The 72089-nt window shown below is 37.8% G+C and overlaps 1 protein-coding gene across 1 annotated transcript; it reads left to right on the top strand.

Moving 5' to 3' along the window:
* Window positions 1-37874: 37874 nt before the first annotated feature.
* Dync1li1 (dynein cytoplasmic 1 light intermediate chain 1) lies at window positions 37875-71692 on the top strand. Its single transcript, XM_027932525.3, has 13 exons — window positions 37875-38088; window positions 38298-38371; window positions 53108-53224; window positions 54426-54656; window positions 57383-57552; window positions 60465-60558; window positions 63879-64014; window positions 64576-64687; window positions 67263-67322; window positions 67444-67488; window positions 68192-68312; window positions 69188-69340; window positions 70793-71692. Exons 1-13 carry the CDS (start codon window positions 37943-37945, stop codon window positions 70903-70905), a joined length of 1572 nt encoding a protein of 523 aa, XP_027788326.2. The 5' UTR covers window positions 37875-37942; the 3' UTR covers window positions 70906-71692.
* Window positions 71693-72089: the final 397 nt, after the last annotated feature.

Here is a 72089-nt window from a genome sequence, read left to right as displayed (position 1 = left end):
TTGCAGTCCCACCAGCAGTGTGTGAGTGTACTTTTCCCCCCACATTCTCGCCAACACTTTTGTTATTGGCATAATAGCTGCCATTCTGACTAGAGTGAGATGAAATCTTACAGTGGTTTTGATTTGCATCTCTCTAATTGCTAGTGATGATGAACATTTTTTCATGTATTTGTTGATTGATTGTACATCATCTTAGAGATGTTTTAAATTCTTAGAAGTTGAATGTCAAAATTTTATATTAATTTCCAGTATACTTATTGGGATTGCCTAAGAGGAGCTTTCAATATAAAATTCTAAAACACATAGAATTTTTATGGGAATAATTCTTTTTTAAAAATATTTTATTAGTTGTTGATGAACCTTTATTTATTTATATGTGGTGTTTAGAATCGAACCCAGTGCCTCACACATGCTAGGCAAGCATTCTACCACTGAGCCACAGCCTCAGCCTGGGGAATCATTCTTATTGAAACAGATACTTTTCTAAAGGTAAATACTTCAAAACGTAAGAATCCCTGTTAGAGAAAATTGTTGATTGATGTATATCCAGTTCACTTATGTAACTCAAAATTCTATTAGTAAAACAATAACAATAACCTTCCACATTAAGTGCTGATATTATTTTTTCTTTACTATACTTTCTCCTTACTCTGTGGTCAATACATTAAAAATAATTAAAAGCTAAAGTAAAAATAAGTGAATTTAATTACACGTATTCTAACACTTTTCTCTATTAAACCCTTTGAAAAGCAATCTACGCAGACACTAGTACATGCAGGGTGACTCAGGAAGGCAATAATGAAACTGTGTAATGTGCTTAATAATCTTGCAAGTAGAAACACGTGTTCCATTCTGGTGTGACTAGTCATTAAATCACAATTCCAGGGAACATCAGGGAAGGACTTAGAACTTTCACTCAAATAATAGGATAAAAATTTGGGCACTTCTTTTCCTGAGAAGCATTGTTCATGTCAAAACACCCCTTTGGCCTGAGCCTAGTAGCTTTTGTTAAGAGTTGATAAAATGAAAGGAACGGAGACTATCAGACTTGTCCTCTGAACTGGAATGCCAAAGGCTGTAGAATTAAAACAAAACAAAACAAAATCAACCCAAGAACATTCCAGAACTTTTGTTGAATCTTGAAATTAGGAGAAAACCTGGGGGTCGTTAATCTTGTCAGAAGTCTACCAGTTCAGAAACTTCTTCCATGATATCCCAGCCAGAGACTCTTCTTATGCCCATGGAAACAGGTAATGCTTAAAGAAAACAAGATAGATAATCAGACATTAACGATTAACATTTACGTCCTTTAACAAATTGATCTAAGGGATCATAAAAAATTGGAATTTGGAGGACTGCTTGGGAGCTTTCAATTGAGAATGAGTGCCTCCAAGAATCCAGTGAAATTATGTCTTCCTTTCCTGTCCCCATTGTGCTGAATTTCAACATTGCCTGAGTATGTGGACTCTGCAGAAAGACCAAACTTTCACTTTTCCTGCTTCTGTTTATATTTTTTTCTTTATCAAAGTTTCTCCTCAGCTCATTTATCTCATGGCATACGTTTGTTTTAGAAATATAAAACATTCAATATACTAATTAGTGTTAAGTAGCTTTAAGGTAAAAAATAAAACAAAGGAGTAAGTGAAACCCTAAAAAACAAAAACAAACAAAATGAAATTTAGGAATGCCTCTGAAATTCATACCAGGTTGGTAAATACACATTCTGAGCTAATGAAATGAACTATTTGGGCATCAGCTTTGATTTCCCCCATCACTATAATCATTACTTCATTTATTTCCTTTTTTTTTTTTTTTCAGTTGTAGGTGGACAGCATGCCTTTATTTTATTTGTTTCATTTTTAATGTGGTGCAAAGGATTGAACCCAGTGCCTCACACATGCTAGGCAACGCTCTGCCACTGGGCTCCAGCACCAGCCTTTTGCATTAATTTCTTAGCAGTGCTATACTTTGTACTTCCCACTGCCCGATTGGGGTCTTTTAGGTTAAGAATTGGAGCAATTGCAACTTGGGAATCTTCCTTCATTTTGCAAAACGAAAAGAGGAGGACTTTGCTCAAGACATAGTTCTTTTTTATACAACGAAAATGAACCAGTCTTATAAGTAAGAAGTAAATTTGAGATCTAAGTTAATGAATTAGTTATATGTGCTGTCGCTACAATTCTTACCAAGCATCTTGAGAGAGAGAGTCGAGTTTTACCTCCAGGAATCAGGTTGTTGCCATCATCACAGAAAATCAGGCCAGCAGCAAGGGTGTTCTCAGCCATTAAAACAACTGGTTTTGCTGGTGGCAGCTTCTGCTGAATCATCAGTAAAATTTAAACAACATGTGGGTGTAACTTGTAAGAATCAAAACAGGCAGAAACCCAGAGAAAAAGTTTGGAAAGTTCTGTTTTCTGGTTGTCGGCAGAGCTATCTGTATTTTTTTTTTTTTTTTGGGAGCGGGGAGTACCATCGGTCACTGAACCACATCCCCAGCCCTATTTTTTTAAGATATTTATTTTTTAGTTGTAGTTGCACTAAATACCTTTATTTAACTTATTTATTTTTATTGGGTGCTGAGGATCGAACCCAGGGTCCCGCACGTGCCAGGCGAGCACTCTACTGCTAAGCCTCCCCAGCCCTATTTTGTATTTTATTTAGAGACAGGGTCTCACTGAGTTGCTTAGCGCCTCGATTTTGCTGAGGCTGGCTTTGAACTCGGGATCCTCCTTCTCAGCCTCTGGAGCCACTGGGATCACAGGCGTGTGCCACCGCGCCCAGCTGTAGTTTTTTTTCAAGTGGTTTAAGAGTTCCAGCAAAACAGAGTAAATCCTTAATTAATTAATTAATTAGTGGTTTAGGGGATTGAACCCAGGGGCGCTGTACCACTGAATTATATTCTCAGCCCTTTTTATTTTATTTTGAGACAGGATCTTGCTAAGTTGTCCAGGCTGATTTGGAACCTGTGATCCTCCTGCCTCAGCCTCTAGAGTTTCTGAAATTACAGGCAAATACCACCATACCTGGCCCAGAATAAATCCTTTAAAAGGATATGCAGCTATTGCAGTTTAATTAGGAGGTCTGGAAAAGCCAGAAGCTTAGGAAGGGAGTATAGGGACCCAAAGAATAGCCGTGTGTGTGTGTGTGTGTGTGTGTGTGTGTGTGTGTGTAGGAGAAGAAAATTCATAAGAACTCTGAAATGTTTTCTTTTTTCTGCTATTTGAGAAGAATCTGAGGCAACGGTGTCACATGAACTTAAAAATAGAAAACAAAACTGGTGAAAGACACCTCAACATCAGAGGGTGTGACAGGGAATTAGAAAGAAGCTTTCTTTTTAGGCTTCTGATGCATGATCTCATTTTGCCTGGGGCGACTCAAGTATGTCCATTTAATCAGAGAACACAGGGAGCACATTCACTGACATGGCTGTTATTAAATCTGGAATTGTGAAAACATAGCCACATCCTCACTGGGAGTATGGAAAAGCTGAAGCCAGCAGGCCCTTGCTTAGCTGAATCTTGCGTAGTCTGCTTAGTCTCTGGATTCCGTCCCTGCAATAGCAAGACTCTGCACTGCTTTTAGAGGCCAACTCTGTACCAGATACTCTGCTAAGCCATCAGACTCACGGTGGCATAAAATCTCCTTGACAGTTCAGTGAAGCAGATATGATCTCCACCCCCGTTTTTACATGTGGAAACTGGGTCACAGACAAGTTAAATGACTTGGCAGAGACCACACAGTAAATGGAAAGCAGAGTTGGACACAGCTCTCTCTGACCCCACACCCAGGCCCTTGACTGTTCAGGGATGCCTGGAAAAACAGAGATGTTTGCTGGCTGTGAGTTGCAGGAAGACATCCTTCGCCTGTCGTTTCCTTCCCATACTACTTAGTAGCATTTCCTTGCTAAGTGTGACAGTTAATTTTTGTGTGTCCACTTGACTGGGCTAAGGGATGTCCCGATGGCTGATGAAACACCATTTCTGAATGTGTTTGGGAGGGTCTTTCCAGAAGATATTAACATTTGGGTCAGTAAATTAAATAAAGAAGATCCACCCCACAAACGTAGGCAGACATTATCCAATCCACTGAGGATCTGAATAGAACCAAAGGGTAGAAGAAAGACAAGATCTCTCTCTCCTTGATCTGAGTCATCCATCTCCTGTCCTCAGACATCAGAGTGCCTGGTTTTGGGGGCTTCAGACCCAGACTGAATTACATCATCAGTGTTTTCTGACAGCAGAAGATTGTGGGGCTTTTTGGTTTTCATAATTTGTGAGCCAATTTCCATAATAAATATCTATACACAACCATATAATAATTTGGCCAGAGGTGTGTGTGTGTGTATGTGTGTGTGTGTGTATGTGTGTGTGTGTGTGTGTGTGTCCATGTCCTGTTGGTTCTGTTTCTCTGGAGAACCATAAATAACACTCTGACCATGGCTCCTACACCGGCAATAGCAGCAGCAGCAGCAGCAGGAGCAGTGGTAGCAATGTCTCCTGGGAGCTTCCGTAGACATGCAGAAGCTGAGATACCACCCTGGACCTGCAGAACCAGAATCTGCTCTTCCAAGCTTTAAAAGCACTGATCACCTTCTTCACTGGTACATTTATTACAGATTTTTAATAATGTGCTTTAATAATGTGCCTGTGATTGATAGCAACTCTGAGAAATCATTCTTGTGTCTGTCATCAAATGCTTGGTTTTCAGAGGAATAGTCTTCTCTACCAGACCTTTGCTACACCAGAAATTCCCATTCAAAGAGTAGGGGAGCCAGGCTCAATGGCAGGTACTGTAGTCCTGGCTATGTGTGGGAGGCTGAGGCAGAAGGATCACTTAAACCCAGGAGTTCAAGGCCAGTCTGGGCAACACAGTAAAACCCCAGCTCAAAACAACAGCAACCGAGACAAAAAGTAGGGAGAAGAAGTAAGGAAGCGTTTTAAAAGGTTTTGCTGAGTAGGGTTCAGGGAGCTGAGTAGTACAAGGTAATGCTAAATATTAACACCTAAGAAGATTAGCCCAGATTGTGGGTGGAGGATTCTCATTGGGTTAAAGGTCACTTACTCACAAATCTCTTTAGTTCCCGGGAGCCTCAAACAGTCTGTGAGGAGGGGCCTAATAGTGGAAGGGACCGGGCAGGAGGCCAGGAAGAAGGGCACAGTTCTGAGGACCTCTTATGGGGTGTGAGCTCTGTTTCTTCTGCCTTAAGAGGTAACCAGTTATGGGAACTAGGCTTTGGGAGGTTTCTAGAGAGTGTCAAAGTCAAACAAGAAATGTACACAGGCGTCTCCAACAAAGGAACTTTTATTTGGGAACAAAGACTAGGATTGCAATCCAGGACACACAAGGACAGGCCAGGGTGACCTCTGGGATACAGGGAGAGCAAAGGAGAGGTTGAGGGCTTTATCGTGACAGAGAAGTCTGCACAAGTTGTTGGGAATGAAAGCTCAACTAGCACTTTTGTTGCTTGAGGGATCTGGCAAGCCCTGACTGGTGTCATGACAATTCAAAGTGAGTCTTGAGGTCAGAGTTGGCAGTTCTGTCATCAGTTCCTAAGTAAAAACAGTCTTTTAAAAAAATTTTGTTCTTTTTAGGTATACAAGACAGTAGAGTATATTTTCACTTATGATACATACATGGAGTATAACTTATCCTAATTAGGATCCCAGTCTTAAAAGAGTCTTAAGATAGGGCAGGCTGTTTTGGGGGGTTGGTTCTGTGAGAGAGTTCCTGGAGCAGGCATTGGAGACCTGAGTATTTACTCTTCTTTCCCACGGTCCCTTGACCCCATTCAAGTGGGCTGTGACAGGTCCAAGTTCATTCTGTTTTTGTTTTAATTTCTTAGTTGTAGGTGGACACAATACCTTTATTTATTTTTATGTGGTGCTGAGAATCGAACCCAGTGCCTCCCACATGCTGGGCAAGTGCCTTACCACTGAGCTACATCCCTAGCCCCCACCCCCCCTGTCCATTTTGTACAAAGAATTTTCACAAGGGGAAGTCAGTGAACATGGGGAGAGTTTCTTGAAGCTCCAAGTTTTTGGAGAGAATAAAAAGTTACTATGCCATGAGAGGTAAGAAGAGAAAGAGTAAACTTAAAATCAAGCCCAGAGGTTGGTAAAGTGAAAAAAAAAAAAAAAAAAAGCCAAGATGGAGGGGGGTGGGAGAAGAAATTCTGCATGCCCACAACCATACAACAGAATCAACAATATCAATTTTTTTTCCCATTGGGATTGCATTTTTTTTGTCTTTTCCTTCAGATTTAAATACCTTTGGGACTTAAAATCAGCTACAGGGATGCAGCCACATCAGTGTTTATAGCACCTCAATTCACAATAGCTAAACTGTGGAACCAACCTAGATGCCCTTCAACATGGATAAAGATAATGTGGCACATATAACAATGGAATATTACTCAGCCTTAAAGAAGAATTAAATTATGTCATTTGCAGATAAATGGATAGAACTAGAGAAAATCATGGTAAGTGAAATAAGCCAACCCCCCCCCCAAATAAAAGCCCAATGTTTTCTCTGATCAGCGGACGCTGTTCCATAGTGGGGCTGGGGGATAGGGAAGAATGAAGGAACTTTGGTTTGTGTAGAGGTAGTGAGGGGAAGGGCTGGGTTATGGGATGGGAAGGATGGTAGAAAGAGACAGACATTATTACACTATATACATATAGTGACTCTGAACCTTGTACAGCCAGAGGATTAAGAAGTTGTGCTCCATTTGCATACAATATGTCAAAATGCATTTTACTATAAAATAAATAAATTAATTAATTAAAAATAAATAAATACCTTTGGATCCAACTTTTGGTTCCTTGGAAGTCTAAATTCACATTCCCCCCCATCCCCCCAACAAAAGGACTGAGGATGTAGCTAAATAGTAGAATGCTTGTTTAGCATGTATGAGGCCCTGGGTTTGATCCCAAGTACTGTAAAAAAAAAAATACAATAATGAAATAAATAAAGACCTCGTGAAGATTTCTTCAGGTTTCCAGGAGCTTACTTCTCTTAGGTTTACAGTTTACATGTCTTTCTAGTGTTTGAGTCCTTTCTATGAAATTCCATGCAGTAGTGGTGCCAGTACAATTTACAATTCAAAACACAGAATGATCCTACCTGGAAGGAATTACATCCTGCTAATTTTACAGATAAGCAAGGAAATAATGGTTCAGAGAAGTTAAGAAATTAGGCCAAGGCCAGATAGCCAGTAAACCAAGAAGAGAGGATTTGAATTCACTTCTGCCTGATGCAAGGGAGGTTTGTTACAATGGTGGCTCCCAGTGACCTGCCCCTATTGGTGCTGATGTCCTGTGTTCCTACTCCTGAATCTAGTCTATCCCTGTGACTTTCAAGAAATACCCTTGAGTTCCAAGTCTAACTGGGAGCCCAGAGCTGCTTTGTGTGTGGGTTTTGTTTTTTGTGGTGCTGAAGATTGAACTCAGGGCCTTGCACATACTAGGCAAGTGCTCTATCAGTGAGCTACATCCCTAGCCCTTCCAGAGCTGCTTTGCAAGAAGGCAGACTATTCCACCAGAAGGATCTCACAGGGAGATACCACACAGAGACCTGGCTTCTGATTGACAACTTAGGCTGAAGTCCAAGACACATGACCCCTATTGTAATCAGTCTCACCCTTTGCAGTCATTCTAAAGCATCAAATATGTTGGACATTATACTCCATCACTTAGAAGGGAGATTCGGGACCTGTACCCTGTTCACATTTCTGCCCATGGAATTGTTGAAAATAATAAATTGATGGTTTTAGTTTTAAACCATCAAGTTTTGGTGAAGCAGTAATAGCTATAAGCAACAACAACAACAACAAATCCCACACGCTATTGTTCTGTGACTGAGGAAAAAGAATAAATGATGAGTTCATAAAGTCCCTGAACAGGGGAGAAAGAAAGTGGGGGTCAGAGTGGGTTAAAGAGGATTGTTTGGGGTGGACTATAAGGGTAGAGAGAGGAAAAGAAAAAGGAGTAAGTATACAGACCTCTAAGTAGGGTAGACAGGAAATGACAGAATTTTAAACCTTAGGCAAATACTTTTGCCAGGTAGCATTTCTAGCCCAGAGCAAATCTTTACAATATAATTAATACAAAGAAGTAGAAAAGGAAAGATAGAAAGTAGTCTGTTTTAAATAATTTGAACAAGAAGGTAAAAGACCAAGATGTTTCCAATGGCAATCTCTAGGTGGTGGTGTTACAAATAATGTTTTGTTAGTTTTGTATTCTCTTCCAGTTTTCCTATATTTTCTATAACGAGTTTTTTTTTTTTGTACTGGGGATTGAACTCAGGGACGCCCAACCACTGAGCCACATCTCCAGCCCTATTTTGTATTTTATTTAGAGACAGGGACTGAGTTGCTTAGTGCCTCTATTTTGCTGAGGCTGGCTTTGAACTCATGATCCTCCTGCCTCAGCTTCCTGAGCTACTGGGATTACAGGTTTGGCTACCACATCCAGCTCTACAATTAACTTTTTAATTTTTCAAAATTTTAATATTAAAATAAAACTGCATAGAATTTTAAAAGTCTCGGGCTGGGATTGTGTCTCAGCGGTAGAGCGCTTGCCTAGCACGGGTGGGGCCCTGGTTCGATCCTCAGCACCACATAAAAATAAAGGCATTGTGTTGTGTCCATCTACACCTAAAAAATAAATATTAAAAAAAAGAGTTTAAAAAAAAGAAACTTAAAAAAAAGTCTCATGTGTACAAGTGGCACAGAAAATCTCTAATTCTCTGTCCACCTTTCCTCTCCTCATCTTGTACCCTACAGGTAACCACTTTCAACTATTTCTGGTTTTAGTTCTTTTTTTAGTTAAGTATACATCTCTAAAAATGTGCTTATACTTCCATTACTAGTTTTTAAAAAATATCTTATAGTTGTCAATGGATATTTTATTTTATTTATTTATATGCAGTGCTGATGATCAAACACAGGGCCTCACACATGCCTGGCAAGCGCTCTACAACTCCACCCCTCCATTACTTGTTTTATAATTCTGAAGCAGCTATTGATCCTCTGCTACAAAATTCTTATTATTTATTCAAAAATGTGTTTAACACCTACAATGTGCAGGTACTATTCAGGTACTAGTGAAAAGGTAGAGAATAATAAGAGTTCCTGCCATTTTAGAGCATATGTTCTAGTAAAGGAAGATGACTGGTGGAAAACAAAGAAATAAATAAGATAATGTTCAATAGTAAAAAGTACTATAAAGAAAATAAAATAGGGTTTAGGACAGAAGGATGGAGTGTATCACCCTAAAATTGGCTGTAACAGCATCTCCCATCTCATGTGCTCATCTAGAATATTGCCACTTGTCTATCAAGAGATGGAGCTTAGTGGTGGGGATGTAGCTCAGTTGGTAGAGTGCTTGCCTCACATGTATAAGGCCCTGGGTTCGATCCCCAGCACCAAGAGGAGAAAAAGACACAGAGCTTATTTTCCTTACCCTTGTATTTGGGTGGTTTGATGACTTACCTGTAACTAGTAGAACATGGCAGAAGCAATGCTGTATGAACTCCAAGGCCAGGCCATAAAAGGCAAAGGAGCTTTCCTTAGTTGCTGGAATATTTGCTCTTGAAACTTTCGTGGCCACGTAAATGGTCCAGCTGCCCTGAGGCTGCAATGCTGTGCAGAAGCTCAAACGAACACCCAAACAAACCATAGGAGAGGCCCTGAAACTACAAGAAGAGAGAGGTTCCCAGCCAGTCCCCAATGATCCAGCCCCATGCTGTTCCTCCCAGCCACCATCTGATAGCTGTGACCTCAATGGTGAGAAGAAGCCTGCCATATAAGGATCTGGAGATAACATGGTCCAAGCAGAGGAAACTGCAAGTAAAAATGACCTGAGTTAGGAATGAGCTTCATACTGGTCATGGTGGTGCACACTTGTAATCTCAGCGATTTGGGAGGCTAAGTCAGAGAATTTAAGTTCACTCTAGTCTGAGCAACTTAGTGAGACCCTGTCACAAAATAAAATAAAAAGGGCTGTGGTAGAGGGGATATAGCTCAGTGGTAGAGTGCTCCTGGGTTTAATCCCCAATACCACCAGGAAAAAAACAAACAAAAAAAAAACAAACAAAAAGCGAGCTTTACACCAATAGATAAGATAGACAAATACAAGAAAGCCCATAGCAGTTTCATTCATAATAGCCCCAAACAACCCAAATGTTCATCAACAGAAAAATGGATAAACTCTGATATAGTCATACAATGGAAAATCACATTGCAATAAAAAATTAACTAATTATAATGCACCAATAAAAATACGGGGAAAAAAAGAATTTGGGATATTACATTGATTTAAAAAAAAAAAAGAATGAACTGCTTGACGCAGTGGTGCATACTTGTAATTCCAGCAATTTGAGAGTCTGGGGAAGGAGGATTGCAAGTTCAAGGCCAGCCTGGGTAATTTAGAGAGAATCTGTTAAAAAAAAAATTGCTGAGGATGTAGCTGGGTGATACAGCACCCCGGGTTCAATTCTGTTCAATGAAAATAAACAACAAAATATTAACTACAAAGATGTGCAGCAATGTAAGTGAATTTCATTATGTTTGGTGAAAGGAGACAAACATACTAGTATAAACTTTTAAAAAAAATTGTTCCAATGGAATGCATTTCAACTCATTGTATACAAATGGAGCACAGTTTTTCATTTCTCTGGTTGTACATGAGGCAGAATCACACCATTCATGCAATCATACAGGTACAAAGGGGGATAATGTCCATCTGTAGTACATACTTTTAAATTTCACTTACCTGAAGATCAAGAACAGACAAAACAGATGGATGATGCAGAAGTCAGAACAGAAGCTACTTCTAAGAGGAAGTGGATTGATGAGAAAGAAGCACGAGGGAATTTTTTGGAGTGCTGGCAATGTTCTACATCTCAATCTGGGTGATGGTTGCCCTGATATACACACGTGTAAAAATTCATCAAGCTGTTTACTTAAGATTATGCAATGCATGCATATCATTGCATATATTCCATATCTCAATTAAAAAAGAAACACAGGGAGTGTTCATTTGGTTTGGCTTTTCTATCTCCTCCCTGCACTGGTTGGTTATCTTTCAGCCTTCAATCATTTACTTACCTCTGTGCTTGTTCCCTCAACTTCTGACAGTACTCCTGATCCTACCAAAGACGAACACACAGTGCTGCTAAGCCTTCTTCCCCCTTTTCTCAAGCCCCCTGCTCTCCTTTCAAGTTTTCTCAGCTGTCCTTTGACTTTTCCATTTCTTAGGTTGATAATACATTTTTTAGGTTGATAAAATACATTTCTTAAGTTGATAAAAATAAATAAATACCCAGAAGGCTTCATTATGGTTACAAAACATTCATTCTGTTTTGTAACCATAATGAAGCCTTCTGGGTATTTATTTATTTATTTTTTTCTGTATTAGTGATTGAAGTCAGGAGCTCTCTACCCCTGAACTACATCCCCAGCAGGGTCTTGCTAAGTTTTGAGGCTGCTCTCGAACTTGCGATCCTCCTGCCTCAGCCTCCTGAGTAGTTGGGGTTATAGGTGTGCACCATCATGCTTGGCCTGGGTTTTGTTTTTAATTTATTCCTCAATATTAAAATTCAAAAAACAGAGTCCACATTATGACGATGATATAAATATTGCCCCTGACTAGACTCAAATGAAATGCCAAAACTACATTTCCTTGACAACAGGTTAAATGTCTCTTTATCACTTAAAGAAGCATATTTTTAGTATTCAAATAAAATATGCCCTTTGTTTCTGCATCAGTCAGCTATTGCAGTGTAACAAATCACCCCCAATTTGGTGGTTTAAAACAAAAACAATCTGTTATCTCTCACCAGTCTAGGGTCAGCTGAGTAGTTCTGTGACTCTGAATGTGACTGATCTCTAGGTCCACTCCCATGTCTGCTGGACTGTGCTGAACACTGGCCAATCTCAGATTGTCTTGTGGTAATTGGCTTAGTCTTCCTCTGTTATTTTTCATATCATTCTAGCTTTTTTTGCAGTACCAGGGATTGAACTCAGGGGTACTCAACCACTGAGTCACATCCCCAGTCCTATTTTGTATTTTATTTAGAGATAGTTCTCACTGAGTTGCTTAGTGCCTCTCCATTGCTGAAGCTGGCTTTGAACCCGTGATCCTCCTGCCTCAGCCTCCTGAGCCACTGGGATTACAGGTATATGCCAGCCCATTCAACTCCTTCTAGCATGTTAACCAACATTTGTTCTCATGGGGGCAGCAAAGCTTTGAGAGAAAGTAGAGATTTTGCAAGCCTCTTTTCATGTTTTCCTCTTGCGTAATTTGCCACTGTACTATTGGCTGAATCAAGTCTCACGGCCAAATACAATTGAGTCTACCAAAGGGTGTGGAGACAGGGCTACCATTAATGCTATCAGTGTAATATACTTAAACTATCAAATTTTCAAAATTATACATTTTTCTTTGTTTGATATTTCTTGTACATTTATTATTTATTTCCTGGTGTTTCTAATTGGCCTTTTTTTTGGCTGTTGAGAGAAGGAATACATACTTTCTTCACTACATGACTACTATCATTTAGTGTCTTATCCTTTTTTTTCCCTGTTGTTTGGAATTTACTCCATGCTTCTTGAAAGCATTCTTTTTTAAAAATATATTTCTTCAGTTGTTGATAGACCTTTATTATATTTATTTATAAGTGATGCTGAGACTCAAACCCAGTGCCTCACACATGCCAGGGCAAGTGTGCTACCGCTCAGCCCCAGCCCCAGCCCTTGAAAGCATTCTTGTGGGAGCTCTCTGGGGTCTTGAACTAGTGTGTTTGGGTTGCTTGAAGAGCTGATACCCTGTCGGGCGCGGTGGCACATGCCTATAATCCCAGTGGCTCCAGAGGCTGAGGCAGGAGGATCGTGAGTTCAAAGCCAGCTTCAGTGAAATAAGGCGCTAAGCAACTCAGTGAGACCCTGGCAAGCTTGAAGACCCTGACAGCCAGAAGTAAAACCATCTTAGACCCTCAACAGAGGGAGCTGCCAATGACTGCATAACAGAATCCAAGTAAGACCAGTAGGGCCACACAGCTGAGCCCAGCCAACCCAGAAAATGATAAGAAATAATAAATCCTTGTAATTTGACACTGTAAAAGTCTGCTGTCACTTGTTATGCAGTCATAGGCAATGGATACTAAGCGTTTTGAATTTTGTTTTTATTCTGATTGTCTGTGTTCTGCATGGGTAAGGCAGGTGTGAAGTAGAGAACTGATTCAGCAGTTTTGAAAGCGGAGATTCAACTCACCCCTGTTTCTTGTCCTCGCTCCAGGCTTCTGCACCAGACATCTGTTAGCCTTGAATCTTTCTTGGTAAGGCAGACTGCTGGTGACCTAACCCAACAGCCATTCTCTCTCTTCCCCACTTAGTAAAACAACTCTGATTTTAGCAATGTATCCAACAAAAATAGTCTATTTCTAAGCCTCTTTTGTAGCTAGGGGATAGCACATGAAAAACTTTGAGAGAATGAGATCTAAATGGAAGAGTTCTGTGAGATTTCCACAAAGACTACTTAAATAGAATTGACTCACAAGCTGAGGGGTCACAGCAGAGCCCTGACACTGTCTGCAAAATCTGCCCTATACCTGGGAGTTCAAATCTTTGTTCAACAAATAAAAAAGGAAATGAGGCAAACTCGTGCTCAATTAGGCAAGTGCTTTCTTGGGCCAGGTACAGTGGTATATACCTGTAATCCCAGTGACTCGGAGGTGGAGGCAGGAGGATCACAAGTTCAAGGCTGACCTTGGCAACTTAGTGAAACCCTGTCTCAAAATAAAAAATAAAAATAAGGGGTTAGGATCATAGCTTAGTGGTAGAGTGCTTGCCTAGCATGTGTGAGGCACTAGGTTTGATCCTCAGTACCTCATGTAAATAAAATAAAGTTCCACTGACAACTAAAAAATATATTAAAAAATAAAAATAAAAAGGGCTAGATGTGTAGCTCAGTGGTAGAGTACCTCTGGGTTCAGTCCCCAGTATTACAAACACACAAACGTGCATAAATGCAAAAAAAAAAAAAGTGCTTTTGTTGCCTTTTGCCCTGTGGGTTTTATTGACTTGGTCTGACCCAGTGGACTGTGTCCCCTAAAGGTTTATTTTTGCTTCTAGGCACACTGCCAAAGCACGTGGTTCTTCCCAATGTGGGAAGAGACAGTCTATCTTATGTGTTGTCAGCTGATAAGGAAAGAGGTACATTTTCAGGCTCCCTTCTGGCTGGTTAGTTGGCTGTCTGGTCAGTCTATCTTCTGTGTCATGATGTAATTTAATTTCTAAAAACAACCCAAGCCTGGAGTCCAATGGCCTGGCCAAGTCTAGTTCATTGGTTCTGCTCTCAGAGAGCCCTGTCCAGGGCTTTCACGTGTGCCCAGGAGAAGTGGTAGATAGTTGCCAAAACAGGCAAGTGACATAACCACTTTGAGATTCAGTTTTCTTATCTGAAAAACAAAGAGAATGTGGGAAGAGATCATCTCTGGGGCTTCTGCATGCTGGAGGATTCTAATCCTGTATGTTAGCAGGCCTGGCCTACAACTCCAGTCAAGGAAGGCCATGTGTGTATGTCATAGATTTCCACTGAAGACCATTGGTAGAAGGAGGGTGTTATAACCAAGTCCTCAGACTTCAGGACTCATTGTCTTTTGACTCTTTTGACTCTCTTATCCCACATGTGAAAGTACACCAACAAAATACCCAGATGTCAAATGCCCAGCAGAGAAAAATTCACCACAGTTAGTGTAAATGAAAATTCAAAGAAGAATTGTCAAATGGTTTGTGGCACATTCAGATAATGGAATATGATAGAGATGACAGAAATTTTTGAAAGAATTTCCAGTGACATACAGAATTATATAACCTACATATGCTACATGGAAAATAGGATATAAAACCATATATATGGGGCTGGGGATGTGGCTCAAGCGGTAGCACGCTCGCCTGGCATGCGTGCGGCCCGGGTTCGATCCTCAGCACCACATACAAACAAAGATGTTGTATCCGCCGAAAACTAAAAGAAAAAAATAAGTATTAAAAAAAAAAAAAAAAAACAAAAAAACATATATGTATAAGGATCCCAACTGGCTCCAATATATGACTACATTATAAAAGACTTGAAATTTACATATTTAAAAATTTACAAATTTTGTTTACATATTTATAGATCATAAAATGAAGTTCTAGCTTTTTTCCTTCTTTATCTTTTTCTGTACATAAGTTTTCTATAATTGCCAGAAATATGTATTATTTTAATAAACAGAAATTTTTAAAAAAAGCCTTTTTGTTTTGTTTTGTTTTCCCAGAAGAATAATTAAAACAGTATTTGGGCCTTCTTATTTATCTGCAAATCTCTTGTGGGTGCCAGGTACTATGATGGATTTCCTCTATTCACTGGACTTGATTGCCAGGGCTATCATGTGTAATTATTATTGCTACCTGCATAGACAGTATATGATGGAGCCTGAGCCTTTGTTCTTTCCTGTGACTTTAAATGCTGCTGTCTCAGTTTTCAACTGTCAATGGTGCCATCTTCTGCCCAGACTTGTGCTGACTCTACAGAAAGGGATGACCTCATTCACTCTGAGTATAGTTGGAGTTGGGGGATGGGAATTGCAAATGGTAAAGGTTTCAGTTCCAAATGGCTTTTGCTCCATGGTCAATAGCCAATAGCTATTTCTGTTGCTTTACTTACAGTCAAATAATACCTGCAAGGCAGAAATGGTCTTTCAAAAGACCTACCAGTTGGTGCAGTGGTGTACGCCTGTAATCCCAGACTGAGGCTGAGGCAGTTTGTTTATGAACCTGAGTGTGACCCTTGTGGTGCATGCTGTCACTGCCTCACTGAGGACCTCCTAAGTCTTTTTATCTTAGGACATTCTCTGACCTTGGTGTGGTGGTGGTTTAATTCACTCCAGAGTAGGCCAGAAGTGTCAGATAGTTAATGGCCCAAGAGCAACCCTCAATCACTGAGATGGGAGTTGGTGTGTTAATACCCCAACTCTCTTGCTTTCTGTTGGACAATTTTCTTTTAATATGGGGTTTTTATTTTAGTTATTCATGACAGTAGAATCCTTTTTGACATAATTATAAAAACATGGAATATATCTTGTTCTAATTCAGTCCCCAATACCTCTCCTTCCCCTTCCCTTCCCGTACCTCCTACTCCCTTCCCTCTATTGATCTTTCTGCCACTTACCCATAGTCTTTTTTTAAAAATTAATTTCTTATGGATGTACACTATGATGAGATTCATTGTGGTATATTTGTGTGTGTGTGTATTTATATACATAACTTTCATATATATATATGAAAGTTATGTCAAAGTCATTCTACTATCTTTCCTTTTCCTATTCTTTCTCCTTTCCCTTCATTCCCCTTTGTCTACTCCACTGAACTTCTATTTTCTATTCTTCATGCACCTCTCTTTTTATGTGTTAGCTTCAACATATCAGAGAAATCATTCGACCTTTAATTTTTAAAAATTGGCTTATTTCACTTAGCATGATAGTCTCCGGATCCATCCATTTACCAGGAAAAGTCATTCTTTCTTATGGCTGAGTACTATTCCATTGTGTATATATACCACATTTTCTTTATCCACTCATTTCTTGAAGGGCATCTAGGTTGGTTCCATAGCTTAGCTATTGTGAATTGAGCTGCTATAATCACTGATGTGGCTGGGTCACTGTAGTATGCTGATTTTAAATCCTTTGGGTATATACCAAGGAGTGGGATAACTGGCTCCAATGGTGTTTCCATTCCATTTTTTTTTTCCTTGAGGAATCTCCATACTGCTTTCCATAGTGGTTGCACCAATTTTCAGTCCCACCAACAATGTATGAGTGTACCCTTTTCCTCTCTGTGGGACAATTTTGAAGCATGTTCCAGCAGGCTCTCTGAGGTTCCCCAGCAGGAATAAGCCCCAGTTACCCACAACAGATATCTGCTCATTAGCTTATGGTTTCTTGGCTTTCCCCTTCCCTGTGTGTCTTATTCACTCTCTCTCTGTGGTGCTGAATAAACCACTTACACCAAAATCCTTGCCTCAGGATATTTTTGGGGTGGTAATACAAACTAAGAAGACCCCATTTGCTTGTATTTGGTGATGCTCTGGGGCATTTGGAATGAAGGACGTCACCTTTATCTCCAAAACCAAGGTAGAATTAGGGATATTAATTTTATCTTAACACAAAGGTGATGAAGTAGGACAATGCCCTATATTCTAATGGTTTAAAACTCTCTGAGTTGAGTGTGTTTAGCTCCAGTTAAAACCCTTGGTAGAAATAAGCAGTGAATCATTTCCTATTACTACAAAGAAAGGACTCATTCTGGACACTGGCTGGAAAAGAAAAGATAACCCACTTCATTTCCCAAAAGGGTCGAAGACATTTCTCTCCTAGACAGGCAAGAGCTTTTACATTATTGTGCCCTAAAAATAACATTCTCACTCCTGAATGGGTTATAAAAGCTGAAATGGTGTGTTATTTTCATCCACCTCCAGAGAAGCTGCTCAGGAACTGTGAATGTGAGCAGAGATTATGCAACTACTTGGTGCCATCTTCGCTTTGGCAACACAAACCATTGTTCTCCTGCGATGGGCTTTCAAGGTAATGCAAGGGGACACTTGAGGACATAATCAAGGAGGACAGGAAGCAGGTGAAGAGTGGGGAAAATAAGGAGGACTTGAAGTCTGGAAGGATGTAGGATGAACAAGTCTTGAGATCTAATTACAACAATAGTTAATAAAATTGTGTTATAGTAAAGGTCTTTGCTAAATAAGACAGATTTTTGCCACAAAAAGGTAAATAAATGAGCTCTATTAATTGGCTTCACGATAGTTACCATTTTGCTATTTGTATCTGTCCTATAACATCAATTTGTTGGGTATGATGGTGCATGCCTATAATCCCAGCAACTTGGGAGGCTGAGGCAGGAGGATTGCAAGTTGGAGATCAGCCTCAGCAATTTAGTGAGGCCCTAAACAACTTAGTGAGACCCTTGTCTCAAAATAAAAAAAATTTAAAAAGGGCTGGGATGTGACTCAATGGTTAAGCACCCCTGGGATAATCCTTATACCAAAAGAAAAAAAATCAATAAAGTTGTAAGAAATTCAAATTAAAACAAAAGTCTAGAAAAGAACTGGGGCTTTGTGAGGCCCTAAAAAAAGGACCATTCTGGTCATTCCAGTATTAATAGCACCCCCCTTCACTTTCATAAGGCCTGGGTTTGGTTATTTGGTCATTGAACCTAATAACTCAAGGAGGCAGCTGACTTGCCCAGCACCATCGGAACTTGTACCTCTGGCACAACTTCTACTGATCTTAATTTGCCCAACTTTGAGCACAAAAATAGGCACTCAACTTTCTATCTTGGGTCCCTTGCATGTAGTGGATACATAAAAATGTTGGCTGAGGAAAGAAAGAATGAGAGAAGACATTACCCGCATATGGTAATGAGGTCCTAGAATCAGAGAGTTAAGTAGGAAGCGACCTTCAAACTCATCTTATTTTGTATGTGAGGAAACTCAGTTTCAGAACTGTGGAGCAGCTTGCTCAAGACCATAGCATTAGAGACAAATCCAGGACTCAACTTGAATATCTCAGCTCTATGGGTACTTAAAATATTGAGTCCATGGACAGGAAGTAATAGAAGTACTCCATAGCTTGTTAGACAGAATCTGAGGTTCCACCCAAGATCTATCTGAGAGTCTATGAGGGATCTGGACATTGTCAAATGGACAGTGAGTTGGAATTATCATTTCCTGGCCAAGGCACTTAATGCCTGGTGTACATCTTCTAACTCTTTCTTCCCCTTCCCCTTCATTGGTGATTTGGAAACCACATGTTGAGGTGGCAGTATCACAGGATAAAGGGATCTTAGTTCCCTGAATTGCCAGTTGGAAGAGATCCCTGCTGCCTGGCACTAGTATGATGCACTTTGTATGTCGTGCTAAACCAGTGGTATTTTGTGGTCTATTTGTTACTACAGCATAGCCTGGTTAGTCTGTCCTGATTAATACAGTTGGAAAAAATCTGAACTCCTGACGTCTTCAGAAGGAGAAGATCTAGCAACACTGGGCTTGGATTCCTCACTAGCAATAATCTTCTGGAGATGAGTGATGCCTCTTTAGGGTGGGCATACATTCTGGATTTCACCTCAGTCCCCAACACTCCCAGTATAGATCCTGAACAAGACAGCTGAGAGGCAGATGCTTTTTTTTTTTTTTAATTTTTTTTTAGTTGTAGATGGACATGATACCTATATTTATTTATTTTTATGTGGTGCTGAGGATCGAACCCAGTGCTTCACACGTGTTAGGCAAGCGCTTTACCACTGAGCCACAACTCCAGCCCTGAGGCAGATGTGTTTTTTTGTCATCACTGTTGTGTAGTCTTATTCTCTCTCTCTCTCTCTCTCTTTAATATTTTTGCAGTGCTGGGGATTGAACCCAGGACCTTGCACATGGTAGGCAAGTGCCCTACCAATGAGCTATATCCCCAGCCGTTGTTTTCTTATAGTCTAGAGGAAAGTAAAATATCTCTGTATGAATATCTCTCACAAAAGTGGGAAAATTAAATATAGATCTTGAAAGCTGTGTATTTAAAGAAAATTAAAAGAGAACAGTGTTCTTCCTGGAAAAATAGAGTCCTAAATGTTCAATGTGTAAAGCTGGTCTGTGTCAGAAGCAGATCATGTAATGTGCTGTTCTGAAGTGGCCCATAGGAAAAACTATAATGGGTTTAGAGAAGAGATGCCTGTGCAAAACTTATTACTTGAAAAATGGGGCTTAAATTTCAACAGGGGTTCCTTTGACGGTGAATTAAAATAAATGGTGCTGTCATGAAATGTAGTCATCTATGAAGTGAGAAATCTATAGCCCACTCAATTCACTCATTTGCCTGCCGACTTCCTACAGGCTTTGGAGATAGTGGGGATTGAAAGAGACAATGCATGAAAAATATTTAACATGGTAGAAACAATTTCCTAGTTTGGTGCTTGGCCTGGTATGCTGATGACTCCACAAATGCTAATTTCCTTTCACTTTTTATTCATCTTGATCGCAGAAAAGGATACTGAAATCACTTCCCAGCCTTACCCTGAAGCCCCAAAATTCAATGTGGAAAGACATATAAGTAAGAAGGCCAACATAAGGGTCACATCTAACAAGGTAAGGAGACCAGGGAGAAAATCAAGGGGGTAGAAACTGGAATACTCACTCTAAAAAAAAAAAAAATGCTGAGAGGAGACATGACCCAAACTCTAAAATCTTAGACAGAAGGTATAGAAAGTGAGGCTTCTGTTCAGTACATACTTGTCCCTTTCCTACCAGACCTCCATGGGAGAACAGTACTTCTCCTTCCCATGGGGGTTAGGTTGGCCATGTGGCTACTTGGTTAATGAATGTAGGAGGAACTGACAGTGTGTCAGGTCTCTTGATCATCACCAGGAGAAGAATATGTCCCTTGTGGTCCATGACCTTCAGTGGGGACCACAGAAGGAATCCTATGGCACAGATCCATAGTATGCAGTCAATTCTATCTGGCCTGTGGACCCACAGAAATAGATACATGCTGAGTGTTCATGCCACTGCATTTTGGGGTGCCTTGTTATGTGGCACTATTGAAGCGAGAGTTCTGGAAGCTGTGTGAAGAACTTCTCTAATATACAACAAAGTGCTCTACTTCTCTAAATGGCAGAACCAGGCTTCTAGATGTTGTTCCAGCAAAACTTCAAAAAAGGGAATATTTGTATTCATCATCTCTTCATTAAAGCCCTCATTCTTATTCTAGCTGTCTCTTCTTTCCAAGGCCTCCATTGCTGGGCTTCAGGTATAGATTTTTCCTACCTCATTATTCCCTTAAAATGAGATGTCTATTGGGGGTTTTCTATCTCTTTAACAGTAAGACTATTACTAAATAACACTTTCTCTATGGCAGACACTGTTTTAAGTGCTTGACAAAGTTTAACTCAATTATCTTTGCAGCCACCTACTGTGAGAAGTACCACTAATGTGTCCATTTTACGGAAACTGAACACACAGAAATAACATGATGGCCTCAAATGACACAGAAGTAATAAGTAGCTGAGTGGGAATTCAACCTTGGTAGAACTGACCCTAAATGCCAAGCTCTTCCCCTATTTCTTCTCCTTGACACCAAAGGGCTAAATGGATAAAGTAATCTACATTAACATTAATTTATTATCCAATTTTAGTTTATTATTCCCTAGGATAACATAAGGTCCTAGCTCATTGTATATGCAGAAGGCTCAGAGGAAATAAATCTAATTATGAGATTGTGCCCTTATGACAAACCGTCAGAGATAATTTGAAGGTGGTATTTCTTTTCATGTCCTTCAGATTACAGATACTCTAATTTCTAGGAAGGCTGAAGAAATGAGCAAAGTCAAATCTTAGAAGAATAATTTTAGCAAAAGAGTTGGGGAAAATACTAATTGGATGACTGATGATGAAAACTCAAGTTTTTTAATTTTTATTTTATTCATTTTGGTTGTTGAAGGGCCTTTATTTTTAATTTATATGTGGTGTTGAGAATCAAACCCAGTGCCTCACACATTCAAGGCAAGCGCTCTACCACTGAGCCACAACCCAGCCCCCCCCACCAAAACTCAAGTTTTACTTGGGGGCTTTCTTGCCCTCAAGGTTGAGGAAACCTAGCATACATCCTGCTTCCCAAGTCTGGGCAGCTCCAGCACCTCAACCTGGAGATGGAGTCTGGCTTCAACTCTTCTTCCTTGTGCTTATGTGGATCCTAGCCCCAGAGGACACTGGCTGCTTCAGTTCTGTGGTCCCTGCATCACCATGTAAGTCATATTCAAAGCTGCACCTTCTCATGGCTCCTAGAAAAATATCACTAAGACAAGGCAGGTGGTTGTTTTTCATTTTACTGAAGACATTCGAAGACATAGAGGAGGGCACACATCACAGATTATGCAGCCACCCACTATATCATGGCGTCTCCAACTAGTTCCTCATGTTAAACCCTTTCAAAAGCCCTTTCACCTTCTTTACATGAATCTTTTGGTGGGCAGTCCTCCAGCTTTGGCTGCATCTTTCAAGAGGAACAATCCTAGACCATCTGTTACTCTAGTTCTCAGCCACCTCTTCCCCTAGAATTCTCATAAATCCAAATTTCTCTGTCTTGTGATGGTAAAAAAAAAAATTCAGAAAATAGGGAGGTCAATAACATGATTACCATTCCCCCACAAGAAGACCTCTTTATGGATAAACTACCACAATGAATAAAGGCGTTCAGCTGCCACAGTCTGGCTGGGTACAAATCACGAGCTGCCACAAAGCACTTGTATCTTCAAACAGGAAACTTTATTGCCCGAACTCCACCAGCACTCCATGCACACACTCCCCGGGAACTCTCCCAAACGCCACCCACGCGGCTCCTCCAGGAACACACCACACACCAACCAGAACTCCCTCTCCCTGAACTTCCCCCACCAATGCCAATTCCCCAGGCAATCCTCGGGAGAACATCAAAGTATGGGCGTTGGAGGCGGACAGTAAAGGTCTAATATACAATTGAAACAATCCAGCATCAATCTTAATGGCTCGCCTCTCAACCATTACTTCTGGCAAAATGCCAGGGGCCATTTGGACTCGGCTGTGGCTCTCAACATTCAGCAAAATCGACAGATGGAAGATTGATATACAAATATTGGTAGCTTGTCCACTAGCAATAACAACAAGAGGAATGTGGTATTTGCAAAAATGACCTTTTGCCTAATTGCAAAAACTACAGGATATCTAGTGATAAGCTTCACAGAATTGTCTAATAGTGCAAATTAACTGTTTCAATGAAGGAAAGTGGATTAAATAAACGATGGTTTACCCCCAAAGCATAATTCTCTATAGCAGTTAAAATAAATGACCCAAGATTTACCTATATATCCGTGTCTCAATCCTTTTCTTTTCATTTTTTAATTTTATGTTATTTTAGTTGTAGGTAGAAACAATACCATTATTATTATTATTATTATTATTATTTGCGGGGGCTGGGGATTGAACTCAGGGCACTCGGCCACTGAGCCACATCCCCAGCCCTATTTAGAGACAGGATCTCACTGAGTTGCTTAGTGCCTCACTTTTGCTGAGGCTGGCTTTGAACTTGTGATCCCCCTGCTTCAGCCTCCTGAGCCACTGAGATTACAGGCATGCATCACGGAGCCTGGCCTTTTATTTTATTATTATGTGGTGCTGAGAATTGAACTCAGTGCCTCACATGTGCTAGACAAGCACTCCATCAATGAGCTACAACCCCAGCCCATATGGTCTTAAACCTAAAAACATAATATTGAGTGAAAAAACAATTTGTAAAGAGCACATACAGTAAATCAGGTAAAAATTAAAAACATACAAAACAATTGAATGTAAGAATATACATGTGCATGAGAATGAAATCTGCCTATTTTAAAAACAAAAACTACCTATAAGCAAGAAGAGACTGGAAAGGATGAGTAAAGTGAATTTTCTTTTTTAAAAAACTCCAGAGGAAAAGATCTTCTATGGTGACATTAAATTTATTATGTGTAATGCATATATTAATAAATTAACAGGTGTATATTACCTTATTTTTGGTATTTATATATTTGAAATCTTCTTTGGAGAGGTGGCATAGGGGTTTTAACCCAGGGTTTGAACACATATTAGGCAAGTGTTCTGCCACTGAATCACATCCCCAGTTCTTTTTATTTCATTTTGAGGCAGGGTCTTAGTAAGTGGCTCAGGCTGGCCTTGAATTTGTTATCCCCCTGCCTCATTCTCTTTGAGTATCTGAAATTATAGGCATGTGTGCGTCACCAAGGCCAGTGTGCATCACCAGGCTCAGCCAATATTTGAAATCTTTTTTTTTTTGACATTTAGGTTATTTATTTAAAACATAAAAACTATGTAATTTTATGACTGGCTTTTCTAAAAATTAATTCATTTATTTTAATTAGGTATATATGATAGCAGAGTGCATTATGTCACAGGGCAACTCTTAGACAATATAAAGGAGCAGAGATAATACCATGCATCTTATCTGATCATAATGGAATGAAACTGAAAATCAACGATAAAAGAAGGAAGGAAAAATCATGCATCACTTGGAGAATGAACAATAGGTTACTGAATGATCAATGGGTTATAGAAGACATCAAGGAGGAAATTAAAAAATTCTTAGAGATAAATGAAAACACAGACACAACATATCGGAATCTATGGGACACATTGAAAGCAGTTCTAAGAGGAAAATTCATTGCTTGGAGTTCATTCCTTAAAAAAAGGAAAAACCAACAAATAAATGATCTCATACTTCATCTCAAAATCCTCGAAAAAGAAGAGCAAAACAACAGCAAAAGAAGTAGAAGGCAAGAAATAATTAAAATCAGAGCTGAAATTAATGAAATCGAAACAAAAGAAACAATTGAAAAAATTGACAAAACTAAAAGTTCGTTCTTTGAAAAAATAAATAAAATCGACAGACCCTTAGCCATGCTAATGAAGAGAAGAGAGAGAACTCAAATTACTAGCATACGGGATGAAAAAGGCAATATCACAACAGACACTTCAGAAATACAGAAGATAATCAGAAATTATTTTGAATCTTTATACTCCAATAAATTAGAAGATAGTGAAGGCATTGATAAATTTCTTAAGTCATATGATCTGCCCAGATTGAGTCAGGAGGATATAGACAACCTAAACAGACCAATATCAATTGAGGAAATAGAAGAAACCATCAAAAGACTACCAACTAAGAAAAGCCCAGGACCGGATGGGTATACAGCAGAGTTTTACAAAACCTTTAAAGAGGAACTAATACCAATACTTTTCAAGCTACTTCAGGAAATAGAAAAAGAGGGAGAACTTCCAAATTCATTCTATGAGGCCAACATCACCCTGATACCTAAACCAGACAAAAACACTTCAAAGAAAGAAAACTACAGACCAATATCTCTAATGAACCTAGATGCAAAAATCCTCAATAAAATTCTGGCGAATCAGATACAAAAACATATCAAAAAAATTGTGCACCATGATCAAGTAGGATTCATCCCTGGGATGCAAGGCTGGTTCAATATACGGAAATCAATAAATGTTATTCACCACATCAATAGACTTAAAAATAAGAACCATATGATCATCTCGATAGATGCGGAAAAAGCATTCGACAAAGTACAGCATCCCTTTATGTTCAAAACTCTAGAAAAACTAGGGATAACAGGAACATACCTCAATATTGTAAAAGCAATCTATGCTAAGCCTCAGGCTAGCATCATTCTGAATGGAGAAAAATTGAAGGCATTCCCTCTAAAATCTGGAACAAGACAGGGATGCCCTCTCTCACCACTTCTGTTCAACATAGTTCTCGAAACACTGGCCAGAGCAATTAGACAGACGAAAGAAATTAAAGGCATCAAAATAGGAAAAGAAGAACTTAAATTATCACTATTTGCAGTTGACATGATTATATACCTAGCAGACCCAAAAGGGTCTACAAAGAAACTATTAGAGCTAATAAATGAATTCAGCAAAGTGGCAGGCTATAAAAATCAACACGCATAAATCAAAGGCATTCCTGTATATCAGCGACAAATCCTCTGAAATGGAAATGAGGACAACCACTCCATTCACAATATCCTCAAAAAAAAATAAAATACTTGGGAATCAACCTAACAAAAGAGGTGAAAGACTTATACAATGAAAACTACAGAACCCTAAAGAGAGAAATAGAAGAAGATCTTAGAAGATGGAAAAATATACCCTGTTCATGGATAGGCAGAACTAACATCATCAAAATGGCAATATTACCAAAAGTTCTCTATAGGTTTAATGCAATGCCAATCAAAATCCCAAAGGCATTTCTTGTAGAAATAGAGAAAGCAATCATGAAATTCATATGGAAAAATAAAAGACCCAGAATAGCAAAAACAATGCTAAGCAGGAAGTGTGAATCAGGCGGTATAGCGATACCAGACTTCAAACTATACTACAGAGCAATAGTAACAAAAACATCATGGTACTGGTACCAAAACAGGCGGGTGGATCAATGGTACAGAATAGAGGACACAGAAACCAATCCACAAAACTACAACTATCTTATATTTGATAAAGGGGCTAAAAGCATGCAGTGGAGGAAGGATAGCATCTTCAACAAATGGTGCTGGGAAAACTGGAAATCCATATGCAACAAAATGAAACTGAATCCCTTTCTCTCGCCATGCACAAAAGTTAATTCAAAATGGATCAAGGAGCTTGATATCAAATCAGAGACATGCCGTCTGATAGAAGAAAAAGTTGGCTACGATCTACATACTGTGGGGTCGGGCTCCAAATTCCTCAATAGGACACCCATAGCACAAAAGTTAATAACTAGAATCAACAAATGGGACTTACTTAAACTAAAAAGTTTTTTCTCAGCAAAAGAAACAATAAGAGAGGTAAATAGGGAGCCTACATCCTGGGAACAAATCTTTACTCCTCACACTTCAGATAGAGCCCTAATATCCAGAGTATACAAAGAACTAAAAAAATTAGACAATAAGATAACAAATAACCCAATCAACAAATGGGCCAAGGACCTGAACAGACACTTCTCAGAGGAGGACATACAATCAATCAACAAGTACATGAAAAAATGCTCACCATCTCTAGCAGTCAGAGAAATGCGAATCCAAACCACCCTAAGATACCATCTCACTCCAGTAAGATTGGCAGCCATTATGAAGTCAAACAGCAACAAGTGCTGGCGAGGATTTGGGGAAAAGGGTACACTTGTACATTGCTGGTGGGACTGCAAATTGGTTCAGCCAATTTGGAAAGCAGTATGGAGATTTCTTGGAAAGCTGGGAATGGAACCACCATTTCACCCAGCTATTCCCCTTCTAGGTCTATTCCCTAAAGACCTAAAAAGAGCATGCTACAGGGACACTGCTACATCGATGTTCATAGCAGCACAATTCACAATAGCAAGACTGTGGAACCAACCTAGATGCCCTTCAATAGATGAATGGATAAAAAAATGTGGCATTTATACACAATGGAGTATTACTTTGCATTAAAAAATGACAAAATCATAGAATTTGCAGGGAAATGGATGGCATTAGAGCAGATTATGCTAAGTGAAGCTAGCCAATCCCTAAAAAAAATGCCAAATGTCTTCTTTGATATAAGGAGAGTAACTGGGAACAGAGTAGGGACGAAGAGCATGAGAAGAAGATTAACATTAAACAGGGATGAGAGGTGGGAGGGAAAGGGAGAGAGAAGGGAAATTGCATGGAAATGGAAGGAGACCCTCAGGGTTATACAAAATTACATACAAGAGGAAGTGAGGGGAAAGGGAAAAATAATACAAGGGGGAGAAATGAATGACAGTAGAGGGGGTAGAGAGAGAAGAGGGGAGGGGAGGGGAGGGGAGGGGGGATAGTAGAGGATAGGAAAGGCAGCAGAATACAACAGACACTAGTATGGCAACATGTAAATCAATGGATGTGTAACTGATATGATTCTGCAATCTGTATACGGGGCAAAAATGGGAGTTCATAACCCACTTGAATCAAAGTGTGAAATATGATATATCAAGAACTATGTAATGTTTTGAACAACCAACAATAAAAAATTAAAAAAAAAGATATGTACTGAAATATTTATGAACGGCAAGTTCAAGGCAAGCCTCAGCAACTTAGCGAGGCCCTAAGCAACTTAGCAACACCCTTGCTCAAAATGAAAAATAAGCAATTCAATGTCTTGCATTGGCTTTAAAATAACTCAGAGATGCAGGAGGAAGGTAGGAGTCAAGGTAAAATAAGATTGGTCATATGCTGGTAGATAGGGTTCATTATACCACTCTTTCTACCTTGACATATGTTTGAATTTTCCATAATACAAAGGTAAGAAAAAATAAAAAGTAAAGCAAATGCTGTATGACACAGCTTCTGTTCTCAGTCACACATGTTTGTAGAAATTGTGCCCACTGACTCCAGACTCCACTGCTTGCCCGGGACATTTTCCCAGTCTACCTGGCATCTGGTATGAAGTGATTTACTTTCCATGCAACAAAAGACTTTTAAACCAATGTGGAAGTTGATTTATGACAGAATTCTAAGAAGTTTTCAAAGGAAATCTCAGGTCTTTGGAGAATGAAAACTATCACAGTCAGACACCGGTAAAACTCCCCCACCCCCACCTTGGGGACTGTGGATTGACCCCAGATGCACTCTACAATTGAGCTACATTCCCAGCCCTTTTTGTTTTTATATTGGGATAAGGTCTTTGATAAATTGTGCAGGCTGGACTTGAACTTGTGATCCTCTTGCCTCAGCCTTCCCAGTTGTTGGGGTTACAGGCAAGTGCCACTGCCTTGTCCAACAAAGTACTTCTTAAAGAAAAGCTGAACTTAGATGTGTTAAGCACCTATAATATCCCAACTTCTGTTTTAGTACACTTTTTTTAAATGAAAATTGTTTTAATTAGATATCAATATTATTATCATCATCTTAGAGATGATAAAGTTTGACTTTGGCAAAATCATGTAGCTAATATGTTTGGAGATAGGATACCAGTTCACAGATGGATAAATCCAAAGCCTGTTTCTTTCTATTGCACAATCTTAGTTTGTGGTCCAGTGTATGGATATCCATCTGGAAGTTTGTTAGAGATGATGAATCAATTGCAGGCCCTACTCCAGTCCTACTGAGGCAGAATCTGCATTTTAATGAGGTTCCAAGGGCACTCAGTGCATATTTGTTCATTTATTTACATTTTTGGGGAGTACCTAGTATTGAACTGGGGGCATTCTACCTCTGAGCCACATCCTCAAGCCCTATTTTGTATTTTATTTAGAGTCAGTGTCTCACTGAGTTGCCTGACACCTTGCTTTTGCTGAGGCTGACTTTGAACTCGTGATCCTCCTGCCTCAGCCTTCTAAGCTGCTGGGATTACAGGTGTGCACCAGCACACCCCGTTCATGGGCAAATTTAAATCATTCAAACTTTAAGAAACTGCTCTACAAAACAATCTTATGAATTGATCTCAAATAAAAATAACAATAAACATTTCTATTAACACTGTCATTATAATAAGACAGATTTGTTTGTTTGATTGTTTATTCCTCACAATAACTTTTTTACTGTTTGATTGTTTATTCCTCACAATAACTTTTTTACTAGAGTTGAGAAAACAGGCTTCATAGTTTAAATAACTCGGAGGTTATACAGGTAGTAAGCTACTCAGTTGAACTCAAATTGGTCTGATTCTGGAGCCTGGACTGTCAGCCATTGCAAAGACAAATCATAACTATCTCTAGACTAAAGTAGACCAAGTTTGAATGAATATGAAATCACCTGCAGCTACAAAAGACAGCACATTTCTAAAAATACTATGGAATTTCTTATTTATTTTTCCCTAACATCAAGCCCCCACAGTTAAAAAACTTAATTACCTTTGTGACCCAGTGTTGGTAAATCTCTAAGATTAGTTATTAGATACCTTCTCCTTTAGGAAGCAAAGAAAGTAGCAGAGTGTTAACACTGGAAATCTAAGAAGTAAGTAGCATTAAAAATGGATAATGGACTTGAACTTCAGAGTATTTGATTACAAGGAAAGAAGAGCTTCCAAAAATATACATAATATGTACCCAGTTAATAATACATGAATCAACGAATATTTTTCTTTCTTTTTCTTTTTCTCCAGGGGTTAAAAGAACAGATTAAAACAACAGTGATAGCTAAGCATCCTAAAAAGCCTACCTGTGCTGTATTGACAAACGTGTAACTGGATACTTAAAATATGTTGATGAAGAAGAAACACTCTTCTAGACTAAAAGACAAATCTCTTCGCTCTCTGTGTGTTTCACTGATTGCTAAAGCTGCTGTGAATGTGAATTGATTTTATAGGTTGTTATCCTTCCATTCATTCCCCCATTTTCCAGGAATGCATATGGATATTGTGTTGAGGAGCTCAATTTGAAGTGAAAGACAACTCCAGTGATTTTTATACTGGACTTAAAAAAAAAAATACTCAGGGGTTGGGAATGTAGACCAGTGGTAGAGTGCTTGCCTAGAATGTGTGAGGCTGTGGGTTTGATGCCCAGCACTAAAAACGAAAGAAAGAAAAAAAATCTGTAGGATTTTCCTTTTTGTTTTTTTTTTGTTTCTGGGAATTGAACCCAGGGGTGTTTTACCACTGAGCTACATAGATCCCCTACATGCCCAGCCCTTGTTATTTTTTATTTTGAGACATGGTCTTACTAAGTTGATCAGGCTGGCCGTGAATTGGTGATCCTCCTGCCCCAGCCTCCTGAGTTACTGGGATCATATGGGCATATGCCACTATGCTCGGCTGGGAATTATTTTTCAGTGATTCATTTCTAAACCAACAAATAATCTTTCTTTGAAAAATTTAATCCTAAAAGTATTCTTGCATACAAACATGCATACATACATATACACATACCCAAGGGCTTAAAATACAGTGGGGCAATTTTGCTTCCATAATAGAGGAAATTTGCTATTTAGTGATTTGTATGAGGGGAAAAAAACCTACCCAGAAAGTTTAGTTCTACTTTTTCTTGTCATGTAGTTCCTTACCTATTTGTGCTAAGATTTGATGTTATGTGAGGGCTTATCTGATAAAAATCCCTAATTGTAGATCTGTAATTAGAGGAACTAGTGACAAAATAAATAAATAAATTCAATATTGATCATTGCATTCATTCTAAGTACTTAGAGTAAGATAAACATGATTCAAAGGTTGGAAAAAAAATCAGTACTTTGGGTGTCTGCTTTCCCTCTAGTTGGGTCCCTACTTGGATCCTGTGGGAGAGAATGCAAGTAAGGTCTTTATTATTATTTTCTTTTTTTAGGACTTTATTTTTGAGAATTACCTTTTTGTCTCAAATGTCAGGGATAGAGCTGTTCAAATTCTAACACTGTTTTATTATTTGAATTGCTCATAGAGTCAGACCTTATGAGTCCACTCAGCTTCCTTACTTCTTTTTTCGTGTGGTTTTGGCTTTTCAGTAGGCATTTGTATCAACTGTGACTGCCAGCATTTGGCACAGTGGGGGAAGCAAGTCTTATGTGAAAACCTGCCTGTGGCAGCCTGTGTGAGCTGATACAACAGGAAGTAGCTCAGAATGGTGGCTGCCTTGTTCCAGTTCCCAAACACAGAGGGAGGCATCCCCAACAGAGAGGAAGTGGTTCTCTATCCCCGCATCCCAGACCTACAGAAGGTTCCCCTCCAATCAAACTAGTTTTCTGCAGAGCTCTTGTGCCTGCCAAATGATCACTTTTCTGGAGGTAGCAAAATGCCCACGTTGTGGCCCTGAGGAAGCTGATGAGTAAGCAGAGGATGCTGCTCAACAGAGAAAGAAGAGGAAAAAGAGACAAGCAGAGAGCAGAGATGCACAGCTCCCAGTGGACAGAGCTGGGGGGAAGGAGCTGTCCTCTTCTGTTTAGTGTTCCAGTTCCCACTTCCAGGCCATGAAGTTCAGCTGAATCAGAAATTCCACTAAAGAAGCTGAACCACCTGGGGTACACCCTGGCTATCCCAGGATGATCTGAGCACGTCACCAATACATCACAGTGTACCAGTACTGATGAGTCTAAGGAAGCCCAGAGCCTAAGGTAATGCTCAGTAAATCTGTGTACCTATAACCTAGAATAGCAATGGAGTGGAGTGCATAATATATTTTATTTTAAAAGGCCTTATACACTTCACTCCATTGCCATATATATATATCAAAAAAGTATATATATATATATATATAATATATATATATATATATATGCTGTCAATGGATCTTTATTTATTTATTTATATGCAGTACTAAGAATAGAACCCAGTGCCTCTCACACATGCTAGGCAAGTGCTCTACCATCGAGCCTCAGCCCCAGCCCAGATTTATATATTTTTTAAGTGGTTAAGATGTTATTATTAGAGCTCTTGCTTTCAGGTGTTGGAATGAAGGATTTCTATTTCCATTTGCTTATCTCTCCTCTCTCTCTCTCTCTCTCTCTCTCTCTCTCTCACACACACACACACACACACACACACACACACATACACACACACATACACACACATACCCTGAAATGTTAGAACCCTGATGACCAGTGGATTAGTTCCTTTATTCATATCTTCACCAAATCTTCACCAAACGCTTGCCTTCTTCCAGGTGCTAAGTGCTTAGGGTTTATAACTGAAAAACAAGACAAAGTTCCTTGTAATCAGAGGTCAAGTTCCAGTAGATAAGTAAATTTGGCGTTATATTAGAGGATAATGAGGGGTATAAAAAACAAAATGGCACCGGGTATGGTGGCGCATGCCTGTAACTCCAGCAGCTTGGGAGGCAGAGCAGGAGGATCATGAGTTCAAAGCCAGCCTCAGCAAAAGTGAGGTGCTAAGCAGCTCAGTGAGACCCTGTCTCTAAATAGGGCTGGGATGTGGCTCAGTGGTCGAGTGCCCGAGTTCAATCCTCAGTACCCCCCAAAACAAAACAACAACAACAACAACAAAAGGCAAGCAAGGTAGTCTGGAATTCCAGAGGTGAAAGCCACGTTGCCATGCTGAATGGCGTGGTCAGGGTAGACCTCTTCATCAGTTGAGAACTGAGCAAACACATGGCAGGAAGAGAGGAACTTATCCAACTAACTCTCTGAGAGAAGCTCTGGCTTGGATAGCTTGATGTTATGTGAGGGCTTATCTGATAAAAATCCCTAATTGTAGATCTGTAATTAGAGGAACTAGTGACAAAATAAATAAATAAATTCAATATTGATCATTGCATTCATTCTAAGGAGTACTTAGAGTAAGATAAACATGATTCAAAGGTCGGATTAGTTTTTTTTTTTTTTTGGTACTGGGGATTGAACTCAGGGGTACTGGACCACAGAGCCATATCCCCAGCCTCCCCAGCTGCTAGGATTAGAGGTGTGTGCCACCATTCCCCACTGTCTGTCCTCTTTCCTCCTCTATAAAATGAATATAAGGCAGACAGAACATTTAGAACACAGGCCTCAAAGCAAAGGAATGAATGTCATGTTCAATGAGCAGCAGCCGAGCTGAGTGGATAGGAGGAATTGAGGAGGAGGGCAAAATGGGGGTCAGAGAAGCAATGGGGGCCAGATCCTATATGTCCTTATGGGTCCTTGTAAGGTCCTTGACTTTTAGTCTTGATTAAAATGAGGAGTCACTGTGGGGTTTGGGGTAGAAGATGACATAGTCTGACATATTTTTGAAGAATCACTTTAGATGCCATATTTAAGAGCCTTTAACAGTAATTCAATCAATTGACGATAGCTCAGACTAAGGGGATATCAGTGGATGAGTGGTAAGAAGTTGGATTATGGGTATGTGGGAAGGTAGAGACAACAGGATTTCTCATGGATTCCATGTGTGGTATGAGAGACATAGAAGTCAGGAATGACTCAGGTTTTTGGCCTGAGAAAAAAGGAGTTGCTACCTAATGAAGAAGATGGGTAGTGGAGCTTTTGTAAGGAAAGGTTAGATTTATTTTGGGGCATGTTGAGTTTGAGAGGCCTATTAAACATCTCAGTGGAGATGTGGAAAAGACAATTGAATGTATTAATTTGGAGTTCCAAATGGAGTTCTGGGCTGGAAAGATAAATTTAGAAGTCTTTACCATAGACAGACATCTTTCAGTATTGTTGGGGAGCAGTACAGAGAGATAGATTCTAGGACCCCTTTTGGAATCCAATATTGGAGGATGCTCAAGTCCCTTATATAAAATGGTGCTGTATTTGCATAAAACCTATGCACATCCTCCCATATACTTTAAATCATCTCTAGGTATGCTTCTAAGGTCCAGTAAATGCCATATATAAAGTTGGCAACTGTATTGTTTAGGGAATAATCACACACACACACACACACACACACACACACAAATCTGTGTATGTTTAGTACAGATACAATCAAAAAATATTTTTGACCTGTGGTTGGTTGAATTTGGGGAAGAAAAATTTGCAGAAGCAGACCCTGAAACTATGAAGGGTGACTGGGGATGGATTTAAAGTAATGGGACTGGATGGTATCACCAATGGAGTGAGTGTAAATAGAGAAGAGGAACAAAGACTGAGCTGTGGGGTCCTCCAACATTAGCAGTCAGGAAAATGAGGAAGTAACAGTGGAGACCAAGAAGAAACTACTAGTGAGGGGGATACCACGCAAGAGAATGTGGTGACCTGGAACCCACACTACAAAGGCTATCTAGAAGGAATGCTCAGTTGTGTCACGTGCTATTGCTGGGTCCAGAGAGGCAAGGGTGCAGAATCCACCACTGCACTGAGCAACAAGGAGGTCACTGACAAGCGAAGAACAGTTTCTGTGGAGTCACGGGGGTTAAAATCTGATCAAAGTAGATCAAAAGAGTAAGAGGAAAGAGGCTTTTTAAGACAGGAAATACAAAAATCTTTTAAGAGTTTTGCTGTTAAGGAGAAAAGAGAAATGTAGCAACAGTTGGTAAAGGAATGGGGTTCAGAGAAATTTCTTTTTAAGATAGATTTAATAGTATGTGTATATGCTAACATGGATGATCCAATTATCAGAAAATGATTATATAGAGAAAGCGGGGAGCATTATCAGAACAACGTCCTTGAGCTGTGGACAGGAGATGGGATCTACTGCATAGATTGCTTTAGTACAAAAGTATGGATTATCTTTCTGAAGAGTAAAAAAGTGCAGAAACTGGAGACCAAGTAGATACACTAGTGGGAATCTGTAGAAGTTGTAAAGTCTTCTGAGGAAGGGGGAAAAAAAAAAGAAAAAGAATACAAAAGAAAATATTAGGAATCAAATGGCTTTGAATTTCTCCATGGCAGCATTACAATCCAACAGACAAGGAATAAAGGCCTTTAAAAACCTAAGGGATGATCATTTGCAACCTAAAAATCTACATTTAGTGAAGATAGAGTAAATTTTCTTTTTTAAAAAAAATATCTTTATTTTTATGTGGTGCTGAGGATTGAACCCCGGGCCTCACGCATGCAAGGCAAGCGCTCTACCACTGAGCTGTAACCGCAGCCCATAAGTGTATTTTCAAATGTACAAAATGTGCTGGATATCATTTGCCCCTCCAGATTCTTCTCTATCCCACTTTGTGCTCTGGAAGGTGAATTACCTTACTTGGATTCTCTTGTCCTCTGTCTTCTGATTGGATTTTGTCAAAGTGGGAGAAACTGGCAGAAAAACCAGGGGTAGCAAAAGAGAGATCAGTGCTCTATCCCTTTACTAACACATCTCCAAAAATTTACACTAGCATTCAAAGTGTAAAATTTAGTTCTCTCCTGAAATAAGGAATTAAGAAAGAAGACATGGGATTGAGGCAAAGGTAAAACCTAGAGCAATGGTGAAAGGAGACCATAGGATGACAGCTTGGCATACAGAACAACCAATTCATATTAGGGCAGGCCAGAAAGCTCTTAAAGGTAGCCCCAAGAAGATGAAATTGTTAGAAAACCCAATAAGGATTTTGTATAACTTGGACAAGAATTTGACACTAAATTAGAGTTAAGGGCATAGAAATCAAAGTAAAAGAAAACCAAAATGGTTGTTAATTTTAGATGTAAGAAAAAAAATAATTATAGCATAAGAAGAGCTTGCCGGGCGTGGTGGCACACACTTATAATCCCAGCAGCTCAGGAGGCAGAGGCAGGAGGATCACAAGTTCAAAGCCAGCCTCAGCAAATTAGTGAGGCCCCAAACAACTTAGTGAGACCCTGTGTCAAATTAAAAAATTAAAAAAAAAATGGCTGAGGATGTAACTCAGTAGTTAAGTGCCCGTGGGTCCAATCCCCAGTTACTCTGGCCCCCCAAAAAGTAGCTTAATTATACAGAGCATTTATGCAACAAAAATTTCAAGGGAGTGCTGAATCTTCCCTTTTACAGACTTTCTTATAATATGTAAATTTCCTATGTTTGTAATGTAGAGATTTTCATGGAAGGTATTTTTCATAACAGCATCTAGAGTTGTCAGGATATTTATTTTAACATGATTTGACTATGGTCACTTGACAGAGTGGAAAGGTAGAAATTCAAAATCTCAAATAACCAATTAACCTTTGATTTGTGTGACCTGGTAAATTCATTACCTAATTTTTCTATCCATTTCAAAGTATGAGGATGGCAAATCATAAACACCTTGAATGCCTGGCATACAGTAGGCATTCATAAACAAAATTGAGGGGGAGACCAACTTGGTGGAACACGCTTGTAATTCCTGTGGCTCAGGAGGTTGAGGCAGGAGGATCATGAGTTCAAGCCAACCTCAGCAACAGTAAGGCACTAAGCAACTCACTGAGACCCCTGTCTCTAAATAAAGTATAAAATAGGGCTGGGGATGTGGCTCAGTGGTACAGTGCTTGCCTAGCATGCATGAGGCACTGGGTTCGATCCTCAGCTCCACATAAAATAAAGATATTGTGTACACCTAAAACTAAAAAATAAATATCAAAAAATCTATATATATTAAAAAAACAACAGTAACCTAAAGACTCAATTTCAACTGGGAGTCACTATCCAGCTTGCTACTATAGGAAGTCTGGCATTGTGTTCTGGTGCTTTCCCAAATCATAACAAAATAAGGAATTTTAGCTGCAGTTCAGTAGGTACATCAATTCCAGGGGTTGGCCAGATAGTTATGGTTTGAAAAATAAAGGAAAAACTAGTCATTAACAATAATTAACATGCATTCTGCACGTAAAATTTATTCTAGTCACTGTTCTAAGCCATTTTACATGAATCATCCCACTTAATCTTCATAATAACTCTAGGTCCTTTTTAACACCTTCTTACAGATAAAAGAAACAGACTCAGAGAGGCTAAGTGAGTTGTCTAAAGTTACACAGCCAATAAACTGGTGGAACTAGACCTGAACTTTGACTAGCCAGTTTCCAAAGCCTTCCAGACTTCTAATTGCAATGTTAACACATAGCAAATACCGTCTTTAGCTGTGAATTTTCTCACTTGCATAACAGCTTTGTTCAGGTCATACGTTAGCAAGTGAAGTTGTTAGCATCTTCAAATATGAAATGGTATGGAAAGTGTACAAAGGCCAGGTTATTTTAAGCAACTGCTCTTTCAAGAGCTTTAAAACCATTATCTCTTTTGGAAGTGGGGCACAGACATTCCAATACACTTAATCGGTAAAAGTTCTAACAGAAAGGGAGTTATTTGGGGGCTGCTTTAGTTATTCTGTGCCTACTGCATTAAGTGTGGGATTAACGTGTGGTGACTGGATAGATGACTCATATAATGGAGCTTTTCCAATCTCACGCGGACAATCTCGCAAAACATCAGGACCTTTCCAAAACAGTTTTCTGTCACTCAGGGGCTTGGAGGCTGGGAGAATCTGCTCCTGATGTGGGTCTGGTTTGAGGAACTCCTCGCTACTTGAGAGGGAAGAAACCCAGGATCCCAGGAATACTCCAAATCCCGGCTGCAGCAACAGCAGGGCGGCCCATTTCTATCTTGGCACAGGTATAGGCTGGGAACTGGGGCTGAGCCTGAATGAACGATGGGCTCTTAATGACTCTGGGGGAATTCCGCGCCGGTTGCGAGATTTATGGACCCGACTGAAGGGTGGAAAGGAGCGCCGCTCATTTGACACACCCAACCCACTTTTCCGCGCGGGATGCGCTTCTGCACTGTGAAATCAGCGGAATACAGACTACGGCGGATACCGGTCCGGCCCAACACGCACGCGCAGCCCCTTGGTAACCGCCAGCCCGCGGCGCACGCGCAGTCCATCCTAACTCTAGGTCAGTCGCGGCCCGGCCCGAGCCCCGCCCCCGCAGGCCCCGCCCCGCTCCCGTGAGCTGAACATCCCATATCCGGGTTCCCGCCGCTGCCGCCCCGCTCATTCAGCCTGACCGGGAGTGGTGTGGTTCCCGACCAAAATGGCGACCGTGGGGCGAGTCGGCTCGTTCGGTTCCTCTCCACCCGGATTAGCCTCGGCTTATACCGGCGGCCCCTTGGCCAACGAGCTCGCGTCTGGCAACGGCGGCGCTGCAGCCGGCGACGACGAGGACGGGCAGAATCTTTGGTAACGATCCCACCCCTCCCTGGGTCCCCGCTGGCTTTCCCGGCCTGGAGGACGCCTTGGGGTCCCGTGCCCGCCGGAGCTCGTCGCCGGGCCCAGCCACTGAGCTCTCGGATGAGCGCGCCTGGGCGCGCCGAGGCCCGGCCGTCCCTCCCGTGGTGCGGCTCCGGCCCCTCGTCCCTAGCCTCAGCCTGCGCCTTGCTTCCCGTTAGGTCCTGCATCCTCAGCGAGGTCTCCACCCGCTCGCGCTCCAAGCTCCCGACTGGGAAGAACGTGCTGCTGCTAGGTAAGTGTCCCCTGTCTCGTCGCACCCTTCAGGGTCCACCCCGTCCCGGCCAGGGTCCCGGTGCGCGGACCCACTCGTTCACTGTCTTTGTGAGGACGGCTCAGATCGACCGCGCCCCGCCTCCCGACCTGTCGCTGACGGCTGGGAAGTAGGGGAACCCGGTCCTCAGCCCAGGACCCGCGGGGACCCGCCCTCCCTCAAGTCCCTCCCTCCTCCTCCCTGGGATGTGAGGGTGGCCCTGTCAGCCTCCCCGGGGAGGAAGAGAATGGATCGCCCATCTGAGGGATTCTAGTGGCCTGGGGTTTACCTAGTATACAGAGACAGTTTTTCTTTCTTAACAAAAATAAGTAACAGGAAGCTGTCCGTGAGAGCTCCAGTGCAAATGACGTGCCATTAATATTTAATAGGTGATTCTTTGTATAATTGACAGAGAAGCTAGAACTAAGACTGGTAGTCGTGATAAATGATCTTATTTGATTCAGCGTTCTCGGGTACAGTGTGCTTGTGTTGCAGTTGCTTTTTTAACCGTCACTTAATAATGCTGAAATAAGCGAAGGGCAGTAGAACACCTTTCCAGTTCATTCCCTTCCGCTAAACGGATATACTAAGGAGAAATGACCTAATGTCTCAATTTTCTTGATTGTTCTGTATCTCGTTGGCTCTCTGAAGTTATGTATTTTCATCCTTACTGAATGGGGGTGGAGGTAGAGGACTGAGGGAGAACCATTGTCAGTTTCACATTTTTGCAGGTTCAGCTCCTGCATCCTTTACAGGAGAGATTTCTTCTATATTTTAAAAATAAAAGATATTGAAGTTTGGTTTATAAGATGATGGTTAAATTTTAAAACTTTGGTATTGGTGTTTCAATACTTTTTGTCATGTAAATCTAAAAACAGGAAAGGAAACAAAGAAATGCTATTTGACAGGGTCCACAGTTTAATGAATTGTTAGACAGGAAAAGAACGATTTATTTTTCATGAATACTACAATGTAGAATACATACAAGTTGAAAAATTATCTTTTTACCTGTGTTTTTAATGTGATTGAAAGCACATAGGTTACATTGGCATGGATTGAATAAAGGCCTTATTATATACAAGTCCTTTGATTTTTAAGCAGGTTGCTTGTCTATAAACCTCAGTTTATTCATCTTTAAAATGGATGTTGTAGAAATAATAATGTCTGTCTCCTGGGATTGTGGGGAGGATTAAATGAGATAATGTTTGTAAAGTGAAGATAGCACAATGCCAATGTAATGGACTTATTTTTTTTTTTAATTTTTTTATTGTTGGTTGTTCAAAACATTACATAGTTCTTGATATATCATATTTCACACTTTGATTCAAGTGGGTTATGAACTCCCATTTTTACCCCGTATGTAATGGACTTATTTTAACTGAATTAGAAAACATTTGTTTGAACTCTTCAAAAACTTAATTGGTGCCTACATGAAGTGATACTGACAGGGCAGAGATAGGATCAAAAGTTTAAAAAATGAGAAAATATTTTAAGTTTACTAATTTAAACAAATTACTAATTACTAAAAGATTTTAGACCAGATGACCTCATTGAAATTTATTTTAATTGCTTTAGGTTAAATAAGACTTCTTTTCAAATACTGCTATTGTAAAGATAAGATTCCAGAATTTTGTTTTCATTTTATAAATTCCCTCTAGTTATTCTTGTATGTTAGATATTACAGGGTGGCTGGGATGGTTCTATTTTTGGTGAAACAAAAGTAGCAGTTTTCTTGGTGCCCTTAATTTGCACTGAGGTTTTATTCTTTTTTCTTTCTTCCCCTAAGACCCTTTTGACACTGAATCAATACATAAGACCTAGTGTACTTAAAGGTCCTAGACTCCTCCACTCCTCCATACTTAGAACAGATTAAATTTCCTTTTTATGAACTGAATAGTTCAGAAAGCCCTATCTGGTATCAAGTTATATGAGCTGGAAATTTAATATTTTTCTTCTAGTACCATTGGGATTTTCATAAAGTCCTTTTAGCTTTGAAAGACACTAGTAACTGTTTACACAAATAGCATTAGTTTTCTAGAGTACCTCTCAAGATTTCTTAGAGAAATTTTACAATCTCTTTATGGCAGTGTTCAGGGTGTTGTAATAGAGAAAAGAAATATGCAAGTAGAGATTGAGGTTTTTCTTTGTAATGAGTTTGAGGGTGTTAAGGAGATGCTTGGACCTAATATGTCTTTCACGAATGATCATACTCTGGAGTCCCATATATAAAAAATCCAACCTGAGACCATAATAAAACTTTACATTTCCAGAAGTAGCCCAGTGTAGGAAAGATGATATAGGCCTATGTAACACCCCTTGCACACAGACACATACACACACACATAGAAGTTGCTATGTTATCTAAGAAGTTATCTTAGATTGCTAAATGACCTCCCTTCCCAAGGGGAGAATGGAGTAAAGACTAGGAATATGTGTATGTACGTTAGCTATTCTGAAAACATTTTCATACGAATCTCTATTTACCCTCTTACCCCTCCCCAATCTGGGAGGTGAATGTAATCACCAGTTTATAGATGAGATAATAAATTAATACCTTGTAAGAGGGTTCTCCAAGGTCATACTGCTGTAAAATTCATGTGTTTTGTGACTCTAGTATGATTTTCCAGCTTGATAGAAGTCTGCAGGGAGAGTGCCAGGTACAAAACTCTTCTTACTGTATTGCTATCCTCGACCAAAAGTACTGGTAATTATTGTCATGGAAAAGCCAAATATTTATTAGATCTTTTTTTTTTTTAGTTGTAGATGAACACGATACCTTTTTTAAAATTTATTTACAACCCCAGCTGCTGGACCAAATATTTGTGTAACTTACTGAAGAAAATAACTATGGCCATGACTCTTGTGTTTAAGTGTCATTCAATCTACCTAGGCCTGATTCCTGCCAAAATCCAGGAAGACTAACATTTATGTTTAATCTCTTTTCTTTCATACTGGATATTGAATCCAGGGGTGTTTCACTACTGAGCTATATCCCCAGCAGCCATTTTGAGACAGGGTCTTGCTAAATTGCTCAGGCTGGCCTGGAATGTGGTATCCTCCTGCCTCAGTCTCCCTAGTAACTTTACAGGCATGTACCACCAGGCCTGGCTTATTTTTTTTTTTTTTTTTTATTTTTTTATTTTTTTGCAGTGCTGGGGATTGAACTCAGGGCCTGTTGAATGTAGGCAAGTGATCTACCACTGAGCTACATCCCCAGCCCCTAAAGTGTGTTTCAATATTAAAGGTAGGACTTCTTGTGCATGTGTTTTAAATAGATTTAACTTATTATAAATTGCCATTTAAGAACTATTTTTCCTCTTTGTTTTACATTTAATCAATTTTACTATAATTAATTATATTTTTCTAGCTACCTTTAAGGGCATTTTCTCTATATCTTGATTGCTTTCCCATGTTTTAGTAAGAAAACTCCCAAAGGAAAATAGCAGTATACCTAACATGGAACACTTAAATGTACTAGTCATATAAGGATTGTTTACATACTCTATCACCATGAAGATCAGGAAACAGACACAAATCCGTTAAGTAACTTGATAGAAGGTAACAAAGAAAGGCAAAAGTCAGGATTTGAAATTATACATTATGGATCCAGAGCCAGTACTCCTAATTTGGTAAATTGAGATTTGTTTGAAAATGCTAATCTGTATGCTAACCTATCTCCCTAAAGGAAAAGAGCTTTCTTTGTGGGAAAAGCAAGAGGGTATTTAGTAGTAAAGGAATTTTATCTGCTATTCCTTAGTGTGTCTGTTTCAGCACAAAAGTGTCTCATTGATTTAGATTAATTGAAACCATTGTCAACCAAGATATATATGTAATCATGGTTCCCAACATTTTAGTAAGAAAAGTCCCTAAGGAAAATAATAGTAATACCTAACATGGGGCACTTAAATGTACTAGTCCTGTAAGGATTGTTTACATACTCTCTATCACCATGAAGATCAGGAAACAGACACAAATCTATTAAGTAACTTGCTAGAAGGTAACATAGAAAGGCAAAAATCAGGATTTGAAATTGTACATTCTGGATCCATATCCATATCTATCTATAATGCCTGGCTTTATAGATAGGAGATCTGTATCACTTTTTTTTTTTATCTATTGGGTTTTTTTTTTTTAATTAGTTGTTTGTATCACTTTTTTGATTTGCAGGTAGTGTGAATTACCAAGAGCTACCTGGCCCTTTGGCAAGTCATTTAAGCCTCATTTTTCTCATCTGCAAATTTTAAACTCTTAGGATTTAGGGATCTCCAAAGCCTTAGACTGATCTGATATATTTTTTTTTTCTTAATTCTAAGTCTTGTGTTTATTTTTAAAGAAGTATTCTAAAGCATATTACAGTTGGGTTTAAATCAGTAAAAGTATTCCTTTGCAGATTGGACTGTTTAATTTATTCAGAGAAGTTTAGAGTCTCTATATTGTTTCTTGAAGGCATTAGTCCAGGGTGCTGTGCAGCCAAAAAAAAATCTCAAAATGTTGCGTATCATCAAGGATTATATTTGAAAGTCTTTTTTTTTTTTTTTTAAACATAAATCAGGAAGAAAACTAGCCTATATTATGCTTGAATTACTGCAAGTAGGAAATCTCAGGGTATACACAGTGGAACTAGAGAGCTGTTCAGAAGTAACGAAGTAACTTGTAACCATGGAGGGAGTGCAAGGCTTAATATGTGAGGGCTGATTTTAAAAGTAATAAAGAATGTTTAGTCTGAAACTATTAATCTTGTGCCGAGATAGAATTAAAGATCACCAAAATTCCATGACTTGTGGGAAAAATGTATTTTTATTAGTTGAAGAACGTTAATGGTATTTTCTGGCATGATTGGTTATGGGAATATAATGTAAGGAATAGAATTTCTCATATAATATTGAATTGGTGATTTTCAAAGAATTAACATAAAATTTCTATGTGTTTATCATGTGTTACTGCCACTAAAATAGCAAACATAAAGTGAGAGTCAGGTGACATATTTTAGTGGTTAGTGTCAGCAAACTTTTCTGTACAGGGCCAGATAATAGTGTAGGCTCTTAAAGTCATATGGTGTCTGTTGCAACTGTTCAATTCTGTTCTGGTAGTTTCCAAACAGCCACAGACATTATATAAATGAAATGAGCATTCATTTCAGTGTTTCAGTAAAACTTTAACTACAGAAACAAGCAGCAGATTAGTTTGGGCCTGAAGTCTGTGAATCTTTGCTTTAGGTTATTGTGGTCATCAATTTTATCAATAAGCAAAGATGCCACTTAATAGAGGTTCCTGGTTAGTAGGATATGGTAGTTGGTACATATTAGGTGCTCAGTGAATATGTACTGGATGAATGATGAAAAGGTTTTACTTAAAGAATCATTGTTATTCTAGGTGGAGATACAGTTGAATATAGATTTAAGAACTGAGGGGAGTTCATAAAATATTTCCCACAGTGCTGTTGTCGAAAACAGAAAAAAGAGGGGCCGTCTGGGGCTGTAGCTCAGTGGCAGAGCGCTTGCCTAGCATGTTTGAGTCAGTGGGTTTGATCCTTAGACCACATTAAAAAAATAAACAAATAACATAAAGGCATGATGTCCATCTACAACTACAAAATTTTTTTTTTTTTTTTAAATCCAGAAACTGGCCAGGTGCAGTGGTGCACACTTATATTCCCAGCAGCTTGGGACACTGAGCCAGGAGGACCGTGAGTTCAAAGCTAGCCTCAGAAACTTGACAAGGCCCTAAGCAACTCAGTGAGACCCTGTCTCAAGATAAATACAAAAAAGGGCTAGGGATGTAGTTCAGTGATTAAGCACCCTGGGTTCAATTCCTGGTACCAAACAAAACAAAACAAAAACAGAAAATAGCTGGAAGAATCACACATGAAGATTGCTAGAATGGTTATTCAGCTGATGTGAAGTCCATATGAGAGAGAATGTCAGCAAAAGCACTTTGAATATGCAAAAACAGAAAAGAAGCTTGAATTAGGAAACAATTCCAAAATTCAATATGGGATCCCGTCACTAATGAGGGAATAAAAATGGGCTAATCTATTTACTTTATTTGTAATATCTGGGCAGTGACTGTTAAACCTCACAGATTATCTCTATATTCATTTGTTCACCAAACATTTATTAGAATTATGCTGTGCAGAAAACATTTTCCTGGGCCATCTGTGGAAAACAGGGCTGACTTGGTCCCTGCCCTCCAGAACCTATAAACTGGGGAAAAAAATTCAAAGTAGTAAAAACCAAATATGTCACTATGAATGGAAAAGGTGATATATATCTGAGTAAAATTTTGTTAAGCAGGGTGGGAAGGAAAATACTGGATTGAGGAAACATGTGAAAAGGACCCAATGCATGCTGCAAAAGGCTGAGGCAGTTCAGGCATGGTAGAAGGACCCAGAGGCCCAGGATATGGAGTTCAGCCCTTCCTGTCTTTGGAAGCTGTGAGATTATTTCATACTTCCTTGGATTAAAGAAACCAAAAGATATTAAATGTAACACACCTCAAAGTTGGAAGTCATTACTTAAATTATAAACATAATGCATGTTTCTTATCAGAGAAAGAGAAAAATAGAAGATAAAAAATGAAAATAATGCATGATTCTACCACCTGGAGACAATCAGTATTTTTTCTATGTGTATATTTGTTTTCTTAAAAATAGATTTATACTTTATATATCATTTTCTAACAAGATTTTTTTTCACCTCATGTACTATGGTTCGCTTCATGAAATGTGGTTGTTTTTGTTTTAACTTTAAAAATTATACATGCTCAAAAAAGACAGCTTGAAAAACATCAGTAATAACAACAACAACAATACACATAAACACAGCTCCCAGTTACAAAGTTGTTCTCCCATCCCTGAGGATAATCACTATTTCTTCTGGTGCAAGTCTTCCCCAAGCTGTACTCAGTGAACAAGTGGAATAGGATCCTTTCATCCCTGTTCACTATTTTCACAGCCCCTGTCACACTTTGCAAGGCTTTCAAAAAAGTCAGGTATACTCAGAATGTTGTAAGTGGGCACAGTCTCTCACAACACTTACCTTTCCCTGCTAGAACTTTGACCTTGGAATCCCCCTCCTGCTATGTACACCCTTGGGCAATCCTGCCCACAGAGTGCTGCCCACAGGGTTGGGCTGTTACTAATAGGGGATGGTATGGGCTATGAGAGATTCTGGTTTCTTCCTTGGGTGCTCGCTCTACCCTGAATCAGCACTTGGAGAAGGCCAGCTGCCATGAATGGGGACATGCAGCCTGTGGAGAAGCCCATTGGTGTGGAATGGAGTCTCTGCTGAGGCCTCCTGCCCACATCCATAGGATAGCTTGGAAGTCCAGAAACATGATTTTATTTTCATGTTAATAAATATGGATTTATCCCTTTTGTTGACTGAGTAGTATGTATGGCTGTACTGTAATTATAACTGGTTGATAGATCATTATTGTTAGACCTTATTTTCCACTTTTCCCAGTATTATCTTGGGGATCAGTTGCTAGAAGCAGAATTGTTAGGTCAAAAGTACATATCTTTTAAATCTTTATATATATTGCCAGTCTTCTAGGAAAGCTATACCGTTTTATGTTTCCACCATCAGTATATGGGTATATGGGTATTTGTTCAGGATAATTGCCAACACTATTATTTTAATCTTTGCTTGTGTATACCATATTTATTGATAAAAACCATTGCTTTAGTAGGATTTTGTCTTCTGGAGCAGAAGAACTATTAATAATCATTGAGTATTTATTGGCCTTAGTAAATGTTTATTGAATTAAATTAAATGATTTTTTAAAGATATTTTTTAAAAGATGGACACAATATCTTTATTTATTTTATATGTGGTGCTGAGGATCAAACCCAGTACCTCACAAGTGCAAGGCAAGCGCTCTACCGCTGAGCTATAACCCCAGCCCCAAACTAAATAATTTTAATTCATATGTAGCAGGAATAAGGTAAATGATTAAGAATAAATTATATTTTTAATGTAACATGGATTGCTGAGTAATGAAATCAAAGGTAGGGCTTGGCCACTTAAGGATAGGAGCCATCAGGTATTGTGCCTGTTACTTGTGTTGGGTGTTCTGCTAGGTAATTTATTATATAATATGTTTACTGTTTTACCAAAGAGGGTTTTAAGCCCCGGCTTAGCTAGGTTTCAAAATCGGGTTGTCTTTCTATTATATAGCTCACTCCTTGGTATTTTGTAGAGGTGTAGTCTTGAATAGACATGCATAAAAGTTAACTTGTAATCACCAAGTCCTGCAGGTGGGAAGTAGACTCCCTGCTTTTATTCACTGAGGTGAGGGAAAAGATGCCCTCTGTGAAATGGGGAGCAGACTAAAAGCTCCCACCCATCTGGGTCCTCCAAATAACCTAGAGAAGGCCATATCAGAAGAGCTGAACCCAAAGTAGTTCAGTGAGGTCCCTCGTAGTTCTTGTCACCAGAGTTTTCAGATGATTTATTTTATTTCACACAAAGCCAAATTTTTTAAAAAATATCAATTTTCCAATGTTACTTTCTTTTACATATGACAAATCAGATATATGATAGGTTGAAATTCCTTCTCTACTGATTATCATGATGCTGTGGACCATAATGTGTCTTCCAACAGCAGTGTGGAAATGTGAATCAAATCTCTACAGAGATAGCCGGTGTCTGGCACATGAGCAGGCACAACTCAGAAAGATTACAGTGCTTCAGTCTACACCAGGGAAGGAAACTCAGAAAGAAGAGGCAGTGTACTGCTTAATTTCACCCATTGTCATCCCTTTTTATCCTTCAGCTAGTACTGCTTTACCTTTTAGGATTATTGGAAGGATTATATGCGGTGTTGGTAAATCACTTCAAACAGTGGCATCCTTTGGGAAGTATTCAGGTTAGTAGTTGTCAATGGGTTATGTGTTTTTAAGTGTTTTGCATGACTACTCATTTTCACATGACTCATATTTTCGTGTTATCTTTTTAATGCACTGCTGGTATCTTACAAAGAAGTTATATTTCTAGTGTCTCTCTGATCAAGAAGCAATGAATGAGTGAGTGACTTGAAAGACTATGACTGGAGGACTGAAACTTTGAAGTCAGCCTGGCAACCTAGACTTTGTCTCAAAATAAAATAAAAAGGGATGGGGTGTGGCTTAGTGATAGAGTGCCCTGACTTAATCCCCAGTACTGCAAAAAAAAAAAAAAAATTAGTAATGGATGACAGTAATAATGTTTAATCTATTACCTGTTAGAGATCTGTCAGGGAAGTAAAACAGTGTCATAAACATGGCTTTAAATCTCTATGGTTTGGGCAACTTTGTGTGAATTTTGAGATTTGTAATCAATTTTGTTTTCAAATTTGAGCTGAAGTGAGAACTGATGGCCATGTATGCTTTGTGGTAAAACAAAACTTAAGTGCTTGGATCTTATACTTGACTTACAGAGAATAACTTATTTTTATGGGAGATAGACAAATAATTTGTAATGCAGGCTTATTTGCTGTGGAGAATTTCATTTTAGTCTGATCAATAAATCTGTCCTCCTTTGGTCCATCCATGGTCCCGTGGGGTTTGGACCATGGTCTATGTTTGAGTGGTCAGCAAGCTAAGGATGGCTTTTTGTTTTTCCAATTTTTAAAGCAGCATGGGAGGAAAATATATGACAGAGACCTTAAGTGGCCTGTTAAAATATTTAGTGTCTAGTCCTTTACACAAAAAGCTTCAGCATGTGGACATGAAAATAGCTCTATTATAATAATATTAATCTAGTGAATTGTTTTGGTTTGTTTTTAAAGTACCTTTAACATAGGCTCTTCAAGGGAAAGAAAGGAAGAAGTGCTGGGGAATAATATTGGCCAAATTATATTGTGTGCTTGTATGAATATGTAACAACAAATCCCACCATCATGTATAACTATAATGCACCAATAAAAAATAAAATATGCCCTCCAGCAGAAAATCTAGTATACAAAATGAAAATTTAGGTAAAATGTTCGGTACTTTATAGGAGGGCTTTCATATGGGCTGTTTAAACAGAAACTCTCTGCTTATATAAGTGTATATATAGATCAGTATTTGGCTGCAGACTTAAAGCTGGTGTGTCTGTTTCACTGCCTGCTGCTGGCCAAGGACCTGAAGATAGGTTAATTTTTCAGCATTGTCTGAAGTTACACAGGCCCCATTGCTGTACTTGCCACTTTAAAAGTATATTATTTGGGGGCTGGGGTTGTGGCTCAGTGGCAGAGTACTCACCTACCATGTGTGAGGCACTGGGTTTGATCCTCAGCACCACATAAATGAATGAATGAATGTGTTGTATCCATCAAAAACTAAAAAAAAATTTTTTTAAAGAGTACTACTTATGAAGAAAAAAATACATATGCAGTTATTTCTACTTTGTTTATTTTATTCCTCAAACTAATAGTCTATAAAATATTCTCCAAAAATATATTGTAATTTAGAGACTTATGTTTCTTGAATAGTTTGCCCTTAAAAATAATTTTTAATAACCCAATCAATAAATAGGCAAAGGAACAGAACAGACACTTCCACAGAAGAAATACGAATAGTCAAAATATATATGAAAAATGTTCAGCATCACTAGAAATTAGAGACATGCAAACTAAAAGTGTACTGAGATTTCATCTCACTCCAGTCAGAATGGCAATTATCAAGAATACAAGTAACAATAAATGTTGGTGAGGATGTGGGGAGAAAAGTACCCTCATACATTGTCAGTGGGACTGCAAATTGGTGCAGCCACCATGGAAAGCAGTATGTAGATTCCTTAGAAAACTTGAAATGGAACCACCATTTGACCCAGCTATCCTATTCCTTGGTCTATACCCACAGGACTTAAAATCAGTATACTACAGTGATACAATCACATCCATGTTTGTCCTTCAATGGATGAATGGATAAAGAAAATGTGGTATATATATACACACAATAGAATATTACTCAGCCATAAAGAAGAATTAAATTATGGCATTTGCCAGTAAATAGATGGAACTGGAGAATATCATGCTAAGTGAAATAAGCCAGTCTCAAAAAACTAAAGTCCAGATTTCTCTCTGATTTGTGGATGCTAACCCAAAACAAGGGAGGTTGGGGAGGGGAATAATAAGAAATAGATTGGTCTAGACAAAGGGTAACAAAGGGAAGGGAAGGGAAGGGGAGGTGAATAGGAAAGACAGTAGAATTAATTGGAGATAACTTTCCTAGCCTTGTATTTTATACACAACCAGGGTAACTCCTCATAAGAGTGGGGACCTAATAGAACAAGTTATACTTTATGTATGTATATTCTGCCAAAATACATTCTACTGTCATGTATAACTAAAAATAAAAAATAATAATAATTTTAAGTGTCTATCAGTTTTAAAGGCTAGGCATCCTGAATTTTAACTTTTTTTTTTTAATGTTGCAATTGCATAGTAGAATAAAGGGAGAAGGTTCACGCTTATTATTTTTGTTTTGGAGGTACTGGGGATTGAACCCAGGGTCTCAAGTGTGCTAGGAAGTGCTGTACTACAGAGCTACACCCCCAGCCCAGGATGGACTTTTTAGTATCTTTAAACATAGTCCAACTTGGCTGTGGCAAAGTAGCTTCCAACCAGCAACAATGACTGAGAAAAGTTTTTTCCTGTATTTAGTGAAGGAAGAATGTATTATGAGCTTATACTATTAATTGACTGGTTACTGAATGAGATAACCCATTGAGTTTTGAATGTATGGATAATGAAGGATTTTAATAGAATGTAAGGGATTGTCTATACATGGGACACATTTCTGTTTTTGATGAGCAAGCAGGAAGTGCCTGTTAGGAAATAATATGACATTTTCTAAGCGATTCAGGAGTCTAAGACAAGAGTTTGAGGCCAGCCTCAGCAAATAAGCAAGGCCCTAAGCAACTTAATGAGACTCTGTCTCAAAGAATAAAAAGGTCTGGGAATGTAGCTCACATTCCCAGAGTCCCTGGGTTCAATCCCCAATACTGGGTTGGGAGGAGACAGAAAAGAAAATAATAGGACAGTTTTTCTTCTCTTTAATCTTCTTAAAAGCTAGGTCTTTATATCCTGCTATGGTTAAGAGAACCTGCCCAAAAAGTATTTGTTGAATGAGGGGATAGACTTGATATTCTCTGCAGGAAAAAGACCCATGACGTTATGTGATATCCTCAGTGTGCAGGCTGCTATTGGGAGTACAAAGGAGGGCGCTTAACCAAACTTAGGAGTCAAAGAAAGAAAGCTTCCTAGAGACCTGAAGGATAAGCTTGGGTTTTCTCAAGTGAGGGGAAGGGAAGAATATTCTAAAGAGAAGTGACACCCTATGTGAAGATTTAGAGTTGGGAGTGAGTGATGCTTCTCTGCTGCACTGGAAGAAGTTGCTGGAAACTAGATGTGTAGAGCTTAACATTGCAGGTGGGGGGCTGGATATGATAGAGGTGGGCAGGAGAGGTAAAGGGGACTTTGTAAGAAGTGTTGACTTTTATGTCTTGTCTTTTACCTGCAAGAGCCGTGGGAAGACCCTGAAGGGTTTTTCTCACAACTTATGAAAATTCCAAACATAGAAAGTAGAAGGAATTTTATAATTAATCTTCATGAATCCCAACTTAGATTCTGCCATTAACATTTAACTACATTTGCTTTATCAGAGGTGTCCTAACTGATTTATTTCAAAATATGTTGTAAATATCAGGAGGTTTCCCTCTAAATACTTCTGCATACATATCATTAACCAGAATTCCTGAACAATCTTAAGAGAGAATGGCCTGATAAGATTGCTTTGGGAAGACCTCTTACCTATAGGACAGGAAATGAAGTGTGGCATACACTTGATGCTTATTTGTTTTTGTTTGGTTTGTTTCTGGTTTTGGTACTGGGGATTGAACCTGGGGCCTCACACATGTCAGGCAAACAGTCTACCACTGAACTTATACTTCTAGCTCTCCCCACTTTCCCTTTTTGAGACACAGTTTTGCTAAGTTGTCCAGCCAGGCCTCAAACTTGAAATCCTGCCTCAGCCTCCTGAGTAGATGGGATTACAGGTGTGCACCACTGTGCCAGGCTAATGCTGACTTTTGAGTGATATATTTACAGAGTGAGAAGACAACTGGGAGGTGCCCAGGAGTTAATAAGCTTTTTACTTAAAGACAACAAAGAAGACAAATAATAAATAATATCATTGAAAGCTGTATATAATAGTAGAACAAGATATCTTTGCAGATATTTCAGATAAAAAAAACCCAAGATTTTGAAGAATCTTTGTCTTCATTGGTCTTTTCGATTTTTCATGAAATAGTTCTATTCTTAGGTGTACACATTTGCCATCACGACAATCATGTCAGAGTGCATTTAGGTATAAAGTGAAAGTCGTAAAAAAATCATTATAATTGAGGCATAAGACTTATGAAAAGAAGAAATGGGCTTAAAATATCTGTAAAATATGAGTGTAGATTTCATCTAATTTCCAGGTATTATTAGAGTTGACAGATGATAGATGAGAGAAAAGTAGTTCTTAAAAATTTTGCTCTCATATTTTGTTTTATTAAAGCAAAGTGCTTCTTCAAACATTTTGAGAAACTTTCTCTTTGCCAAGCACTGGTTAGGTTGTTAGAAAATTCTTGGGATTAGGGAGTCAAGGGAATTGCATTCCCAAGGAAGTTGACTTGGCTTTGGGGAGGCTTGAATTCTTACTATTCTACCAATCTTTGTGGCCATGGCCTCAATTTCCTCATCTATAAGAAGATCAGATTTTGCTCAAGTCTCTGATAACCCCAGATGCTGTGTTTATGAAATCTTTATTCTCAATGTGATCACTTCTGATTTTTTAAACAGAAATGAATTTTGAAATCATAAGGTGGGGGAAAAGTCTCAAGCTAATGTTTAACATATTACATTTATTTGACCACATATTCTTTTATTTTTCAAATTTTATTTTGTAAAGTTTATTTTAAAAAAAGAATTAATAAGGTGCTAAATGCTAAGTGTAACTGTCATCATTTAAAATTCCAGAAGAGAGAATTTCAGAATGGTATTTTCAGAGAGAATCAAGAGAAAAGGAATATCCACCTATCACTTAGTTATTGCTGGCTTGTACTGACACACTACCTGACAACTGAGTAGGCTGAAGCAGAAGGATCATAAGTTCCAGGACAGACTCGATGATGTAGGGAAACCCTGTCTCAAAATTAAAAGGGCCAGGCATGGTGGCACATGCTGTAATCTCAGCAGCTTGGGAGGCTGAGTAGGAGGATTGTGATTTTAAAGCTAGCCTCAGCAACTTAGCGAGGCACTTAGCAACAACTCAGTGAGACCCTGTCTCTAAATAAAATATAAAAAAAGACTAGATATAGTTCAGTGGTTAAGAACCCCAGGGTTCAATCCTCAGTACAGAAAAAGTAAAATAAAATAAAAATAAAAAGGCTGGGGTGTAGCTCAGTAGTAGAATACTTGCCTAGCATGTGAAGCTGTGGTGTTCTATATTGTCTCCCCATCCCCTGAAAAATTACTTACAGAAGATGTCATTTGTTACAGGATATAACAAGACTTAACAAGAGCAGCAGCAATACTGGGAGAGAGAATCCTGGTGGTGATGGAGTTTGTATCTTTGATTCTGTAGCTACCCAGTTTTCTTCTATCAGATTACCTTTTTGGTTGAAGCTAGTTCCAGCTGGGCTTTTCACATGGCACCAGAAAGCGTCTTTAAATAATCCATGTCTTTTTTTTTTTTTATGTATTTAGGTGAAGATGGAGCTGGAAAAACAAGCTTAATAAGAAAAATTCAAGGAATAGAGGAGTACAAGAAAGGAAGAGGATTGGAATATTTGTACTTAAATGTACATGATGAAGACAGGGATGGTGAGAGTCAATTTATTTATTTTTAAATTTTTTTTAGTTGTTGATATACCTTTATTTATACATGGTGCTGAGAATCAAACCCAGTGCCTCACACATGCCAGGCAAGTGCACTACTGCTGAACTACAGCCCCAGCCCAATTTATTTCTTAATATACGTTTACTGAAGTCTGTTCTGAGGCATTTTGTTGCTCACCCTAGCCCTTGACTTTTCTTAGTGTATCATTTTTTACTAGACTCTGCGATATCTTGTGGGTCAGTTATGTACTTATGTTTATGCATACTTTATTGATCTGGGATTGGGGTTCACATAGTGATACTTTAAAGCCTCTTAGGGTATTATGGGGGTCATGTAATGATATTTTTAAATAGCTTAGGGTTTTCTGATATATAGATGTTAGCCTTCTGGCTGTCCATGAAGAATTTTAAGTTCTCAGTTTATCTTCCCTCAGGTAGTGATTGTTTTGCTGATTCCCTTTTCACTTTTCCCCATTTTCTAATAATAACATAATCTATTCTCTAGATTTTTTCATCTGGTCAATCTTTTTTTTCTTATCAATCATTAGCCTTCTCATTTTTGTATATGATATCTTTAGTATTCATGGCTTTATCTGCTCTTAGTAAAAATATTAACATGTTGGGCTGGTTATATTGCTCACCAGCCCACATGGTAGAGCCCTTTGCTGAGTGTGAGACCCTGGGTTCAATCCCCAGCACCACATATGTATATACATACATAAATAAAACACATTATGTACTCTCTTTTTTTTAAAAATTTCTTTTTTTTTTTTTAAGAGAGAGGGAGGTGGGGGGGAGGGAGAGAGAGAGAATTTTTTAATATTTATTTTTTAGTTATCGGCGGACACGACATCTTTGTTTGTATGTGGTGCTGAGGATCGAACCCGGGCCGCACGCATGCCAGGCAAGCGCGCTACCGCTTGAGCCACATCCCCAGCCCACATTATGTACTCTCTTGGCTTTGGGTTAAGATTCATGAAGTAGAGGTTGCTTTGGTGCTCTGGTGGGCCATTAAATCATTCTAGGCCTTTACTAAATTTGTAGATGTGACCTAAATATTATGTTGAATTTTATCAAAGCTAGTTGATATCTCCTGCGGAGATGCCCTAAAATATCAAGTAGTATTGTTAGTTAGATGAAGTGATTTAATACTGTTGCCTTGGTAACTTTCTTTTGTCTGTTATAGATCAAACAAGATGTAATGTATGGATCTTAGATGGAGACCTTTATCACAAAGGGCTCCTTAAATTTTCACTGGATGCCATGTCTCTGAAGGACACTCTAGTTATGTTTGTCGTTGATATGTCAAAGCCTTGGACTGCTTTGGATTCTTTACAGAAGTGGGCAAGTGTTGTTAGAGAACATGTTGACAAATTGAAAATCCCTCCTGAAGAGATGAAAGAAATGGAACAAAAGCGTGAGTAATCTAGAAATATAGGTTTCATATACCAAATATGTTAATTAAAATGTTATATTATGAATGAGGTTTAACGAAGGAAACAAAATTGACTACTGTTTTTAAAATTTAATTTGGGTGACATGCTAGGTTTTAATGTAGTTTTAAATTGGAGACATCCATGATGGTAAACTTTGACTAAGGTGCCTTTTCTTCTTGCCAAAAGATTTGTGAGTGTTCACTTTGAGAAGTAATTTTTTAGGGGGAGAAATAGGAATCTTTCTTCAGCTGCTCATTTCCAGAAGTTTTATTTCTTGATAGTAATCTCACCAGCTTTGTTCAAATGAAATATGCTTGAAAAGATGTTAATGACATAAATAAAAAGATGTTAAGATGATTGAATTATTTATAAAGTACATAATACATTTTGCACATGCTCTTATGAATTGGAAATTTTCATAGAGATTATGAAAATGAAACAGGATTATTTCTAACAGGTTGTAAACCTGAGAGTTCTTCAATTGCCAGTGTTGAACTTTGCCTAAGGAAATATGTAGATGTAGATGAAATTGTTTATTACCATTAGCCAGTGATAACTTTTAGGGGTAAATTTAAATGTAAGGAAAGAAACTTAAAGGGAATTTTTGTCAAGTCATTGAAAAGGATGTCTAATGCTTTTAATCTGTACTTTTTCTCCCCTGTTGACCTTGGCCTTTGGCATTGCCACCCCACCCCCACCCCTGAATCTAATTTATACTGAGCTATAAATTAGATAGTAGTGCTCAGCCTGTGGCCCCTGAACCAACAGCATCAATATCAGTATAGCTGGGAACCTGAAAAAATTTTTTACCTCAGAGTACTGAACGAGAAACTCTTGAAGGTGGATCCAGTGATCTGTGATTTAACAAGCTCTTTGGGTGATTCTAGTACATGATAAAATTTGAGAGTAACTGTTAGATTTCAACTTCTGATCTTTATTAAAGATAATAGCCACAAGAGCTGCTAGTGGTATGTAACATGACCCTGTGTTCCTGGGGACTCCTACTCAGCTGTTCAGGATTCCCTATTCCTTAATCTCATGTAATTTCAGAAGTTTTCCTCCATAGGAGTCAATATTCATAATCCAAAAAGAATTTAGCTCATAGTTGCTTAAAAAAATAACTTTTTCTCTAATTATGTGATATACTTACATGTATTAAATTTCACAAAATATGCCTTAGTATATTTTTTCTGATATTCTTTTTATTTCTAAGCTAAAGTTTTTGATTTTCTTCATTATCTCTCGCTTAATGTTATTTTCTTACAGCGGTAAGTATTTAAAAACTTGACATTTTATGGGTCTGCACAGTATTTCCTCACATTCTGTTTTTAATTCTATGTAGTGGATAAATTTCTTTCCAGATATGTTGTTTTGCTTTTAAACATGAAAAACAATGTTAAATGGAAATTCCTGTGTTTGTACTTCCCTGATTGTGTCCTTGAGAATTCCTAGAAAGGTAATTACTGAGTCAAGCATACATTATTAAGACTTTCAACATATTCATTTTTTTTTAATTTACTTTTTTTTAAATGATAATTTTGACAGTCTTGCAAATGATTTCAAAAAGTTTATCTGCATTGGTAATAGCTCATTAATTTTTATTAGGTTTAAAGAACTTGGTACAAGATTGAGCTTATGTAAAAGGAAACCTGAATAAAGGGCTTAGAAAAAGAAATAAAGAAAAGTAATATTAGAAAAAGTTATCTAGCAGCTGGGCACTCATGCCTGTAATCCCAGCCTCTCGGGAGGCTGAGACAGGAGGATCTAGAGTCCAAAGCCAGCCTCAGCAACAGCAAGGTGCTAAGCAATTCATTGAGATACTGTCTCTAAATAAAACACAAGATAGGGCTGGAGATGTGGTTCAGTGGCCAAGTGCCCCTGAGTTCAATTCCTGCTACCACAAAAAGAAAAGTTATCTGGCAATGTGGGTTTTTTTAAATTTAAATTTTTATTTTATTGCAATACCAGGGATTGAATCCAGGGTGCTCTATTACTGAGCTACATCTGCAGTCCTTTTCATTTTTTATTTTGAGACACGGTCTCACCGTTACCAAGGCTGGCCTTGAACTTGTGATCCTCTTGCCTCAGCCTCAAGTTGCTTGGATTACAGATGTGCATCACTGTTCAACTAATACTGTGTTTTAAATTGTAGGATGTTTTTTCTCCCACATTTATTTATTTTTTATTCTGTAGTACTCTTCTTTTCAGAGAAGGTAAAGAATCAAAGGTATAGTATAACTTGTCCAAAGTCTTTTTTCACAGACTAAATCAGACCTACATAGAGCTCTACTCTTTGGAATTATCAGTGCAGTATTGTGGCTCAAAATTATTACTGTGGTTCCAATGCCTGCATACTCTTCTATGAAACAGATTTTTTTTTTTTTTTAATTTTGATACTGAGGATTAAATCCAGGGGCACTTCGCCAGATGAAGGTGCAGAGTCATGAACTATACCCCTAGCCTTTTTTATTTTTATTTCTTTGAGACAGGGTATTGCTGAGTTCCCCAGGCTGGCCTTGAACTTGCAATCCTTCTGCCTTAGCCCCCCTAGTCCCTAAGATTACAGGCATGTGCCACCATGCTGGGCCCAGAATAGATTTCTCAAACAATTTTTTGTTTTTTCTCTTACATAAAAATTAAGTATAAACTCGAGTAAACTATATATTTAAACTATGGAAGAAATAACTATGTTTACTTTTATTTTCAGTGATTAGAGACTTCCAAGAATATGTAGAGCCAGGAGAAGACTTCCCAGCCTCTCCTCAGAGAAGAAACACGGCATTGCAGGAAGACAAAGACGACAGTGTAGTTTTACCTCTGGGTGCAGATACACTTACACATAACTTGGGCATTCCAGTCCTTGTAGTTTGCACAAAGGTTAGTTTGCTTCTTACAAATTTTACTACTGATACTCACCAAACAATGAACAACTACTTTGTTTTCCATGTTGTTTTGGAGTTCCGTTAGTTTTTGTAGATAATTTTTTTTTATCACATAGAAATAATAGTTTTAAAATATTTGATGGTGCTTAAATGTTTGTTAATTGTGACTTTAAAAAAAAATTTATTTCATTGTCTTCCTAGACATTTCACTTATAAAAATGTTGCCCTAGAGTTAAGTTGCTTGTGTCTATAGAAGATGAGGTGTAGCTTTCAGGGCCATCGCAAAAAATGGGCAGAGGTAAAAGTAAATCTTTCAGTTCTAATCCCCACACACCAGAAAATTCTGGTGTAGCAGATGACAGTGTGAAGGGAAGGAAGGTCATTATGCTGCTTCAGTGTTATGCATTTTTCCTTTTCTTGGCTACAGCTTCTGTGATCATGATCATAATTGTTTTAAAGAAAGTGTTACTTAAGATACTTAGTGATTGAATTTCATTTTCATAATTTCAATTAAACTTCATTGTACAGTCAGTATAGTATACATAATTACAGGTGAAATGATAGTTTATTAATTTTGAAAATTTTTTTAAACATTACATTTTGATATATTAATATACTTAAAATGGACTTATAAACATCTTGAAGCACCTATTACGATATAAAGTTGGTAGGCAATTATCTAGGGTTTCTTACTTATTAAAAAAAAGGTGATTGGGGCTGGGATTGTGGTTCAGTGGTAGAGCGCTCACCCAGCACATGTGAGGCCCTGGGTTCGATCCTCAGCACCACATAAAAATAAAATAAAGATATTGTGACCATCTACAACTAAAAAATAAATATTAAAAAGGTGATGATAGAGCCAGGCACAGTGGCACCTGCCTATAATCCCAGTGACTCAGTGGTCTGTTTTTGTATTGTTTAGCAAACAAGCTATTTTGGGGCACATTTCCCTGTTCTATGCCTCAACTTTTCTCATAAAAAGCAGTCTTATTTTCCAAAGAAAAATGTTAAGTTTAAAGGGTCCTGAATCATTATCAAAAGAGCCATAGAATGATTCATAAAATTTTCATGCCTGAAGATAGCATCTACTGTGTTTTATAAAATCTTCAAACACCATTAGATATACTTAAGTTTATGAGCTTTTAAATGTGTAAGGGGACCAGAGAATGTGTGTGGAAGTGTGTGGTTCAGCTTCTTCCATTTAAAAGACTGGAAATGGATATTCAAATGGATATTTCTTGTTTTAAGTCCACATGCTCTGATTCAGTTAACTTTTTGTTTTTGTTGAACTCGGGGCCTCATGCATGCTAAAGAAGTGTTCTACAACTGCTACAGTTAAAGTCTCTTTATTAAACTGCCATGTTTCAGCAAAAGTGTCATTAAGTCAACAGATTAAAGTATCTTTAATTATTTGAAATCACTCTCAATAGCCTAACAAGTGCTAGTCAATTAGACAAGGAGCCGGGTGTTTTGGTAGACACCTGTAATCACAGCAACCTGGGACAGTAAGGCAGGAGGATGCAAGTTTGAAGCCACTTTTGGTAACTTAGCAAAACCTAGTCTCAAAATTAAAAATAAAAAGAGCTGGGGGGATATAGCATAGAGGTAGAGCAACCTGGGTTCAAACCCCAGTATCTTTAAAAAAAAAAAAAAAAAAAAACTGATGCAAGAAGATTCTGTCCTATAATGTTTATATGTATAGCAAAGAAGTTACATATAAAATTTGAACCCAAACTAATACTAGATATAGTGAACATTATTAAAAGTTTTTAAACTTCATACCTTTCAGAAGGGTTTGGAAAAAATATTTGAATTCAGAATTGTTTCACTAATTGTACAGGTAGCATTTCGAAAATAAACTGAAATTCCCTTTGTTATTGGTGAGATTGTAGTGAGCATGAATAAAAACATCAGAAAAGAAATGAAAATCAGTTGGGAATTATAGGATGAAAGAGGAACTGGTGAGAGGTGAAGACTCCCTGGTTGTACTGATGTGTTTTAAAGAACTGGATTAGATTTTAGATTAAAAAATTATTATAGAATTCAAAGTCGAGTTAGCAAGTATGACTGATATTGGACCAGGTCCGAGTTTCTAGAGAGGGGGACCTCAACTGAAGGCTGAGTGGGGTTCTTGACAAATGTGGCAGAAATAAGTTAAAGGCACAGACAGATTTATTTAGGAAACCAAAGACACATTCAAGGGAGAATGTCAGCCATCTTCAGAGTAAGAGACACTTTTGGGTTCTCAGGCTCTTTTTTAAAAGGAAAATGGTAGAGAGTGGGCATGGAAAGGTGTATGGGGATATAACATCAGTCTGATGATCACAAGCTGATTTATGGTGGTTTGGCATTCTCAGAATCCTTAAGCTAACAAGGTTTTCATTATCTGATCAGTTGGAAAGTACCCTATATTATAGGTTTCTTGAAATAGTATATCTCTCTTTGCTTTATTTATTACATAGAGTAATTAATAGTACAGTTTTCATAAGTGAAATTTGGGAGTATCAGACCTGGGAGAGAAATTGGCTTGGGGAGGAAAGGTATGTGGGACTTAAGCTTTTAGATTAAAGTTGCATTCTTCTTGTCTTTTCTTTTGTCTCTTTCTTCTGTATTTTTTCTTTCCTATCCTATTTCATGACCACTTAGTATAAGCTCAGCTTGTTATTCTTCATTCTTTCATGTTCCAGAACTTTCTCTTTGGTGTTCTGATCAGATGCAACATAACATAGAAGTCAGTGCTTTTTAAAGAAAGTTACTAAAACTCCAGCTAAAAGTATTAACTTATATTCTCGTGTTTATATTGTTCAGTCACAGTAGCAGAGTGGTAGGTTTGTGATGTTCCTCATCCAGAATTGAACTGTTTAAAGTATTACATTTAATTTTGATTAAATAATTTTAACTCAACAGTGTGATGCCATTAGTGTATTGGAGAAAGAACATGACTACAGAGATGAACATTTCGATTTTATCCAGTCACACATCCGGAAGTTTTGTTTACAGTGTATCCTTTTAATAACATTTATGGATGCAGTGTACCCTGTCTATTTTGTTTTTAAAAATAAAGGAAATTGATGTGCTTTAGAAATTCTGTAAATGTTATTTTTCTTGTATGTGGTTGGAAATTTAATTTTAGTTCCCAAGTCATTTATATGTGAATATTTTAGGTATGAAAACAAGTGTTAATATGTAAGTTTGATATGCTACTTTTAAAATACTATTCTTAAGAAAAATCATTAATTATGGAAAATTCTAATGCAAAGGCATTGTGTACATATCTGATTAAAAACTATTTGCTTATTGGGGATGGGTGGTGTGAGGCAAGATCAATCTTCAAGTTTGTGTATTTTCTTTTTTAGTTTGTTTAATATGTTATCTTCTCCATAAAGAGTCTAAATTATGGGCTTCAAAATATGGCTATAGGTTTAGCTACGACCTATTGGATTGGAATAGTACAAAATGTAAATGGAGAATCTGTACTTTTTAAAAGTGTTATATTTATGACCACAAGATTGGAAAACCTGTCATAGGCAGCCTTTTTAATCTAGATTGTAGGGATTAAGTGAGCCAGTGAGGAACATTTACTACTAAGAGAAAGAGGAAATGAGAGTTACAGTGAATGTTTTCAAGAGAATTCACAGTTGGAAACTCAGTCACACCTTGAGTACACTGAAGAGAGCTAGCTATTCCCTCCTGCCCCTGTTGGATCAGATATTTACAATTATATTCCACAGCCAAATCTTTTGAGTGTAAGAGTAATGAAATTATAACATTAGGAATAGTAACAAGCAATGAAATTTTATTAGGGATAGATAATAATAAGCAATACACACATGTTCCTAATGTGTGGAGTTTATAAATCATTTTATTAATGGACAGTTAGTTTAGAAGGCACTTAGAGAAAGTTTAGCTGGATAGATGACTTGACACTGGCAGCTTCTCTTTCCTCTTTCTTCAGATCTTTCTCTCTTCATGGGCCTTTCTTTTTTATGTCACCTAATGGTTGAGTTGCATTGCATTAAATAGCGCTTGTCTACATACTATCAAGAAATGGGAGTAATTGAAATAGACACTTAGAGACTTTTGATTATCTTTGAAAAATAGAAAATTTGAGAATAGTCTCTTTAAACACTTTTTAATGCTGTACTTGAAAATGTAAATATAAAAATGTAATCAAGAGGGAAACTGTCCACTAAAATAGACTTTTAGAGCCACTTGATTTTTAAAAGAATACAAAATATGAGAAGTCACTTCAAGTTAGTGTGGTATATGTTTATCAATGAGTGAAGGTGACTGTTCAAAATCATTTTTATTTAAAAATTTTCAGTTGCAGTGCAGATTTGTCAACTATAGAAATTTTGAGGGTTTTTTTTTTTTTTGGTACCTGGGATTGAACCCAGGGTTGCTTAACCACTGAGCCACATCCCCTGCTCTTTATTATATTTTATTTAGAGACAGGGTCTCCTTGAGTTGCTTAGGGCTTCGCTAAGTTGCTAAACCTGGCATCAACTTTGATTCTCCTGCCTTAGCATCCTGAGCTGTTGGGATTACAGGTGTGTGCCACTGTGCTTGGCAGAAATCTCGGTTCTTAATATGGGAAAGATCATTAATATAAAGTTCACACAATTAAGCTTCTGCTTAAAGTTTTAATGTTTTTTTTCTAGTAAGTTAAATTAAGCAGTACTACTTTTAGATTCATAAACTTCAGGCTATGTCCTAGAAAATGTGAGTAACCAGTTCAGAAGTTAGACCACTCCCAGCATTTCACGTTTGCTTAAGTCACCATCTCTTTCTAGGGAACACAATGATCAGTGCTAAATTGTGATCCTAAGGGTTAGTTATAGAATTTCTGTTAGCCACTATGAATATATCATTTGTCAATAGTCACATTGCATCTTTTTCTATAGGCTGCTTGGTCTTTTTTTAGATAAAAGGTCAAAGGTAGTCTGGGATTGTAGCTCAGTGGTTGAGCACTTGCCTCGCACATGTGAGGCACTGAGTTCGATCCTCAGCACCACATTAAAAATAAATAAATTAAATAAAGGTATTATGTCTACCTACAACTAAAAAATTTTTTTTATAAAAAAGATCAAAGATAGAATCTGCTTTGATTAATATATCCTTGTGTGTATTGGTATTGTTTGAAGTGTGGGCCATTGTGTAGTCAGTTTTTTTCCCTACTGTGACTAAAAGATCTGACCAGAACAATTGTAGAGGAGTAAAAGTTTATTTGGAGGCTTAACGGTTTCAGAATTCCTAGTCCATCGAAGGCTTTCTCCATTCCTTAGGATCAAGGTGAGGCAGAATATCATGGCAGAAGAGTGTGGCAGAATATCATGGCAGAAGCAGCTCATATGACGATCAGGAAACAGAGTGATCTCCACTTGATAGATGCAAATATATATCCCAAAGCCACACCCCCAATGCCCACCTCTAGCCACACCCTACCATTTCAGTTACCACTCAATTAATCCCTATTGGGATTAATTCACTGAATGGGTTAAGACTCTCATAACCCAATTATTTCTCCTCTGAACCTTCTTGCATTGTCTCACACGTGAGCTTTAGGGGGACACCTCACATCCAAACCATAACAGCCATGAAATCTACTGTTTTCCTTGGGTCATCTTGAAAACTTTTCATTGGTAACAATTGACTCCACCTTTTCTCAATATTCGGTTGTCTGAGTCCTCTTTGAGCTGAGTCTCATGAGCTTTGTTCTGCAAGTCTTAATTCCTAGGATTAGTAAAAACTGTAAGAAATATTTTTTTGAAAAGGCAAAAGAATTATTGACAAAAATATCCCCTCCTTCATGAAGTTTAAGGAAGGTTAAAATCAAAATTCTCTCTTTATGTCCTTTAAATAGTTGTATGTATATTACTAAATTTACCTTTACTTCTTGGTTTAATGAGGCTTCTATCCTTCTAAATTAAATTAATTATGTAAACATTTTATTTACATTCTAGCCCATTTGTAAGTATTTTATATTGTTTTGTCAGTGCTGGGATTGAACCCAGGCCTTTTGAATGCCAAGTTATATATCCTTGGAATTTATTTATTTCTTTATTTTTAAATATTTATTTTTTAGTTGTATATGGACACAATACCTTTATTTTATTTATTTTTATGTGATGCTGAGGATCGGACCCAGGGCCCCAGATGTGCTAGATGAACACTCTACCCCCGAGCCACAACCCCAGTCCCTGGAATTTATTTTTTTTAAACTAACAGGCATATAGATGTAAAGGTTAAGCTGAGAATGCACAGTTTTATGGAAACTATTCATAGAATTTGTCCAAAATTTTCTTTAATGATATTATTCAGATGGTGCAGCACTTATTTACACTTCAGTAAAAGAAAATAAAAATATAGACTTAGTATATAAATACATCGTTCAGAAACTATATGGATTTCCTTATAAGATTCCTGCTATTGTTGTGGAAAAGGATGCAGTATTTATGTAAGTATATTGTTAAATGTGTGCATTATTGCTACTACTTGATGAGCCACCATTTTCAGTTTTGAGATGGGACCAGTAGACCTCTCCATGATGAGTAGGTGAGAATCTGTTCCTCAATTATTTATTTATTTCCTGGCCTTAGTTTTATTGCTGGTTGTTTTGAAAGGCCTTTGCCATTTAGCTGAACTTTCTATTAGTATATCTATATTAGTATATCTACTAATTTTTTAATTGATTATGATACATATTGACCAAATATGTAATCTGACATACTTTTAGAAAGTATGAATAAAACTGAGAGGTAATAATTATTGCCCTCTCCCCCAGAGAAAAAAGGGGGGGGGGGTAAAACTATATAATAACATTTAAACATAAGGAATTTGGTAATCATTTTAAGTAGAAATTAGTGAAATAAAAATTGAACATTATAATAAAAATTAATTAGTTTTCCATATTGGTCAAATTGACTTCATTAAAATACTCCTTTTACATTATTGTGGATTGAATGAAAAGAAATATGTTATAAATGTTTTGAGAATTTACATATCCATTTTTTTACAGTCCAGCAGGGTGGGATAATGATAAGAAAATAGGAATATTACATGAAAACTTTCAAACATTGAAAGCAGAAGATAATTTTGAAGACATCATAACTAAACCACCTGTCCGAAAGGTAACAATTTTAGTAAACAGTTTCCATATTTCGGCTTTTAAACTGAGAGGTAGGCCATAACTTTAAGGTTTTAGGTAGAAAAGCAAGAATGTCCTGTACAATCAGGGGAGTTTCAAAGTGTAATTTGCGTGTTTCTAATGTACAGTTCATATAAGGATTTGTTTTAGCAAAGTGTGAATCAACTATTCAGTCACTGAATCTTGTTAGCCTTTGGCATATTTATATAAGCAAATATTATTGCTGAATATATTAATATAGTGCTTGGGAAATCAAAGGGTGGCACAGTGAATATGTGGATCTTGAAATAATTTAAATAGCTGGGCGCAGTGGCACATACCTGTAATCCCAGCAGCTACCAACACTGAGACAGGAGAATCTGAGTTAAAAGCCAGTTTCAGCAAAAAGAGGCACTAAACAACTCAGACCCTATCTCTAAATAAGATACAAAAAATAGGACTGGGGATGTGGCTCTGTGGTCGATTGTGCAAGTTCATTCCCTGATACCCACCCCCATAATTTTTTTTTTTTTTAAATAGGTAGAATCTGTGAACTTTACAGTCTATAGCTGAGCCAAAAGCCAAGAAAAGGTTACTAGGATAGTTTTCTTAGTTCTATCTATTGAGACAAATCTCGGATCTTTTCCACAGTTACTAGTTATATCAACCTACAAATATCCAAGAGTTTCCAGTTTTCTGTATTTTATTTTTGACTACCATGTTATTCTATAGCTGTTAAATCAGGTAATGTTCTTACATATACATCTTGATTTCATGTTAAACAATACATGATAGATGTAGGTGTTTCTCAAAAGTATAAAAAATTAATGTTTATATATAGTACTTTTCTCCGACTTCCTTTTGATTTAGACATGTATTTTAGAGGAAAATGATTTTGATTCAGTACATATTAGGATTCTTAAAGGAGGGGAGGGAAAAGTGAAATGCTGGTATATAGATTCTGCCTATTTAAATAATGGGGAATGATACTGGCCAAATTATATTGTTATACATCATGTGTATGTATGCATATTTAGCAACAGATCTCACCATCATGTGTAAGTATAATGCACCAATAAAAAATATGAAAAAAAATGTTCTTAAGAATCCAAACATTTGTTGGACATAGTGGCACACGCCTATGATCCCAGTGGCTCAGGAGGCTGAGGCAGTTTAAAGTTTAAAGCCAGATTAAACTGAGATTGCAAGTTTAAAGCCAGCCTTAGCAACTAAATGAGGCCCTAAGCAACTTAACAAAACCTTGTCTCAAAATTTAAAAAAGGACTGGGGATATGGTTCAGTGGTTAAGCACGCCCGGGTTCAATCCCTAGTACCTCCTCCCCACAAAAAAATCCAAATATTCACAAAGTAGAGCATCTATCTTTTGTTTTGGGGTTATTAGTAATAAGAAAAGTGAGCTCAAATGAAAATTCAATTGACACATATTTAAATGGGTTTAGATAGCTATTAAAAGAAATGCATACATCAGAATTAAATAACCCAGCAAAAATGTTTCCCATTCTCTTACCAACAAATTATACTTTTTAAGTTTTCTTTTTATTTTATTAATTCCTCAAATACTTATTGAGCACCAACTCAGGCATTGTTTAGGTACTAACTGGGAAGGAGGAGAATGCAAGCAATAAACTTAACTCATAGGTCGTCCATTGAGTTGGGAATAAGGGTTATGAAGGTAAAGCAGTGTGTACAGAGAATAAGGGGACTGGGCCTTGAGGGATGCTGTTTTAGAGAAGGTCCCCCTTGTAAAAGGGCAGAATGTTGAAGGCAAGAGGAATATGAAAGTACAAATGCTCCCAGGGAAAAATGTGAGAGCAAAATAGACTGCAAAGAGCTGTGAGGTGGACAGACCTGGTGGGAGATGAAAGGCAGAGTTAGGATCTTTTGGGACTTTATCATTAGGTTGTGATAAGGACTTTAGATTTTACTCTGAGTAGGATGCAAAGTGTTGAGAGCGTTTGAGCAGAGGCATGATGTAATCTAATTGAACCCTTTGACTCTTGAGAAGAAAATAGACTGAGCCTGTGTTATACAGCAAGAGTAGAAGCAGGAGACTTTTGCAATTTTATTTCTAATTTCTTTAATTTCTAATGATTCAGCTGATAGAAGAGCATATATATCTATTTCTTTTTTTTTTTTTTTTTTTAATTTCAGGGAAACCAGAGACAAGTTGCATTTAACCCAACTGGGATATTACTGACCCTTTTAAAACACCCAGCAGTTATTCAACAAATTGTATAAGCATGAATGTGGCTCTAGGGCTGTGCTGTTAAAATACAGTAGTCATTAGTCACATGTAGCTTCCAAATGTAAAGTAAGATCAAAAAACTCACTTCCTTGTTCATACTAGCCAATTTCAAGTATTTAATAGCCACTAGTGGCTAGTGACTGCTGTATGAAATTTCACAGATATAGAACATATATATCATTACAGATAGTTATTGGTCAGCCCTACTATAAGGGTCACTCGTGTAAATGTAAATATAGTACCCAGAGAATAAGTTATTAATGGTCTTAGCAAAATAAATTAAACTTGCTCATTTATGTATTGCTCATTTCAGTTTGTGCATGAGAAGGAAATTATGGCAGAAGATGATCAAGTATTTCTTATGAAGTTACAGGTATGAAATTGTATCAGAAGCAGACTTAATATAGTTAATGAATAAACTGTTCTTTTATGTATTTTAAAAATAAAGTGATACATGCTGTAAATGTCTAAACTAGGATTCTTTTGTTTTTCAGTCCCTTTTAGCAAAGCAGCCACCAACTGCAGCTGGAAGGCCTGTGGTCAGTATTATAAATTTTGACATAATTATTAAAATTCAGTGCATTATTGTTTCTTTTTTAAATTGTATTCACATCTGATGGGTTTACTTTAATATAATTCTTCTGGTTGTGAAATTTTTTAAAAAATGTTTTTTCTTTATTTTATTTTTACGTGGTGCTGAGGATTGAACCCAGTGCCTCACACGTCCTAGGCGAGCACTCTACCACTGAACTACAACCCCAGCCCAAGAAATGTTCTTTAAGTCTTTTTCAAAATATCTGAATCATATAAAGATGTATTTTGCAATGTTTTATTATGTGTCCATTACTAAATTCTCACAACAACCTTGAGAAGCAGGTACTGTTCATTAGCCCCATTTTGCAGATGGGGAATCAGGGGCTTTAGAGGACATTGTGGCTTGCCTGAGATTATTTAGCTGGTAGGATATAAATCCAGATTGAAACCCAGATCTGACTCCAAACTTAATCTCATAACTACACCTCATTTCTTTATACATTCTCCCTTATCCACTGAAGGAAAAATTAGTATTCTAAAACGTGGTGGGCCTTTGATATTCTATAATAATGAGGACAAGATTACTAATGTTTTTGTTGATGGGTGGTAGTATAAAAGGCAGTAGAATAGATGGGGGATCATGGCAAGTAATTTGTGAATTTGAAAGTTTTAGGTTTTAGTATTTGTGGTTTTCCTATTTTTACCTAGGATGCCTCACCAAGAGTCCCTGGAGGCTCGCCTAGAACACCAAACAGATCTGTGTCATCCAATGTTGCCAGTGTGTCACCCATCCCTGCTGGGTCAAAAAAAATTGATCCAAACATGAAAGGTATATCTCTTTCTTAGAGAAAATAACACAATACATTGTACAGTGGGGAAAAAAATGTACTTAGCATCTCACCTACATATAACTTATTTTCATTCTTGTGCAATACCCTCTAATCTCTGTCTCTGTAGACGTAATCTCATAGTTAATCAGATTCTAAACCATTACAGTATATTTACAGTATATTTTTAGTGTATCACTTTGCACATGGTGAAACTTTTATTATGTTTAATCATTTTCCTATGGTAGGTCATTGGAGAAATTCATTTTTATACCATAATTGGTAATCTGCAATTACCATAAGGAAAAAATATGCAAAATAGTTGTTCGTGTAGGACTAATTGTGATAGATGGGATTAGTAGGTTGTACCTTTTGATGTCTTTCAAATGGAGTATTTAATGTTATACAAATATTCAGTGTTCCAGTTTTACCACAACCTAATTGTTATATTTTAAATACTAACAACCATTATCTAGTGATATTTCTATTCTGTGAAATCACTTATGACTACCCTTTGCCCATTTATCTCTTAGAACTTCTAGTTTTCATATAGGATTGAGGAACTTTTTGTAATACTAAGACAGACATTTCTCAATGTTACTTGAAATGTTACTTGAAATGCTTTTGACCTTTTAATAACATTCTAATTTTTAAGTTATCTTACACTTGCAGTTTACTCATTTGTTTTATGTATGAGTGTATTAGAGAGTATGAGTAGTTATTCAGCTAAAACTCAAACTAATATATCCTGAATATAGCTCTTAAACTTTAAGTCTCATTTGTTTTCTATGTGTGATTACTCTAATAATTTATGGGAACAATCTAATGTTTTGAGTAGCTTTTTTGAAATTTTTTGGTATGTGTTTGTGTTTTATAGCTGGAGCTACAAGTGAAGGTGTCCTGGCAAATTTCTTCAATAGTTTGTTGAGTAAAAAGACTGGCTCTCCTGGAGGCCCTGCTGGTAGTGGTAGCCCTGGAGGTGGGGCTGGAGGTGGAAGCAGTGTTTTACCACCGTCTGCCAAAAAGTCAGGTACATTACTTAGAGCAAGTCACTTTTCTTTGAAAACAGCTTTATGGAGGTATAATTTACCTACAATGAAATTCACACATTTAAAGTGTACAGATCATTGATTTTTAGTATTTTTACAAAGTTGTGGAAAACATCTCCATAACCTCATTTTAGAACATTTTTTCATTTCCCCCAAAAGAAACTTCAAACCTTCCCTGTCTCTTAGCTTCTTAGTCCTAGGCAGTCACTTATCTGTTTTCTGTGTCAATGGTTTTCCCTGTCTGGACATTTCACATAAATGGGAATCATACACACATTATGTCTTGTTTAACATAATTTTTATTGTAGTTGTTATTTGGTACCGGGGATCGAAACCAGGGATGCTTTACCACTGAACTATATCCCCATCCTTTTTCTATTTTTTATTTTGAGACAGAGTCTTGCTAAGTTGCTGAGGGTCTCATTAAGTTGCTGGGGCTGGCCTTGAACTTGTGATCCTCCTGCCTCAGCCTCCAGAGTTGCTGGGATTACAGGCATGTGCCATCACGCCTGGCTAACATAATATTTTGAGGTTCATCCAGCATGCATCATTAATTCATTTCTTTTTATTGCTGAATAACATTCCATTGTGTAGATATGCCACACTTTTTTTTTTTTTTTTTTATCTATTCATTGGTTGGTAGATCTTTGGATTATTTCCTTTAAAAAAAAAAAACTACTACAAATAATGCTACTGTGAGCATTCATTTTTATGTGATCATAAATTTTTAATTCTCTTGGGTAAATACTTATGAATTCTAGGTTACATGGTAACTCTGTTGTTTTGTTTTGTGGTACTAGGGATTGAACCAGGGGCTATCTACCCCGAGTTATATCCCCAGCCCTTTTATTTTGAGACAGTCTTGCTAAGTTGCTAAGGCTGGTCTCAAACTTGGAATCCTTCTGCCTCAGCCTCCCAAGTTGCTGGAATTACAGGCAAGTGCCAGTGGGTGCAGCAACTCTATTTAAAATTTTTAAGGCCTGCCATGAAGTTTTTCAAAATGCTGCATCATTTTACACTCCCATCAAAAGGTTATGAGGATTCCAGTTTCTCATACCCTCTTCAGCATTTGTTATTGTTCATTTATAGTTACAATTCATTCATCTTGCTTCCAGATTCCAAAATTTTGTTGCTGTTTTATTATTGTTTTAAGTTTGTACTTTCTGACTGCATAACTTTTTTTTTAATTTTTTGCTGTTATTCTTTTTGACCTAATATTTTTATGAGATTAAATCATAGGTGCCAGTTTTACCTCCATTTAGTAGCAGATCTCACAATTTAAAATGAGATAATTTGTTTTTAAATTAAGGATGTTTAACTTCAGCATGTTTGATAAAATTAGTGAAGGAGTTGGCAATTTTAAGTGAAGAGACATTGGTGTAGATACTTTAACTGTATCTAAATCTTATTTCTTTCCTTTTCCTTCAATGTAGGCCAGAAGCCTGTCCTGTCAGATGTTCATGCAGAACTAGACAGAATTACCCGGAAACCAGTTTCAGTTTCTCCTCCAACACCTACATCTCCTACGGAAGGAGAAGCTTCTTGAAGATACCAAATAAAGCCATTTATTCAGTTTTCTGGGATAACGTAAACTTGCCTCTGCCTTTTCCTTCAAAGGTGGAATTAGGGAGCTGGAGTGCTTTTACAGATGGACTAAATTTATGTCTTTTTTTTTTTTTTCTTTGTGGCTGCCCGTTTTTATAAAAGGAGCTGTACAGAAGAAAAAAAATATTCTACATTATGTAGAATTGCTGTTTGCATTGCCATTTTGCATAGGGAAGTAATTTTGGATTTTGAAAATCTCAAAATTTATAAATCTGAAATGCAACCATGTGATCTTATTTTAAAGGCTAAATTATTATATAGGAGGGTTTAGAGAAGGGCAGACAATATGCAATTTGGACATTTAACTGACTTGGAAGTCCAAACTTGTTTTAGTTAAGACTATTTAAAATCATTTTTAAAAATTTGTGTGTTTTGCTGAAAAAGAAAATTGTCAGATTTTGCACATCACATAAATGTACCAACACCTGGGATATGCTGAGAAAACAGATAGCATTTGATACACTAGTCATCACTCAAATCAGTGATCCTATAAGTTGTCATCAAAATATGATTTAGATATTGGCCAAGATATGTTCTGAAACTGAGAAGGAAAGAAAGCACACTGCCTAAATGTGTAAAAGAAAAATGCAGAGGTTATGAAAATGTAAAGAGGTAACAGTCTTTGGATTTGTCTATACATATATATATATATGGCTCTGCCTTAATATACTCCTTTTTTGTTTGTGACTTTCAACTGTAATCAGTTAATAAAGTATTTATTCTCTGCATTTGGGTTCAAATAACTTGTATTTTCTTATATAATTTGTCAGCTAATAAGATTCATTAGTAATTTGAAATGTTTGGCTTATAGAATTACTGAGTATTCTGATCTTTCTGAGAGACAAATTAATATGAGATTCATTCACCTTTAAGTTTCCTTAATTTGGGATTTTACCTTGATCAACACATCTTGTCCCACAGATACATTTTGAACTACAGAATCTTATGCCAGCGTTCCCAGGGACTGAAAATACAACCATTGTCATTATTTAGTGGGAAGAAAAATTTGGCAAATGTGCTGGGCATGGTGTTGCAAGCCTGTAATCTCAGTGGCACAGGAGGCTGAGGCAAGAGGATTGCTTGTTCAGAGCCAGCCTCAGCAACTTAACAAGGCCCTAAGCAACT

The sequence above is a fragment of the Marmota flaviventris genome, chromosome 1 (assembly GCF_047511675.1).
Source record: "Marmota flaviventris isolate mMarFla1 chromosome 1, mMarFla1.hap1, whole genome shotgun sequence".
NCBI classification, from domain to species: domain Eukaryota; kingdom Metazoa; phylum Chordata; class Mammalia; order Rodentia; family Sciuridae; genus Marmota; species Marmota flaviventris.
Note: the sequence above shows the minus strand (reverse complement) of the source record. Positions and strands in the feature narration are given on the sequence as shown.

What these genes read in the sequence shown, in the direction of transcription:
- Dync1li1 (XM_027932525.3), top strand. Translation starts at nt 37,943, where the DNA reads ATGGCGACCGTGGGGCGAGTCGGCTCGTTCGGTTCCTCTCCACCCGGA. An exon ending in GAAAGAAATGGAACAAAAGC is followed by an intron (nt 54,657 to 57,382) that starts GTGAGTAATCTA and finishes TTTTATTTTCAG; the next exon opens with TGATTAGAGACTTCCAAGAA. An exon ending in TCCTTGTAGTTTGCACAAAG is followed by an intron (nt 57,553 to 60,464) that starts GTTAGTTTGCTT and finishes TTAACTCAACAG; the next exon opens with TGTGATGCCATTAGTGTATT.